At 36.9% G+C, this 63,295-nt stretch overlaps 2 protein-coding genes across 5 annotated transcripts; both read right to left on the minus strand.

The window, feature by feature from the left end:
- Nucleotides 1-4,595: 4,595 nt before the first annotated feature.
- LOC102424412 (cysteine-rich secretory protein 3) lies at nt 4,596-46,535 on the minus strand. Of its 4 annotated transcripts, none has more exons than XM_023757709.1 (8): nt 46,517-46,535; nt 15,563-15,633; nt 12,311-12,427; nt 10,468-10,555; nt 8,634-8,782; nt 8,106-8,203; nt 6,645-6,733; nt 4,596-4,899 (listed from the first exon to the last, which is right to left on the minus strand). In XM_023757709.1, exons 2-8 carry the CDS (start codon nt 15,629-15,631, stop codon nt 4,772-4,774), a joined length of 738 nt encoding a protein of 245 aa, XP_023613477.1. In that variant the 5' UTR covers nt 15,632-15,633; nt 46,517-46,535; the 3' UTR covers nt 4,596-4,771. The 4 variants fall into 4 exon arrangements, with proteins under 4 accessions (XP_023613477.1, XP_014315109.1, XP_014315110.1 ...); XM_014459623.2 differs by lacking the exon at nt 46,517-46,535 and adding an exon at nt 24,240-24,302; XM_014459624.2 differs by lacking the exon at nt 46,517-46,535 and adding an exon at nt 24,214-24,276.
- An 8,265-nt stretch (nt 46,536-54,800) lies between these two features.
- PGK2 (phosphoglycerate kinase 2) lies at nt 54,801-56,053 on the minus strand. The gene is given in 2 exon segments (XM_006109710.2): nt 54,801-55,030; nt 55,033-56,053. Coding segments are annotated over 2 exon segments (1,251 nt in total).
- Between the last annotated feature and the right edge of the window lie 7,242 nt (nt 56,054-63,295).

Here is a 63,295-nt window from a genome sequence, read left to right on the forward strand (position 1 = left end):
TATCTGTGTTGATGAGTTTGATATGGAGGGGAAATCTAAAATAAAGTAACCTTGTAGGTTGAGAGTCTACATGTGTTGGGGAGCACCTGGAAAGTACATCATTATTGACGGGAGCAGTGCAGGTACCTCTAAATCAGTGGTTATCAACCTTCTGGTCTTTTAACCGTTTGAGTCCCAAGCAGCGCGATCGCGCTGCTGAGATTTTTATGTCGAGAAAACATACGATTCATTTGAGTCCCAGGGGGTATTTAAAAAACACTGTCGAAGAATCCTAAACAGCGCAACCGCGCTTTCTCTAAATGAGTACGAAAAGACCCAAACAGCGTGATAGCGCTTGTTTTATTTTATGTCGAGAAATACCAAGCAGCGCGATCGAGCTGCTTGGGACTCAAACGGTTAAATACAGTTCCTCATGTTGTGACCCCAACCATAACATTATTTTCGTTGCTACTTCATAACTGTAATGTTGCTACTGTTATGAATCGTAATGTAAATATCTGATATGCAGGATGATCTTAGGCGACCCTTGTGAAAGGGTCGTTCGACTGCCAAAGGGGTCTCGACCCACAGGTTGAGAACCGCTGCTCTAAATACTCATGCAAAATCCGATGCTGGCAGTGTGCTGAGCCGAAAGGAGCAGTGTCCTGGGTGCCTGAGAGTTGGAAGAAGTGGGTTCTTGCATGGATTCTGATGAGAAGCCGACTGTATTTCTTACCCTGGTGCTTTATTTGTAAGGCGCTCCCTGTTCCACCTTGTAATCTCATGACTTTGCTAAACTTGCCTATTCTATTAGCTTATGAGTTCTATTAGAGGTAGAAACATCAGGAAAGGTCATTTCAATCTGCAAGTAAAGACTGTTTCTACCTTTCTAATCTATATGCCTTAATTTATTTTCCCTTTTTTTTATTGTGTTGGCTGTAAGTTTAAAATGTGAGCAAAGTGGTGCAAACTGACATCCTCACCTTATTCCTGATGGTGGATTCCAGATTGAAAAGTACGGAGGGGCCTTGACTTATGAGTGTCCCGACTAATGAGTTTTTTGAGATACCAGCTTTCTCTCGGCCGATTTTTTGCATTGAATTGATAGAGTAATTTGAGTTAACGAGCTCCTTAAGGAACTCCTTAACGAGCTCGGTCTCAGAACGAATTAAACTCGTAAGTCAAGGCCCCACTGTACTACAATGGTGTACTCACCCACAAAGTAATATAGCCAGAAAGCACTCAGTCAAGCACTGAGTGTAACGTCAGCTGGAGGATTCTGTTAGCTGTTCCTTTTTAAGATGAGAAAGTTACCTTCTATTTCTAGTTTTCTGAAAATTGTTTTTTATGAAAGGCACTGCATTTTTTACATCATCTGTGATGTCTTTATTTTATTAATATGGTATATCACATTAGTTGATTGTGAATGTTGAAACAACCTTTTATACTTGGACAACCTTACTTTGCCATGGTGTGCGATCCTTTCTGTAGGTTGCATCTATGCCCATGAGGGGTAATAGACTGTAGTTTTCTTGTGATGTTTGGCTTTGGCAAACGGTGATATTAGCTTGAGTTGGGAAATACTTACCTTGTTTTCCAGATTTTTGCTTCATTTTGTCCTCTTACAATTTATATCTCATGTTTACTTATAATAATATCGCAGTTCTTTACCTGCCCTGAATGGCAGGTAAGTTTGTGACTAAGTTGTGCCTAACTCATTGACCCCTTATTTATTTAATTAATTAATTAATTAATTTATTTAAAATATATTTTTATTGATTTCAGAGAGGAAGTAGGAGAGATAGAAAAGTAGAAACATCAATGATGAGAGAATCATTGATTGGCTGCCTCCTGCATGCCCCCTACTGGGGATCGAGCCCACAACCCAGAAGTGTGCCCTTGATCGGAATTGAACCTGGGACCCTTCAGCTCAGGCCAATCTATCCACTGAGCCAAACCAGCTAGGGCTCTTTGACCCCTTTTTAAAACTATCTTTACCTTGCTCACTGTGCTCCAGCCATTCTGGCCTTCTTGTCTTTCCTTAAATATACCAAGTTTATCACTACCTCAACAACTTTGTACTCACTATTCTCTTTGCCTGAAAGTTTCTTGGTTATTCATTGTTACTGGTTGTCTTCTCTCTTCTATTGTGGCTGTAATCCATTGTCATCACCTCAGAGAGTATTTACCTATCTTATTTAAATTAACATTTTCTCCTCCCAGCCTGTCCTCATTATTCTTCATTCTCTTGCCCATTTTAGTTTATAACACTTATCACTTCCTATATTATATTAGGATTTATTTACAAATACATTGTTTTCTTTCTGCCCTATTATAGTGTGAACTTTATGAAGTTCTGAACTTGGTCTGTTCTGTTAAACACTATTTTCAAAGGACCTAAATAAATACTTGAGTCATAATTGTTTCCAATAAATATTTGTTGAATGCAGGAATGAATTATTACGCATTGTAATGATTGTTATGAAAGGGAATATAGGGAGCTATGAGGGGATGTTCTTCAGATTATTTATTCAAAGGAATGTCTTGGATGCAATGACATTCAATGTGAAGGAACTAATCTAGCAAATAATAGAGGGATGAATCTTCCAGATAGCGCTAATAGCAAACACAAATGCCCTGAGCTAAGAAAATCTTGGGAAGCTTGAAATAATTTGATAAGATCATTCAATTTGGAGCATAAAAATTAAAGGAGAATGAGATAAAGTGAAATTAGATAGCAAAGTAGAGAAAAATGATTTATCTTCTTGCTAATCAATTTGAGCATAAATATTATCTTCAGTACTTGAGAGCTCTATGGGGAGGTTTTGAAAGTAGACAAATTAGGAAGTCTATCACTGTTGAGATTAGGAAATGTGTTGCAAAAACACCATCTGGGAGCTACATTGGTGGTCTTGGACCTATCCCTGTTTTGCCTTTGCCTCGTGGCTGATATCCTTGAAATGATTAGTGATTCTAGACCAGGGGTGGGCAAACTTTTTGACTCGAGGGCCACAATGGGTTCTTAAACTGGACCGGAGGGCCGGAACAAAAGCATGGATGGAGTGTTTGTGTGAACTAATATAAATTCAAAGTAAACATCATTACATAAAAGGGTATGGTCTTTTTTTTTTAGTTTTATTCATTTCAAACGGGCTGGATCTGGCCCATGGGCCGTAGTTTGCCCACGGCTGTTCTAGACCCTGGATAAGCAGCTGAGTTTGATTTGACAATCCAATCATTGGTATTATCTGAAAGTTCTTGAAAAAGACAAAAATCAAACATTTAGCAGTGCAAGTGAGGACTTCAAATTTGGTGGTAGTGGAGGGGAAGGGGAGTCTGAGAAAGAATAACCAGATAATCTAGAGAACAAGTATGAAGTGTCATGGAGCCGAGAAAAAGAGATTTTCATTTTTCTTTTACAATGCATTTTTTATTTTGGAGTCATTTTATTTTATTATTTTTTGTTAATCATCACCCAAGGATATATTTTACCACTGATTTTTAGAGTGAGTGGAAGGGAGGGAGGGCAGGAAGGGGGGGAGAGAGAGAGAGAGAGAGAGAGAGAGAGAGAGAGAGAGAGATTGGTTGCCTCCCACACAGGCTAGGGATCGAATATGCAACCCATATACATGCCTTTAATCAGAATAAAACCTGAAACCCTTTGGTGTGCAGGACAACACTCTATCCACTAAGCAACACAAGGGCTATTTTGGAGTCTTTTTAGATTTACAGAAATGTTGCTAAAATATTACAGAGAATTTCCATATACTCTAAATCCAGTTTCAATTCCCTGTAATGTTATCATTTTACATTATCTTGGTACATTTGGAAAGACTAAGAAATCATCATTACTATTAAAAACACTACAAAGTCTATTCAGATTTCACCAATTTTCTCCTTAATGATCTTTTTCTCTTCCAGGATCCAATCCAAAATACCATGTTGTATTTAGTTCTCATGTTTGTTTAGTCAGCCTGGTCTGTAAAGGTTTCTCTGAACTTCCTTATTGCTCATGATTTTAACAGTTTGGAGGAGTCATGATCAGGGGTATTTTGTAGAATGATCCCTCCATTTAAATTTGCCTAATGTTTTATCTTATGATGAGATTTGGGTTACAAGATTTTAGAAAGAATACCACAGAAGTGAAATGCCTTTCTAATCACATCAGATGAAGGGTACATGAGTCCACTTATTATAGATGATGCTAACTTTGATTACTTAGTTAAAGTGGCATTTACCAGATTTCTCTAATGTGAAATTATTATAGCTCCCTTCCCATACTTGACTCTTTGGAAATGAGTCACTAAGTTCAGCCCAGGCTCGAAAGAGAGGAAACTAACTTCTACCTCCTGGAGGAAAGAGTATTTATGTATATTATATTAAGTTCTTTAAGGAAGATATGTCTAAGAGAAGAGAGGTTTAAAAACAGAGGGTGTGGTCATACTCTACTGTACAATTTACACAGATGAAGAATAAGAAGACTTCATTGCTTTTGGCAAAATGAAGATTGGGTTCTCCTTGGGAAGAAAAACAATTTAATTGAATTATGGGGATGGAAGCTAGATGAGTGAGAAGGGTGAATGGCAGAGGAGGAATTAAAGACCACACATGTGAACTCTTCTTTGGATGAAAGACATTTATGTAAAGTAAAAAGCAGACCCAGGAGAAAAAGATATAACTATTTGGAATCAAATTTATAGTTAACATGTATATGATTTCTTTGCTAATAAATGTCAAGTGTAAGTAGATGTGGCTCCCTTCCCCTTAACCATGATCAGTCTATACTGGGCATTTAATAAATTTTTTTTGAACAATTGCAGGCAGCTTTGCAATTCGTCTTGACAAAATCATTTCCACAGCTCAATTGGTTCTTCAAATCTTTACAGTTAGAATACATATCGTCATACTCGCAAGCATTGGCTGGAACAAAAACAAACAAAAAAATTAGTCACTTCATTATCATTTTCCTCCATAGCAGTAAGTAACACGAACAATAAATTCCATGTGAGTGAGGAGGAGGAAATAGAATGAACAAGTTGGCATCATTCATTATGCTCTGATGGCCATTTCCTATCTTGAGGGACATAAGGCCCCTTAGTTAAATTCACTGATTAAGGCATCATTTTTTTAATTTGAGTTTTTCCAAATATTTCTAAAATAAATGACTGGCTTTCCTCCCTCAGAAAACAGGATGAAGTGAATTTAAATAAATCTTTATGAAACTACACTATCCAAAAGTATAGCCACTAGCCATGTGGTTGTTTAAATTTAAATTAAATAACTTTGAAATTTCAGGTTCTCAGTGATACTAGTTACAGTTTGAGTGCGCAATAGCCAATGTGTCTAGGGACCACTTTACAGGACAGTGCAAATATTGAACATTTCCATCATCGCAGAAAATTATATTAGACACTGTTGCCACTAAACTTAATGCCACCAGCCTTTCTTTCGGGAGTAAGAAGTTGTTATGAGATGTGAAAGTAAAAAATGTAAAAATAGAATTTTACTATTATTATTGGACATTTCCACTTGGATGTCCCTCAGTGGCCACAAATCTCAAACGAAATTCATCATCCTACCTACAAGTTTGGCATTTCTTTGGTATATTTCCCCAACTCCCAAATCAATTCACCCAATCTCAGAGGCACGGCAGTCCCCACTACTAAATAATTCAAACCAAGAACTAGGAATCTACCTGAACTCATCCCCTTCTACTTTTTATCAGTGCTTAACAAGCGCAGGTAATAAGCACTGGCTATTCTACTTTTCCCTGTCTCTCATAAACTGCCCATATCTCTTCATTCATTTTGCCCGAATACAGTAAAGATATTTATTTGTTTTTGAACCAATTATGGTTATATCATTCACTCAGAAAGAATGCTGCAATTTCGTCAGGTGAATGCATTTGAGAGGTAAAAATGAGTCAACTGTATTGTTCATAATAATTCTAATAATACATCCAACTAAAAAAAAACCTCTTTGTACCTCCATTCATAACAACACTGGAAATGAGATATAATATGACATTAATTTTTATTCTTTTTTGCTAAAATAGTTTTGAGGCTTCTGCAAATTTGATAGACATATTTAAAGTACATAAAAGTTACTAGCAAAACAAAAGTGCAAATGATTATTAAATTAAACTTGATGATTCCAACTATGCTATGAGGAAAATGAGAAATTTAATATGATTAATACTTTGGTATATAAGGGACTATACTAGTATTTGGTGTGCCTGTCTAGACTGAGCTATATTCTGTGGTCTCACACCTTTATATTTGTATATACTTTCTTTTTAAAATGCCACCTTTTCTATAATAGCATTAACTTGATGAAAAGAAAATTCATATTTAATTACAATAAATTATTTTCACAGAAACATTTTCAGATATGCCAAAATGTAATTGGTTCAACATAGTCACAAATATACATCATTGGTAGATGTTTCTTTAGGTTACATATGATAACAGGCTTTCATTGAGAAAAGTACGTATATACTGAAGGGTTTTAGATGTTTTCTTAAACACACTCTGTTGATTAATTTTATCATTGTCTTCTGCATGAAGGCATTGCTTAAGTTGACTCCATTCAGAAGATTTCTGAATTTTTAAAAATAAATATCAGGTTATTTAATTATACTAGTAAATTAATGACTTCAGACTTACTGCATAATCCATTGTCACAGTGACCAGGGCAGCTGGCACAAGGTGTTCCTTTTAGGTAGGGAGTAAGGCTTCTGCCAACAATATTACCACTGAAATTTGAAATACAACATTTTTCAGTTTAGTTTATGCTCCAAGGGTAGCATCTATCACCTTATATAGCTGAGTATTCACTCAATGTTTTTCATTGTGTCATCTGAAAAAGTAATATTGCCAATCTACTGTATACTCAGATAACAATGCAAAGTAAGATAATAATTCACACATACACGCAATTCCTTGACCATAATCTCACAGTCCAAGCAAGTGAAGTGGAATAAATAGGTCTAAAGTTTTGAGAGTATATTTTAATGTGGCAACACCTTTCATCTCTCAGTAGACATCGTCAAATTGCTAAGCAGTGCGCCCTGAGGTGCTGGCTAAGGGTAAAGCCTCTCCCCTTGAGATATTGTAGAAGCTCCTATGAACAGAAGGTTGCACAATGGAAAATGCTTAATATTAAATGTAATTTTATATTTTAAAAGGTAACTATAATTATTGACCATTTCTATAATATGGACTGGAGAAAGTAAAGCTCCAAGATAATGTTTGGCCTCTAGCTGAAGGATGGAGATTTTTTCAAGCATTTTGGGGGGGAGGTGAGTGTGTTAGGATGGATTTTGAATGTCTAGAGGTTTTGTGTGTGAGATTTTATGTTTACCAAACATGGGAATGTTAGTTAGAATAAAAGGTTTCATTAACACAAATCTCCAGGGTATAGTGGTGTTACCATGACTAGCCTGCACTTGATTGATGATGATTATTCTATCGGCTGTTATCTAAAAATACAACAGAGTCTAAATGTCAGTTGGACCAAGCGGTCCAAGGTCCCAAGGCAATGCATCTGAATCTAAGTGGATACTTAAGACATGACCATTTCTTGACAATTTGAAATATATCAGGAATTTCCTGAAAATCCTTTGAGGCCCAAGATTTAATCAGTTCTTAATGGTATACTACAGGTATTTTTAGATGAGCAGGAGTAGGAATATTTCAGTACAAGGGGCTGAAATCACTAGAAAGTCATTACCATCTTCTATTTCACCTTCACCCCTGACCTTACCATCCAGCTTTCACTTTCCAGATGTGAATTTAATATAAAACTGACAGTACCAAGTCTAGAGAACTACACACAACATACACCCATGGAGTAACCCTGAGCCTCTGGAAAAGCAGTTGAGAAGGAAGACAAATCATTTTAATCATGATGGAAGACAGCTTCTGAATAGTAGACTCAAATGTGAGAAATTGGTCTTCTTTCTGAGAAGTTGGTTGTGTCTCAAATTCAGAACATATTTCTAAAGATTTATCTCTCCCCTTCACTGAAATGTGCTTTTGTAGTCTGCGTTGTCTATTACATGGTAATTTTAAAATATTAAATTGCCAATGGCATCATTGACACCAAATTTGAAAGCATTTCCTTACCTGGGACAATATTGGCAAACATAGAAGTATTTCAGACTTCGTTCGTTGGGACAATAGGCAACTCCACATCCAACACGGTAAGACGAGTACCAAACAACCTACATGCCCATAAGTGCAAATATGAGAGTACGTTAGAGAAGGAAATATAAAAAAAATAAATAATAGAAAATAAAAAAAACTGAAAAGAATGTTACTAACGCACATTTTCATATACCTTATGGAAATACTTCGATTATTGAATTAAAGTAAAAATCTTTAAAACTATTACATTTTCATGCATGTTCACTGTTTTATCCATTCAGACTACCCAAAAAATACAGAGTAAGTTTTCCTATTAAAAGCCTGCATGCTTTTGAAAATGATGGCTCACAGCTGAAATACCCACAAAATGTGAAGACTATTCTTTACCTACCGGAGATCTTCCCCCAGATTCAACATTGGAATCAGTCAAAATTTGAAGAAGCTTTCTCTTTAGGGCATTTATGGCAAAGTTTTGTGTGTGGTTTTTTTTTTCTTTTTTTTCCTTACCTGGGTATAATGTCCAACCACTATATTCTTTTGTTTTGGTCCCATAGCATAGATAAAATCATTTCCCTCATCGAACCACTTTTGGATTGCATATGACCATGAATTAGGCTGACTTGACATAAAGAGATTCTCACCACAGCTTCTTTTACCTAAGGAAAAAAACACAGACCATTCATGGGGAAAGCATGCAATGGTTGATATTGAAAGAGAGAGAGAGAGAGAGAGAGAGAGAGAGAGAGAGAGAAAGAAAGAGAGATTATCTATCTATCTATCTATCTATCTATCTATCTATCTATCTATCTATCATCTGTATCTATCAATGGAGTACCTGATCTTCAAACAAGTGCCCATAGTTGCTAACTGTTCATTAATAAATAGAAAGTTCCTTATCAGCTGTAAGCCGAATTGAAACCAAATATGCCAAACACATTGAGGCTGGTTCAACATGCAAAATTTTGAGTAGATGAAGTCCTCTTTCTTTCATATCTACTCCCACTAAAGCCATTCATTTACATATTAAATTCTTCATGAGTGTATGCCTCATGTGCTCTCAACTGTGTACTGTTAGCTTTCTGAAAGCAGAAAACAACTCATGGTATTTCTCTTATTCTCACCCACACTTACCAGAAATTTTTCATATATAGCAACTTTAATAAATGTTTAGGGTACTTATTTTGTGTAAACTTTGAAAACAATTTTACTTTCAGTCTTTAAGGGTTCCAAGCATGAAGCAGATGACATTAGGAGGGACACTGTTTTCAAAGTTTATGGGTCTCCCTTTCATCAGCAAATCATAATGTCACAGGCCAACTTCTCCTCAAAGAATCAGGACAAAAGTGCTTTGCAGCCCTCAAACATTTCAATGTACTTTTCAAACCTTGAAATTAAGATTGACATTTGGAAGGCTTGAAAGTAATGTCTACATGCTACTCAAAGGCTGTGTAAACTACTCTTGCATAGCTCCTTATGAAGAGAAGAAAAATGCTGAAATTTTAACAGTAGATTGGGATCTTCAAAACCAGTTATTCCAATTTTTTCTGAATATAAGTCATCCCTCTCAATAATTTCATTAAATTATAGAATCAAAAATAACAGTGACAGTCCTACTTTCAAAACAGGTGAATTACTATTTTCAAATTGGGCTTGCCTATATCTGTCACTTGCTACTTCAAGTAAATATTTTGTTTAATTGTTGATACATATGACATCTAATTGTTTTTAGGTTCCTCAATGTAGAGGTCATGTCTTTGAGGCTATTTTCGAGTCTAATATAGTATTGCATGCTTTGTAAGAGCATCCAGAACACACAAAAGATTTGACTTACTGTCATCAAAAGTTAAAAAGATGCTAATGCTAAATATTTTTTGAGTAAAATTCAGAACGGTTTGACAAAATTCAAAGTATTTTATAAATTCAAAAATAAATAGTTTTCAAAACACAAACAGGCTCCATACTATGAAAAGGGCAATGGGTTAGAAGTCCGAAATTCTAATTTTGAATTTCCCATATGTAACACTTGTTAGCAATTATTTTCCTGCTGAGAGTGAGTCCCTTACTCTTTAAAACAGAGAAAGAAATGACATATGACCTGCTTTACTCATGAGATGGTCAAGAGGCACCAATATGACATTGTGTGAGACAGCTTTTATAAAAGACAGAACAGTAAGCACAAGGTGGTGCTTCCACAAACTTTCTCTCACACAGGGAGACTTGAACTTGAAAAAGACAGCATTAGAAGCAACATTTATCCACAAGGTTTCTTAATGCAACATCCAAAAACGGCCCCTTATTATCTTACTTGTTCATCTACTCAACAAATATTTGATTTACATACCAACTTTTCGATCCTGTGAGGAACTGTGCTTGAGAACACACTTGTTTGCCCACCGTTGGGCGTTTGCTGCTGCCTTGCTGTCCCATTGCTAAAACAAAGGGGGAGAGAAGATAGGCACCTAATGACTTAAAACACAAAGGTGCATAAGGTTTATAATGAGATTGGTAGCTTCATTCACTTCATTATAACTTTTTCTGTACATGCCTGTTCTGATTCTTATAATCAAAGACCATTTTTAATGTGCCCCTTTCTGCTCCAAAAGAAATAGAGATAGTATGGCTACCCCAAGCAACTGTGAAGTCTAAGATAGTTAAGTCTATGGATGATAGCACAGCAGGAGTACCTGAAGACTTTTAGCAGTGGTCTTATCCTAAATATTGATAAACATGTACAAGTATTAACATGATTTTTCCTATAATACTGAGCTGGCATACTTAATTTCTAGTTCCTTTTGTTTGTTTGTTTGTTTCAGCACTTAATATGTTTCTGAGACATTTGGCTTCTGGCACTAGGCCCAGACTGGTCTGTTATTTACCCTAAACGTCATTGATCCTAAAGGGAAAATGTCTTCCTGATTATAGATTGGGAGGGGATAGTGATCAGAAAAACATAATGGTCCCTTAGTGGATGTCCAAAGATTTGGTTTTAATTCTGCCTCCATAACTTAAATAAACCTGTAAAATAGACAAGTTGTTTAACCATTATAAAGTACAATTAAGAATCTGTGCTGCCCAGCCCTGGTGGTTCAGTGATTGAGCATCGAGCTATGACCCAGGATGTCACGGGTTCGATTCTTGGTCAGGGTACACGCCCAGGTTGCGGGCTTAATCCCCAGTGTGGCATGCAGGAGGCAGCCAATCAATGATTCTCTCTCATCATTCATGTTTCTCTCTCTCTCCCTCTCCCTTCCTCTCTGAAATCAATAAAAAAATATTTTTTAAAATAATTTGTGCCAACTTAAATAGCCCCATAAAACGAACAAGTTATTAAACCATTACAAAGTACAATTAAGAATTTCTGCCTTATACCATGGAGTTAGTGAAGGTCAAGTTTTGGACCCCTCACTTGCATAGGCCCTACCACGGTTGTACTACGGCACCTCAGAATATGCATAGTCATAAAAAAATTTTTTTTCAGTGCTAAGATAGTTGTGTACTCTTTTCCTGAAAGAGGGTTCCTTTAAGCTTCAAGTCAGCAACACTTGAATTTCCTGGTCTAACAACATGTCTCTGAGGAAAGGTCAAGGGTTCAAGGTGAAACCTACTGGGTGGAGTGGACATTAATAATAAGGATGATGTCGATGATGATTGTAGGTTGTCTGACTGTAGGGAGAGGAGCTGCACAGAAGAGCTGCCTATAGCCAGAGAACTTATTGGGTCAAAACAAACAGAAAAGGCCCAGTAAAAGTGTCTAAACGTTAATTTATCAAGGTCAGATGGCACACACTAATCTCAGGGCCAGGGTTCCTGAATGGGTTTCAGGGGTTCCCTGGGTCCCCTGAAATTGTATGCAATTTATATATGCATACAATATATAATTTCTCTGGGAAGACATTTCACTCACAAAGACGGAGAACTCTGAAATGCACATGATAGTGAATCAATTCTGACAGATCACATTATTCTAGTGAATTGAACATACAAGGATAGGATGATACACAATTTTTAAGAAAAATGGTATGTGGAATGAGGAAAAGTATTTCTGCCATGTCAATAACAAAGCTCTCATGAACTATCAGAGACAGAACTCCCTAAGTCACAAAGTTCTTCGAGATCTTTTTTTACGGGGAGACTGTGATGATCACAACCGGCTCAAGCCACTTTCCTATGTGGCCACCTCTTACCATCTTCAGCATGTTTCTGGCCGGTGGAGAGACTGATCTTCTTACTTCATTGTGTTTATTTACAATCTCTTTTTGCACTTCTCTTCGGCCGGTTGCCATCGCAGCAAAACCTGGCTTCTAAAGGAAAGCCAAATCAGAATGAGTTTTTAAAAGTTTGAAAAATTGCATATGAGCAAATTAATTCAAGAGCACAGAGATTATTTCAAACGTATTCAGTTCAAGCCGATATTAATTGTTAAGCAATGCCAATGAATCTGAACCCAAGCTATGATTTTTAAATAGAAAAGAAATAGTGTTAAATTTTGAGAGTGTGGATGTTATTCATGCCATGACAATTCAAAACACCTCTGAGGCCACAAATACCACTTTCGAGTATGAAGAGACGTCTCAATATGATTGGTCTAGACATCTGAGTGACAGCATAATGACAAAGTTGTAAGATGGGAACCATTAAGACATTTTCATTCACAGTCAGGCTGCAGCAAGGGAGTGATAAGAGGAGGGTCAGGTGACTCTACACTTGAAGGGGGAACTTTGACCCGACATGGTACCTGTATTCAAAGAAAGAACGTTTAGGCCTAGTCCAGTGATGGCGAACCTATGACACGCGTGTCAGAGGTGACACGCGAACTCATTTTTTTGGTTGATTTTTCTGTTAAATGGCATTTAAATATATAAAATAAATATCAAAAATATAAGTCTTTGTTTTACTATGGTTGCAAATATCAAAAATTTTCTATATGTGACACGGCACCAGAGTTAAGTTAGGGTTTTTGAAAATGCTGACACGCCGAGCTCAAAAGGTTCGCCATCGCTGGCCCTAGTCCAAGTGCATTCAATAATCTATGATTTACCTGTTATGTAGCAGCTCTTATGGAATTAATCAAAAAAAGTTTTCTAATATTAAACAAATCTCCAAGGCAATTTGGAGGGAGCAAGCAATTAATGGGCTATTGCTGGTTTTGTTCATTTTAGTTACAAAAATATAATTAAGGTATTAATCAGATGCTCATATTTTTGGTATATCTTTGTGTGTGTGTGGGGGGGGTGTCTAAGCATAGAGGCAAGTAGAGTGTGTAATTGTTCCATAAAGTTTACACAATTTGATGGCCTAAATTTGCACAAAAGTGTGATATTATACGAGCATGTGCAACATTGTGAAGTATAATTCTCAACAGACAAAACCCTGTATTGATTTTCCCTGACACTCTGGAATAACTTATTCTCTCTTTCCACAACACTGAGTTTTTGCAAAGTCCTCCAAATACTGTAAGCATAGGTCTGACCATACTCATGTTGCCACTATCTACTTATGCATCCATTTCTCCCACCTGCATGTATATTCCTAAGGGCAGGGACCAAGACTGAATGTCAGCATACCCACAGATCCACCACATTCCCAGCCACTGATTCCTAAGTTGAAAAGGATGCACATGAATATTAGCAGAGACCAATCAAAGCATAAAATAATGTCCCTGGATACATCCTATTAACCCTCAAAAACTTATTTAAAATCATTTTATTTCAAAGCATATCAAAATGTGGTGCCTCAGAAAGAAGTAATTATTTCCTACTTCTTACCCCATCTTGTTTCCTAGATAACAATTCTACCAAAAAATGCATACCTTTGTTTCTTTTTTAACAAATATTAATAAAAGTTTTATTAGGTGATGAGAAATATGAAAGTGTTGAAAATAAAATGGATAAATATGGTTTCTATCTATCATTAAAAACTGATATTGAATAGGCAATATGACATAAATAATTATAATGCCACATGATAAATAAAATGATAGGCGGGATCGACTAGATATAGAGGAAGGAAGGCGGGATCAATTTTTCCTGATTGGGGTTAGGCAAGGCTTCACAAAAGATGGCCTGGATTGGGGTTTTGAGAGGTGAATAATGTTTTCTAGGCATTTTGAGAGGCACAGAAACCCCTGGGTGGAGGGAATTTAGAGCATCAGATCAGCAAACATTTAGTGATGCAAAGGATCTAATGATAGTGCCCTTTTTAACGATTCTATAAATGAAAACCAGGATATGGATGAGAGAGGTAATAGGGTATCAGAAAAGGCTATGAAAGAATATCTCGGGGTAAGAGATCAACCGAAGGACTTGTATGCATGCATATAAGCATAACCAACGGACATAAGACACTGGGGGGTAGGGGAGGCCAGGGGATTGTCAAGGGCGGGGGAAAAAAAAGGAGACATATGTAATACTCTTTGTAATAATTTAAGCAATAAAAAAAGTAAATAAATAAAATAATATCTCTAGGAAAGAAATTGGAGAGACAGTAAATGACTTGAATGAAGCCTTGAGTAATGTATATATTGTCTTCAGATTGAAAAGTTGATTAGGGGTCCTACCTAACCTTGTATGCCCAGTGCTAAAGAAGGGTGTGTGAACAGCCAGCCAGAACCAAAGGTCCTCACATTCAGAGGTTCTCTGATCAGAAAATAGATTTCTTATATGGGCATGACACACCAATTAAAGAGGGTAATTGATACTTCTCTTGGGATTATTAAAGTGAAACAACATATTAGAAATAATTAGAGCATCTTATCTTACACAAATTAATTGTAAAAGTTATTAAAAAATCCAAATGCTTAATATTTCCAGTAAATTTTCTTTTTCTTAAATTAAAAAAAAAGGTATACTTATTCTCACACAGTAACTATGAAAATTAAATGTGGTGATGTATGTGAAGAAGTTTTGCTAGTTTGAGATTATGCAAATATATTGTTAATGTTCAGTGGGGATCACATTGAAATAGATTAAATAAAAGTAAATCAGAAAATGATCTTGAGATTAGAGGAGTTTCATTAGCTTTTAAACACACATAGACCAGTTCTGTCAACAGAAAAATAATTAAAGCATCAAAGGTCATTTTAACTTTTTGGTGGCTACTTTACAAAAGAAAAAAATAGGTTAAGTCGATATTTATAATATATTTTTGAAACATATTCAAAATATATGCTTCCGTCATGCAATCCATATTAAAATTGTTAATGAGATGTTTTACCACCCTTTTTTAACTAAGTCGTTGAAGTCTGCTATGCATTCTATTCATGCAGATCTCAATTCTGACTACCCATATGTCGTGTTCAATACCTTCATGTGTTTAGGGGCTACTGTACCTTGTGATGTCGCAGACACACACCCCCTTTTTACTTTGGAAAATTAATCTAATCGCTTGCTGTCCTTCAGGGTTGTCTGATCTGAAAACATTTTCAACTTCGACCATACCTGTCCATTTGCAGGAAAGAATGGAAGCAACACAGCAGCCAGAAACAGCAACGCCGGGAACAACGCCATTGCTGGTAAAACAAAACAAAGGCAACAAGGACCTGAGTTGGAATTTTAGTGCATGAACTTTTGAGGAACACAGTGATGGAGGGTGGGGGAGGGATGAGGGGGTGATGAAACAAGGTAAGGATATAATTTATCCTAAATTCATTAGTAGTGTAACACGAGAGGTTCTGTCACAGGAAACCAGTAGAATGATAATGGATTCAGCCCCCAAAGCAAGCTTGTAACGGAGACAACAAAGAACAGAGAGATGCACTTCACTGAAATAGTCCACCTGTAAATATTAAAGTTCCACCACCCAATTCCACCCTAGTCCCATGGTTTTGTTTATGTAGCAATTCTTTTCAAAGTCTAGGAGTGGCTTCACATTGCCCATGTAGGAGTAATAATAGCTCCCAACTGTTACTATTATGGGGATACTACTGCACTAGTCCTTGCTAGTTTCCTTGACCCCCCCTTATCTTTATAAATACCCTTATTAACGTCTCTTCAATTTACCCCTCAGCTTGTGCCATTTCTTCCTTCTGATTCATATACTTGCCATTTGTAAAACCCTAGATAAATCCACTAAGAAATAGTGATTTAAAAAAAATACTTTCTACCACTCTCCTCAGTCCTTCCCATGTGTTGTCATCCATTCCCACTCAAACCTTTCTTTTTATTACAATGCCTCAAATTCCAAAAAAAGGTAATACTCTCCTTTGGAACTAAAAACAGAAAAATCACTTTTAAGAGATTATTGACCCTGTATTAATATTCTTCATATGTTCACACCTTTTGCCTCACTAATTCAACTTCCTGAAGAAATAATATATACTGGAAAAACTTTAGGTGTACATTTTTATCACATTAATATTCATAAGGGTAAAACAATTAATTACATGCTCACCAATGAGAGATAAAATGTCTAAATAAATTAGAATACATACTTTTATTAGAGAATATGAGACATAAAATTGTGTTTATGAGGGTTTTATAACAAGGAAAATGCATAAGCTTCAAAATTAAGTTAAAAAATAACACCAAGGTACATTGGGTTATCCTTAGCCTTCTATAATGGATAAAAGTCTGTGCCCTCCCAAAATTCACATGTTCAAGCACTAACCTTCTGTGAGGCTGTATTTGTGTTTGGGTCTTTAAAAAAGTAGTTAAGGAAAAATGAGGACATAAAGATGGGACCCGATCCAATAGGATTAGTGTATATATATGGAGACACCAGAGAGTACATTTGCACTGTGCATGTTCTCTCTCTCTCTCTCTCTCTCTCTCTCTCTCTCTCTCCTTTCTGCACACACAGAGAAGAGGTCATGTGAGAATGCAGTGAGAAGGGGGCTGTCTGCAAGCCAGGAAGAGAAAAATCACCAGAAATTGACCATACTGGTACCTTGGTCTCAGATTCTAACCTCTAGACCTGTGAGAAAATAAATATCTGTGATGTTTAAGTCACCCACTCTGTGGTCATTTGTTACGGCAGCCCAGGCAGACTCATGTACATTCTCTTATTTACTAGTAATACTAGAGGCCTGAAATGTGTGCACTCAAGGAGGGGGCGGGGGAGGGCCCCTCAGCCCAGCCTGCACCCTCTTGCAGTCCAGGAGCCCTTGGGGGATGTCCGACTGATGGCTTAGGCCCACTGCCCTTGTTCGCTAGCCATGAGCCCGCTTTCTGGCTGAGCAGCATTCCCCCTGTGGGAGCTCACTGACCACCAGGGGGCAGCTCCTGCATTGCACATCTTCCCCCAGTGGTCAGTGCACGTTATAGCAACTGGTCGTTTCGCCATTTGGCCAATTTGCATATTAGTCTTTTATTATATAGGATTTGAGGACTACCTTATTTTCAAGAATGTTCCAAGGTCCATAACATACTAATTTGAAATCTTCTGCAGCTACAGATGTGTGAGCAAGGCACTGAGGTAGCAGGGTATCTGCAACCACCACCAAGCATCCATATCTCAAGGCAGCTTTGCTCCTCTCATGGGCATATGAAAAAAACTCTGTGACATAGGTATTTGGGGCCAATTTTAAGATAAGGTAACAGAAAAGAAATTATTGCATAGAGCAATTGATGATCTCGGTGTGTAGAGACATCTGGAAATGAGTGCATTATGACTCTCCTGGAGGACAGTAACAGCAACAGACCTCATCCCCTTCTCCCAAAAAATTCATGCTCACATATAAAGCCAGGCAAAGAAAAGATCAGATTAAATAGAAATACAAGAGAATGAGTTTATCCTCACATGATAAGACATTCTTTTCTTCATTTCCTATAATGAGTCTACATTCCTATAATTATAGTAATTAGAAAAAGAAAACATCTTTGTGCCAAAGATACTATTACCTCTTGGAAAATTCCTCTGTCTCTGTCTTGGTTACTTTTTTTGCAACTTGGTGTAGCTAATAGGTCAGGAATTATGATGTCCAAGTAAGAGAAGTACAGAGGCATAGAGGTATTAAGTGACCTCCTGACAGTCTCATTGCTAATGTGTCGCTGAGGCAGAACCCAAGATTTCTTTTAGCCTCAAAATCTATATCCCACTGAACTATACTATACATTTTGGGGGCTGAGGTTTCAAAATAAATAAATATTTTTCCTTGGAAAAAATAGTCATGCATTACTATAAGTCTTTTGGCAGCTGATAAATGCTGATTACTCAACATGTTTGAGAAAAAATTTTTTGAAATTAACAATATTAACAAGTACAATCTTGACGTTCAAATATAAAATAAAACTCCTAAGACTTTGAGAGCTCAAATAATATTTTCTTAGGATGTCATTATAAGTTAAAAACATAACCCGTTATGATAACTTTTATTTATGTTACTTTGTTGAACTAATGAAGGACTTTGTTGACATTTTAATAAAGTGATTTTGCCCTTTAAATAACTAGAATGGAAAGGGGGTGTGTGTTGAAATGGAAATCACAAAATTGATAACATATTCCTGTAAGCGTTCTGTAACAAATAAAAATTATATAGGTGTTTCTATAATGCTTTTTCAATTTAAGCTCTTCTATACAATTAAAATTTTATTCATAACAATAAGAAAAGGTTTATTTTGTTTGTATTGTAGTTTTGAGGTAGAACAGAGGAGGGAGTGAAGAACAGAATGAAAATTTGAAGACAAAAAAAGAAAAACCTGGAAAGAAAAATGAACTTATGTCTGTAGAAAGCAAACACACAAACTGAATGTCAAAAATAGCCATTTTTATTTCTCAGAGATACCTGGTCCCCTATTGAGCAATCCTGAACTCTGGCACCTGTATTGTGATAAAGAAATGAGAGCAAAGTGAGGGTTAGGAAGCCCGGGTTTTTGTTATTGTTTTCATTTGGCGTTCTTTTACCGGGCTCCTCTTAAACTAGATGAAATTTACAATCTTCATTTGTCAAATAAAAACATGGTGACATAGGGTCACCTCATATTCTGAGGTTTAAAGTTATAAATAACATTAAAGAATTTGAAAGCATTAAAAAATCACTATATACATACAAGTCCTAGCATTAACATTGCTACTTGTATTATCATTTGTGATGCTTGCTCCCTTACATGGGAGTGTTGCCAGCAAAAATCTCAGGGATGGCGTTTGCTGGAGAGAGCCACCTGGTCCAAGATCATGCTTCCTTCCCAGGGTACCCTCATCCTATGTCTATCAGGTATGGGGTGTAGAGGCCTGACTTCCCAGTCCAACTAGTGACAACTCTGAAATATGATCCTGGCTTCAGAACCACTCCAAAGTACTTGATTGGCTGAATCCTCCAATGAGAAGACATCCCAGCTTGATTTCTTACCTTTGTCCAATCCTCCTTCCTTCCCTTCCCTTCCCTTCCTGGGGAATTAATCCCAAGTACATCTCTTCATAAACTTGTGTCTCAGATTTTCTTCACATTGCCTAGGAACCCAACCTGGGGCATCATTCATTAGATTATCTTTATTCCATTACATTAGTCAGTGTAGTCTCCCTATTTACACTTTCATTACCTCTTCCTTTGATCCTATGCCCTTTATGCCTTTGATCATGTTAATCCTCAAACCTGGATTCTAACCACATTTTCGAGAATATTTCAAAGTCTCTCTTTTTCCAAAGAAACTCACAGGCTAACAACAAAAACACTGATCTTGCCCCTGAATAGGAGCATTTAAAGTTCAATCAGTAAAATTTTGCTTATATTCCCTTTTTTCTGATTATGTGCATGATCTACTTTATCTCCATTTCTTCATGTACATTTGCCTTTTTTCCCATAATTAGATTGTATGTTTGGAAAAGGCAGAATACAATCATCACATTATTTTCAATTCCTTGTGGCTAAACTGTCCTCACTCAGGGGTGGAGCTGCAGAAGCTTTTCGACTCCCCGAGGACTCTCTCTTAGGCCTGTGTCCTTGGGCAGGCCCCTCCCTCTGGCTCTGTCCTCCAGTGAACCTCTTGCAAAATTTGAGCAACAGAGAGGAACTGATTCTCCTTTTTTTTTTTTTTACAAGTTAATGACAATCAGATATTGTTCTTTCTTTTAACACACAATCATCAAGTTTTACTCCCTTTGTCTAGGGTAGCATGCTAGATATTGCTGACCATGATCAAGTGAACAAAATGTGCTTCCTGCCAGCCCTCAGGGTCCTAGCTCACCATTAGGGGAGTCCATCATCCACATACCCAGAGTGTGGGCTACTTGGGCTGTCCCAGGTGTGCAAAAGTGGAGGCTAAAGTTTTATTTTCTTTGGCCCTGACAAATTGTGATGCTTGTGCAAAAGGATGGGGAGAACCTAACGCAGGGCTCTGGAAGGAAGTATTAAGGATGAGGTAAATGTGATTAAGATTTAGCATCAGCTGGAAGACCAAAGCATTTAGCTCCATGCCCTTCCTCTTCCCCTGGTGCTGATAGAATGTGGTGTAATTTGTTTTCATGGAGGAGAGTCCCACAGAAAAATGTTAGAAAGAATAAGGTAAATAACTGCCTCTTCCTGCCGTGGACTTGCATGTAGACAATTTCCAAATGTGTGTAGTTGCACATTTCCTCTGCTAATCACTGAGGGGCACACATTTTAATTCTTTTAAAATCATTTCCCTAAAAACAGTTATTTTGCTAAGTGTAAGTTCCCCAGTCTCTCTCCACTCTGCCGTCTGTAATTCTCCTTTTTTAAAGAGATTAGTAATTTCTCTTAAGTGTGATTAGAGAAAAGCCAAATTGAGACATTTCAAAGATATGTAGTTCCATATGTTGAGGGCTTACTACTATGTAATTACAGACTGCAGACAGCAAGCCGTGTCTTTCTGAAGCATAAATGTAAATGATACAATTAAACTGTAATATACTGCTCCTTCCTCACATTGATGTTAGGGCCACCCCTATGTTTCCAAGGCTCACTTGAAAATAAATCCTTTTCTCAAATGACATATCACTGTTTATTAACTTAATAAAAACATATATTTATAAAAATTAAACCAAAATTAGAAAATTCACAGACTAAAAAAATTATGTAGCAAAAAAAAAAAAGAACAGAGACAGAGGAGATCATTAATTCATAATGACATTATACTAAACAAGAGGCCCGATACACGAAATTCGTCAAGAGTAGGTCTTTCTTCCCCGGCTGCTGGTACTGACTTCCCTCTGGCACCCGGGACCTGGGCTTCCCTCGCAGCCTCGGCTTCATCTGGAAGGTCTAATTACCATATCATGCTTTTATTATTATAGATATCTACAGCAAATATTCTAGTTATGGGAGAAATGAGGAGCATTCCATTTAACATTGGGAACAAGAAAAAAAATGACTTATGTCACTGTTATTGTTCAAAATTGAAGTGGAGAGTTTCTGATCAAAATCATAACAAAAGGAAAATATATATATTCATTAGTCTTGTAAGGGAAGAGATAAATATTATTATGCTCAAATGATATGGTCACCTATCTAGAAATTACACCATAATCAACAAGTTTGCTAGATGCCATATCAACTTACAAAAATACTATTGCCATATACCAGCAACATTAAACTAGAAAATAAAATTTAAAGAAAGATGCTACCTATAACTGTAACAAAAACTATAAAGTATATATATATATATAAAATAACCAAGAAAAAATTCTTTTTGGGGAAAACTTTAAAACCCTAGTAAACGCCCTAGCCAGTTTGGCTGAGTGGATAGAGCATTGGCCTGCAGACTGAAGGATTCTGTGTTCGATTCCGGTCAAGGGCACATGCCTGGTTGCAGGCTCAATCCCCAGTGGCGGGCGTGCAGGAAGCAGCCGATCAATGATTCTGTCTCATCATTGATGTTTCTATCTCTTCTCCCTCTCTCTTCCTATCTGAAATAACATAAATAAATAAAAACCCTAGTAAAAGACATAAAATATCTGCATAAATTGAAGTTTTCCATGCTTCTAACTTGTATGTGTTGATATAATAAAGATAGCAATTTGAATTAAACTAATATGTTCTTTATAAGTTCTTTAAAATTCCAATAAGAATTCTGATCAGCATATGAATAATGAAGCAAACCTTTTATAAGAAGAAGTAACATGGGCATCTTTTCATATTTAATTATTAAGATAGACTTCAAACTTATGTTGACAAAAATGTGATATTGTTGTCAGAGCAGACACATGGACCTAGAGAGGTGAATAGAAATTTGAAGAGACAACCCAAACAAGGTAGCATAGAAATCTATTTAGGAGGAAGAGTAGGTTACCTAGCATATAGTGTTAGAAAAATTAGCTGACTATATGGAGAAAAATAAAACCAGATCCTTTTTAAGCATCACCTATAAAGGTGAATGTAGAGGGATTAAACTTATAAATAGGTAAAAAAAAAAAAAGTAAGTTTAATGCAACTTTTCAGGGCTATCCCTTTGCCTAGCCTAGGTGAGTCTCACATAACAATGCTGTTATATGGTGCTGGTGTATATGTGTGAAGCACTGTACCCCTCTTTTGGGCTCATTTAAAGCTCCTAAGAACCTAGGTATTAGATGGTGTTACTCAGTGCCCCAGTTTACAGCTAGCAGTCCCAGGATCTGAGATTTCATAATGAAATGCCATGAACTTGCATCCAGAACTGGGAGATAAACCCACACACTTTAACCTCAAAGCCCTCACCCCTGAAAGGAGGGAAGAGAAATGTTTTAAACAATACAGACCATAAAAGAGGCAATTAAAGGCATTAATGCACATGCGTGTAATGTGTGCAAAATAGGTATAGACACACACACATACATATATACTAATCACAGCACAGAAAAGTATCTGATACAACATTTTCAAACTCTCAATGTGATATGTGATCTTCATTCTGATCACTTTCTTTCACCACTTACTTCTCTGTAAGAGAGAAAGCCGCTTAGACACTATACAACGTTTGCAAACATTCTAGACTTTGTCATGAGGGAAATCTGTAAAAATTTCTGAATGATAATAACTGCTTTGACAGTTCTGAAAAACATTTTTTTTTCTTTTTTCAAGGATGATTCACCCCCGCCCCCCCTTGCTTGAATTTACTAAACATCTCTTTAATTCTGAGCAGTATCTGATTTACACATTATTTGAGAGTTCTGCCGCTCTTCCTCCCAATTTACTTCTTCCTCAAACCCGAGCCCAATTCAGTGGCCCCAACTGACTTCCCACACATCAGAGAGTAGCTCCGGGCTGAAAACATGTCATCAGTTTAATTTCCTTTGATTCTCCTCCAGAGAGTTAGTCATCCAGGCAGACATTGGTATTGGCTTTATCCAGGGGAAGAGGCGACTTCAGATCTTCTCTGGCAATAGAACAAGTCCTCCCTAAGCTCCCTGCCTCACATTCAGCCACCGAGGAGAAAGGCATTAATAAAATATTTTGAAAGTAGACTCTTTCCTCTCCGAGGTAAATAACTTCTTACATGTTGTCCGTAGGTAGCTGTGTGGTTTTTTAGTTTCTGTTTCTCCAGAGTCACTTATTATTAGAAACATAAAGTTCTATGTGGAAATTGCTTCCTTATATAAAACATACAAAAGAGTTATTCTACTTAATTATTTATGCAAATTAGCTGCCTAAGTAGATTTACTTTTGATTGGGAATTTTCAGAAAGTCCTAAAAAATTTTGTATAAGTTGAGTGCATTTTATGGGGGAAATTGTATCTTATACTGATAATCTTTAATAGAATATTTTTTTATCTCAAATAAGTACTATAATTTGGTTTTGATGGATTTAAAACTATGAACAACACCTTCCCATTCTTAGTTTAATAATGTCTGTATTAACACAGATCCATATATGTGAATATTAGTAAATTATTAATATATGGACATATGCATACACATATGGCCATACTTTTTTATTTTTCTATTAAAGGGAGTTTTAGTATAATTGTTTCCAAAAGTCATAGACATGGAAATGTGTTATATTGCTTATTTTATAATAAAAAGCAAAAAATTCATACAGATGTTAAATTTGATAAAAGTGCTTTTGCTAGATTAGAGCTATTAAGAAGAGTATAATAACTTAAGGTTATTATTCTCTATAAAAGTTATCAATAGAGTTTCTGAAAATCATAGATTCATTTACTAGCTATCATTTACCACAGCCAAGGCATAAACATATTGGCATCATAAAATGTTCACCTCAAAATAGAGCAGTTGTCACTTACGGTTGGTGCTCAGAGCAAGGTAAAGAGTCTGCTTTATCTGTAGGAAGAAGGAAAGTGGGAGGCGAGAAGGCTAGAGGGGTATATATGCATTACACCTATTTCCTGTCTTTGGCAAGCACTGTTTGTGCAAGTAAATCTAAACCAACAAAGTCTGAAACAGGATTTGTCATACCAATAGTCTCAAATTTCATTGCTGATTATCTAACTGAAGTTTTGGGATTCTCCTCATGGTGTTTTTAAGTAAATGGCTATTTCAAATTTAACTATTGTACACTTACTCTTTGGAGCTCATATACTATTATAATTTATCCTCATTTTTGCCAATTAATATTTTGACAATTCTGAACTAAATTATTCTCATTACAACATAAGTTTTCAAGTTTACTTCTGTATGAGTAAAGCTAAGCTTATCATTTTCATGAACTATGGAGAATTCAATATTTTCTTACAATGATCTAAAATATTCATTAGTATTCTGTTGGACCTTACTGTTTTGGAGAATAATTAATATTTTATGTTTATATAAGATCACAGTGCCTTTCAAATGGCAAAAGACCCAATCACTGTTGGTATTTCTAAGTTTTAAATTCTCTTGTTATTAAAATTGTTTTTTTTTCTGGTTATATGGAGTCCAAGATACCCTTGATCTAAATTACATAGTAAGTTATCAGCATTTGATTCTGTTCATCCATAAAAAGGCTTTAATTATTGCAGGTTTGTTTCCATATCTCACAAATGAAAGAGGGTGGACTAATAATTTCAGGTTCTCTCTACCTCTAAAGTGTAATAATTTTAAATATTGCTTTTTTATAAATGAAGGAGTATAAATAAATCACAGGTAGTGCATACATAGCACTGTCGCTATGTCACTGGGTGCTCATGTTAGCATACAGTTTGCACAATGTGGTGTGAAATTCAATCATCTCTGTTCATTTAAAGTTTATACTAGCTTGATTGAGTTACATGGCAAAAGGTACTAACACAGACAAGTGCCTGGATATGATAGCACACAATTTAATTATAGCTAATTATAAGTTAAATAATTGAATATTGCTCTAAATGTTATCTATAAGAGAGTTTAGAACTCCAGATAGATTTTGCCATAAAATAAAAATAAAGCTTCAACCATTCAGCTGCCAAGTCTCCAGTGAATCTCTAAAATATATATTACCCCATTTTATGTGATGTGGGAGCTCTCAATAAGCTGAATCACCATTAGAATCAAGTCACCTTGGAGTCACTGTCTACGCAATGATTTTTCTATGGGAGGGTGTGTTCTGTGGGCAAGACCAGATCCAGAAGCACCCTGAGCCCAATCCTACTCTCTACTTAACAGTGTGGAATATTGTTAACAGAGATGGTATGCATGACTAAGTAGTTCTATGAGAAAAGTGGATGAAAAAGTGTACAAAAATGAGATATATATATATATATATATATATATATATATATATATATATCTTATTAGCACTTACTAGATATTCTCTAATTTTATATCCATAGTTATGATGAAGTGATCACTACATTCACCATGCTATTTAGGTATTTTGCTTGTCAAATATTAGCGCTCTTATTATTAAGTTAAACAAATATTAAAAAATGTGGCCCTTTAGGATTATAAAATGCCACACACATACTGGACTGACAGATTGACCTTAAGCTTTCAAAATTGTTTGAAAACACCTTTGTTCCTTCACCTCCCAGGATTAATATGTCCTTTTCTGTATGTACATCAAGCATGGCCATTGTTGGTCCTTCATGACCCAGCCCTCCCAATTTTATCAATGAGTATATGCCAGCTTATTTGTATTTGTATACCCAGAGTTTATGTTAAAAGGGCCAATCATTTGCTCCTGTGTATATAGTTAATTCCAACTGTTCTAACTGAATTCGTAATTGAGTATTGATCGCAGTGACCATTGCTAGTAATCAATGCATTCTGTTTAGGACAGTGGTTCTCAACCTTCCTAATGCAGCGACCCTTTAATACAGTTCCTCATGTTGTGGTGACCCTCAACCATAAAATTATTTTCGTTGCTACTTCATAACCGTAATTTTGCTACTGTTATGAATCCTAATGTAAATATCTGATATGCAGGATGTATTTTCATGGTTACAAATTGAACATAATTAAAGCATAGTGACTAATCACAAAAACAATATGTAATTATATATGTGTTTTCCGATGGTCTTAGGTGACCCCTGTGAAAGGGTCGTTCGACCCCCAAAGGGGTCGCGACCCACAGGTTGAGAACCGCTGGTTTAGGGAATGTTGTTTTTCTTACTTCTTAAAATTAATTCTCTATTCTTGGGTTTTGACCAGTACACTCTGACCAGATTGGCTAAATAAAACACCGGTTCTCTCCTTCCCTAGCTGGCTACTGCCTTTTGGGCACTTCTGTGCTGACCACCCAAACTAACTAGTTACTGCAAAGGTAAATAGCATCCTGCCTTATAGCTGACCCTCCATGGCCCAGATTTCTATGACTTTTCCTTCCCAGGTAACAACTATCTACTAGTTAAGAGCACAGTCTTTGGAAATTGTCAGGTCTGGGAAATCTCCAAGTTCCGGTTTTCTCTTCTGTAAAATGTTGATTTTCATATCATAGGTTTGCTTTGATGATTGAAAGCATATTATATTTAAAATTCTTAAAACAATGCCTAGCATCTTATGCTCAATAAGTGGCACTAACGTTTTTATTGTGATTTTCAGCAAAACCTTGTATTTGTTGAGCATCTAAAATGTTTCCGTAAATGCCTTTTGTTTGACACAGTTGCTAAACAGACGTTTTTATAAGATCTTTTCTGTTATTAGACATCATGGGAAAGAATCAGTATAATTTAAGCAGTCAGTGTTCAAGGCCCAGTTCTATTAGAGACAATCAGGGTGACCTTGGTAAAAGGATTGATCAACTCTAGTATTCTGTATCCTTGCTAAGAATTGAGGAGGCTAGACCTAGACTCATTTTAGAATTAAGATTAATTTCACCATGCCCTCATAAATAAAGTTATTTATAAGTGAGGTGTCTTGCTGAATTGTTTTTTAATGTGTTAATTTAATTTAGTGACATTAATTTTCATAGAAAGGATCATTTATGTACCAATTTGTATTGTTCTCTCCGTTGTATTGTTTCCTCAGTCCTTGTGATTAATTCCACAATTACTTCCTTTTTTAATTAACTATATTTAACATATAACTGGACAAATTTAAGGTATGCAATATATTAAGTTGATACATTTACATACTGCAATATGATTGCCATTATAGTGACAGCCCATGTTACACAATTATCCTTTGTTTTTAGTGGTTGAAATAACTAAGTTACAGTTTCTTACCAAGTTTGATATTGTCTCTAAGCACTCTACTGAGCATTAGATGGCTAGGGCTTATTATTTACTACTCATTATTAATGTGTACACCCTCAAACAATATCTGTCCTGTCCCACTTCCCTATTCCCTGGAAATCATTTTACTGTCCATGTTTAAGAATTTGGATCTTTTAGATTCCACATGTAAGTGATATCATATATACTGTCCTTGTTTGTCTGACTTATCTCACTTTGCATCATGTGCTCAACATCTGTGTTGTGGCAAATGGCCGGCTGTCCTTTTTTCTCATGGCTGAATACTATTCATTGTACAAATATACCACATCTTCCTCAATTCATTCTTATCATTCATACACCTAATTATGTGAGCACAATAGTAAATTATGTGTTATTTTCTTCAGTGTATGAGCAATTTACATCTATATGTACATATAAACATATATATCTCTTAGGTCAGGTTCCTTAAAAATAGAGAGGCACCATTTAGGTTGCTTATGGTCCATTGAAGAAGTGCCCTTCAGAAGGGAGTGGAGTGGGCCTGGGAAGGGCAAAGAGCTAAGGAAAAGCGTGGTCTCAAGTAAAGTCTAGCCTTTACCTGATCAACAGGGGTAGAGGGCCAGACAGCCTTTTCTAAGATACAAGTCCATCAGTCATTAGCAGTGGTGGGATGACGAGACCCTGAGCAAGGTGTCTCCCATTGACCACAAGCATTTCTCCTGAGAAGGGGAGCTCATGTGGGCACCTGGTGACCAGTGCCCATGGCAGCTGGGGTCAGAGGCATTGCCCTGGGACAGAATCTCTGTGAGCTATGGAAATAATATCCACCACTCAGTGGGTAATATTTGCATTATTGTAATTGGGGCATATTATAAAGGTGATATAAGGAATAGTGAAGGCATTTATCTTCTGCATGAATCAGCTATCTCATCTGAAAAATGACAGGGCAGATTAATTTAAAAACCTTTCCACTCCTAAATTCCCGTATCTGTTTTAGGAAAAGAGAAACAGAGTTCTATTTTTTTCTCTCTCACTACTTAGATGCATTTAGTTGCATTGACTTTTATTAGTCTTGGTTTTATTACATATACAATAAGGATAAAAATAATATCTAGTGTTGTGAGGCCTTAATAAATTTAATGTATGGAAAACATTTTATAGCAGTATCTTGCACATAGTAAATGTCCCATAAATACTAGCAATCATGAGTGTATATAAAGTAAAATTACAATACAACCTGTTTAAAGATCTCTCTCAGAGGGAAGGCAAGGTGGGGGGGGGGAGTGGGGGAGATTAACTAGATATTTCATATGCATATATGCATAATCCAAGGACACAGATTATAGAGTGGTGAAGGCCTGGAGAAAGAGGAGGGTGCAGGATAGGGGTGGTGGTAGGGACAAGGGCAGGGTGGGAGGGGTTAATGGTGGGGGGGGAGGGGGACATCTGTAATACTTTCAACAGTAAAGATAAAAAAGAAAAAGAGAAAAATAAAAAACAATATTACTTAAAAAAAGAAAGAAAGAGGAATAGGAAAGGAAAGAGACAGAACAACAGAGACAGAGCTACATCAACTTTTGCATAGTTTTAAGGAAGCAGAAAAATCCTGATCACTCTACTGCTGAAAGCCCAAATAAGTTAAAAGGAAATGCTGGGAGGGAAAATATCTCTTCAGAGCGAGTTTTTTTTTTAATTTTTATTTTTTTGAAATTTACTTTAAGTATAGTGAAATTGTTACTTATTAAAATAAAGTTCATAAAAGTAGTAAATGACTTGTTAAGGATTACACAGTTAAGTGTCTTCCATGGATATCCTGGTACCTAGCTCAACTCCAAATTCTACAGAAGTGAAGTTATTAAGGAAGTATTTGTTTTGTCAAGCCAATCTTACCGCTGCTGTTCTCAAATTCAGTATCAACAAACAAACTATATATACAGGACATTTTTTTCACAAAGAAAAACAATTTTTTTTTCCCGGCAGGAGCTGAGTCTTGTATGTCAATTCTTAAAAGTGTAGGTACATAATAGGGATTTAATAAATATTTGCTGAAAATTGGCTAAGCATAAAGTAGGACCATAGAAGAGATATAAACATATCCTCCCAAGGCAAGTACTTTTTAAAATTGCTCAGGCTCCCCAGTTAAAAAGCCAGAAGTTAGCTTTCTGGTTATAATTATAATCACAGTGCACACTCTGAAAGAACACTAGTGTATTTGAAAGAACACTATTTTTTATAAAATCATGGAAGGTCTTACCAATGGTAAATAAAAATAGTAACACATTTTAGGGTAGCTTATTATAGTCTCATTTATATATTTGATTCTTTATTGCAAAATAGTCAGACTTTTTTCTCCAAAGTTAATAGTCAATATATATGACCTACTTGGAAGATGATAAAAAATACTGGCATTTTGAAAACCATCTGCCAGTAGGTAGTTGTGTTTTTTTTATTTTATTTTATTGTTTAAAGTCTTACAAATAGTAGTACATATGTCTCCTTTTTTCCCCCATTGACCTTCCCCAGGCCTCCCCTACCCCCAGCACATGTCCTCTTCTTTTAAAAAAGAAATAGCTACTCCAGTTGTTCAGAACAAATTGTGAAGATACAGAAACTCGTGACTCATATTTTCTACTAATAATAATGGTCACCATGTGTTCTTTGCGGGACTGCTTTTGAGACACAGGCGGGGGAACAAAAGAGAAACTTTAATTATTAATTTCCCTGCAGTGTCCAAAATAGGAAACTGGCTTAGTATTTTTAGAGATTTAGAGAATAGATATCTGGTTCAAGAGACTCATATCCTGGTAAAGAGTAGAAGCAGAAGAAGAATAGCTAAGATAAGAATATGCAAAATTCAGATGCCATAATTGAATTCATAAATTTGGTATCCACAATGGCAAGGAGAACCTCACAATTAGGAATATACTATTATTTCTGCATAATAAATTTCTTAATTGTATTGTTTTTTGGATAGCTTGGATACAGTACCAAAGAAGTTTTTAAAGGATGAATATGAGTGGCATATGCATACCTAAAGCTGTTTCTGTGTGACTTCTGAACATTAAAATACCACAGCATGAAATAAGATTCTTAGGGCACAATACTTTTTCCCTAAAACTTCTGTATGCACCGGAATGTTTTAGGTGACTTTAAAAATATAGTTAACCTAAATTTTCAGCTTGAAAAAATATTGATGCCTGGGTCCTACCCATGGAGATTAGGATTTAATTGAGCAGGGGTGTGTCTTGGATATAGTGATATTTAAAATCTCCCAGATTGTTATAATTGAAGTCAAGGTTGAAGACCACTGTTCTAAAAAATACAATCACTGGAAAAACAAATTAGTTCCTCAACAAGTATTTCTTGAGAAGTACAACACACCCAGTATATAGTACCAAATGCTATAAGGAATGTGCAAGATTCTTCTCTGAGTTGCTGAAAAGACTGGTAGGTGAAATAAATATACAATGATCCATTAGTGCACATGATTGGGTGACAATATGTGCAGTGCCCACTGCAATGGTTGTAAGAATTTAATAAAAGTAACACACTGTGATGGCAGTTGAACATATATACATACAGAAAATTGAAGGTGAGTTGACATTTAAGGATGGATAAACTGTTGGGCCCTCATGAAGTTACCAAATCTAACTTGAATTTTTTAAATGCCTTTATTGACATATAAATAATATATGAAGAACTTCATAGAGTTAATGTGTACAATTTGATTAGGTTGGACATATGTAAACACCTGTGATAACATCAGCACAAACAAGGTAATAGACGTATTTAAACAATAACAACAACAATAGCAGCAACTTAGGTTTTATATCTTAATTTCCCCTGTGTCTTCATTGTTCTAGAAAATTCGCTTTGTTTCCAGCTTCTCTACAGGTATGCTTGGGAGAGACCCTCTCTGGAGCATGATGGCATGGAGGCTCATACTGGATACTTGTTAAGTGTTAGGTCAGTTGAAATGAAAAATATGACATTGTCAACATTTACTTAATTTAATTAAGGTGCGTTAATTTCAATGTACCTATAGCTAAGTGAAACACCATATATTTTATCTTATTTTTGAAATTAATTCAGTTTATATGTTTATTTGGTATAATTAATCGGTCTGTGAGTATTTCCATCTTAAATAAAATCTTCATATTAGTTAAAAATTGCCTTGATATAACCTACTTTGTTTAGGGCTAAACATGACATCATCAGTTTATACATTTTAAAAATTAAAGTTTGTGCTTATGCTCAATGCTCTAGATAAGGGATGAGGAACCTTTTCTCTGCCAAGGGTCATTTGGATATTCATAACATCATCCGTTTAATATAATTCACTTACTATAAATTTATGTTGCTATGAAAAAGGCTCCTAGATTTATTGAATTTCGAGTCCCACCCTGTGTTGCCTTGGCAGGGCCAGACCAAATGATTTCGCCAGCATTATACCACCTTTGGGCCTGAAGTTTCCTACCCTTGCTCTAGATCAAGGTTTTAAAATCCGAGCATTGAATCGTTGGTAAAAATAATGGACTCTTAGGAATTAATTCATCGGAAGGTCAATACTCAACTGAAGTCTTAATTTTTGACAAATGAAAATTAAGTTGATCATCTCTCTATAAATTTTGACATGTGTGCTGGGACTGTGCCCAAAATCTGGGTAGGGAAAAAGGATAACTATATTTTGAACTATATAAACAAATTATGTGTAGAGATTAAAATTTTTCATAATTGCTGAAAACTATGAGGAAGAAAGCTGTATCTTTTGTTACCCAAGGAGAAAGTTTATAAGTTAAAAATCGTGTGAGCAGTTAAAATGAGTTTAATGATAATATATTTTACCTTTGGTCAATAAACAGAGCAGTGTTTACTTATAAGACAAGAAAAAAATTAAGGGCAAATAACTTGCAAATTTACTTATTGGTGATGTTTTCCTGTTAATATTGGCAATATTTTCCAGTAAAGATAATTGTATCGGCACAGCCAACTTGTACAAGTGTTTGCGTTCATGATCTGTAAGGCCATGATTAAATTTACTATGCCGGCTTTGATTAATGTTACCAAACAAAAAAATGCTAAGTAAACTTGAGCATGAAAACGCATTGTATCCTAGAACTGATGAGAATGTTTTATAACTAAATATGGATACTGTATGTTCTCATTCCTCCTTTCTTCCTCATTCAACATTTCAAGATACATTGATCATGAAAAAAAAGTTAATTTTCATTTTTAACTTTTGTACTTGTACCATTTTAACTTCTACCTAATTGATTTCTATAAATTGAAATTTTTGTAGTTAACTATAGTATCTTTTGTGTATTTCCATGAACTCAGTCATTTATTTATGTTCAAAGTATTTGGTCTATCCATCCTAATAGTGATAATTTTTTTCTTTGGATTATCTACTATATGAATGTCAAAAGATGGTATGGTAAATCCTCTTCTCTTTTATTTTCACTACAAGTCACCATATTATTTGCTACCGTATCTTTTAAAAAGAAGGAAAACTAAAATTTGAATTGATGCATATTATTAATTTATTTCTTTGGGCAATTTTCTGTCAGAAGACTGAATTAACTATAAACAGTAAATTTTAGAATATACTTCTATTCAACTTCTGAGTCAACTTTTTCCTGTAGGGAGATGAAACTGTTGGGTTGTTTAATGAGATAGGGCAATTTTCTGTCAGAAGACTACAATGACAATTTTATGCCATTGAGTTTTCTTATACAAGACCATGTTATATTTTTCCATCTTCTAAAATTTTGTTGAAGTATTTATATCCTTCAGTAGTATTTAAAATTGTTTCTCAAGTAGGCTTTGAATGTCTCTGGCTTAATTTATTCTCATATTTTATCCTTTAGGTGTCCTTGTAAACGGTACCCTTTCTTTCCATCTCTGTTCTAAAAACCTGTGAGGGCACATCTAGTCCGTCTTTGTAACCTAGAAAATGAACTATGTTGCAACCCAAAAAGATAGTAAAGAAGTGTCTCCACCCAAATTACAGAATATGGATGAATATTCCCCCTAATAACCATCTATGATTTGTCCGGCTTATCTGCTGTGACTCCTAACTATTAAATAATGATGCAGTTATATTAGTTTCCTGTGGCTACTGTAGTAAATTACTATAGACTTTTTGGCTAAAGACAACAAAAATTTATTCCCTTATAATTCTGGATACCAGAAATCCAAACTCAGTATCACAGGGTTGACATCAAGGTGTCGGCAGGGCTGCACGTTTTCCAGAGACTCTAGAGGAGAACCTGTTCCTTGACTCTCAGCTTTTGGTGGCTGCCAACACTCATTGATTTGTGGCTCTCTCTCTCTCTCTCTCTCTCTCTCTCTCTCTCTCTCTCTCTCTATCTCACACACACACACATTTGTGATAACAATGGGGGCCCACCCAGATGATTTCCTCATTGCAAGATACTTAACTTAATCACATGTGCAAAGACCTCCCCCCAAAAATTATCATGATAACATTTACAGGTTGCAGGGATTAGAACATGGATATAATTTGTGGGGGAGGTGGGAGTGTCATTTTTAGCCTATATAATAGTCAATCACAGAAATCACATTTTCTTCAAGTCCCGGTAATATCTGATTTTATCCTTTCTTCCATTGAGCAGTTGAAGGAAGGATTGATTATAGGTTTGTTGTGACAGTTTAATACAATGCCAAGGGAAACTTTAGAGCCTTATCTCCAGTTGTTCAGGTATTATATGTTTGACCTGAACAAAGCCATTTGGCTCTGGACTATGGATCAGTATACCTTCTCACTATCTCAGGAATCATGAGGCACTAATATAAAACGACACAATTTAAACTAAATTTGAACCGACTTATGCTTTGTATATTCAAGCAATGTAAATATATTGGAAAACATTTGTGCAAAGAGAGTAGCAAGGTTTAATAAAATTGTATTTTTTTAAATCCTCACCCTAGGATAAGCTTTTATTCATTTTTAGAGAAAAAGGGAAAGAGAAAGGGAGGGAGAGTAGCATCAATGTGATATAGAAACATTGATTGGTTACCTCCTATACTCGCCCAAACTGGGGGTGGAACCTGAAACCTCAGTAGGTGCCCTGACCAGAAATCAAACCTGCAACCTTTTGGTGTATGAGACAATGCTCCAACCAACTGAGCCACCTGGCCAGGGCAAGATTTAATAAATTTTAATAAACTCCATAGAGGTAGTCAGAGTAGTTAAAAGTTTAAAACTAGTATAGAAAATTAATAAATTACAAGGTATAGCAATGAAAGAAATGAATGAAATTTAATAGCAATGGCCATCGTAGTTAGGTATACAAATATCAGGAAAATAAAATCAAAATATTATAAAGTTCTTCATGATCATCATTAATATGTAAAACATATTTTTATCTTCTAAAAAAGAGAAAAATTATATACAAAGACTAACATCTCAGTGCTACACTGGAATACAGATGGCTTGCTGAAGTCCTGGCATAAATTATACTAGAAAACGAATCATTACAATCTTCAAAAAAATAAGGACATTTTAAATGTATTATTTATGTATTTATTTATTTATTTATTGGAGAAGAGAGAGAGAAAGAGAGAGAGAGAGAGAGAGAGAGAGAGAGAGAGAGAGACTCATGGGCTGTTTCTTGTATATGCCCTGACCCAGATCAAACCCATAACCTTGGTGTATTGGGACAATGCTCTGAGCCAACTGAGCTACCCAGGCAGGGCAAGAACATTCTTAATCCTATAGACCAATTCCAATGAAAACAAATCATACTGGCTCTGTTTATATCAATTCAGCCAAGACTGGGTAGAATTTTAGAGCAAAGGAGTGACAAACACTGTAGGCTATTTTTTTTTTATTAAGAACAATTATGAAAGGCTAAATTGTTTCATTGGGTGAGGAGTAGATACATCTCAGCCAAGACTATATTTTTTAAAGCTCATTTAATTCCTTTCCATCTTTAGTTCCATGATTTCTTTTTGCTCCTCGTGCCATGCATCACACTTCACCTCTTACTAGTAGTTGCTTTTACTTCACCTCCCTAATGCTTTCATTTTGAAGTTCAGTTGGAAGCAATATGAGATTATTAAGTCAGAAAAAAAAAACATTATCTATCTATATTTGAATACACACATGTAAATGTTACCAGCACACCTGCTTTTAAAAAATATGTATTTTTATTGATTTCAGAGAGGGAGAGGGAGAGGGAGAGATAGAAACATCAATTATGAGAGAAAATTATCGATCAGCTGACTCCTGCACATCCCCTACTGGGAATCAAGCCTGAAACCCAAGCATGTGTCCTGACCAGGAATTGAAACTGTGACCTCCTGGTTCATAGGTCAGTCAATGCTCAACCACTGAGCCACAACCAGCTGGGCCCAGAACACTTCCTTTAAAAAAGGACATAATTTTGTTCTGTTAATAGACATTGTCATAATAATGTCATCAAGGTAGACTTTGGTAGAAGTCCAGTGATATAATTGTTGGTATTAATTTTCTGCGCTCCAAGCTACTAGAATTTGTCTAGATCTAGCAAGGAACGTGTGCTTAATATTTCACAAATACAGACATGTTGCAAATAGGAACCATGCAATCATCTATTTCTAACATAGATGATTTCTAACCATCTTTCCTTTATCTTAAAAGATATTGAGCAAGACAGAGATAAACAAAATGAATACCAAGGAAGGGTTTATTTGTGTAAAGAAAGAGAGTTAAGGATAGAAGAAAATAGCTAGTTCATCCTCTATCCTCTTCATTATTGCTGACTACCTCATAGGTCATAATAATCAAATATTTTATAAAGACTTTCATGATTAGATGTTTCTAACTTCATAGTAAATTTCTTTTATAATGAGATTTCAGTAGTACTCAGAATAACTAAGTGGGTATCTGATACATTAACTTATTGATGCTTGACATTCCTTATGTTTGAAATTCCATTGAGGGAGAGCAAAGCTGTTCCTCATCCTATTGGGAGTAGACTAGTGTAAGCATGGCTGGCAGAGATTCAGTGAGGGATGAGTGGGTCAAATTTTTGGATTTAAAGCTATGCTTGTCCCTTGATTTTGACTAATTAAGTCACTTACCCATGAATAGTATTACTAATTTTACAGGTTGTTAGCAAACTAAGAAAAAGTATGTTTGAAAGCAGGTGTTTCATAAAAATATAATTTCAAATAAAAAATGTAGACAACTCTGAGAATTCTGTCAGTGAGCAGTACAGATAATTTTTCTCAAAAGGAGAAGGGAAACATCAGAGTAAACCCTACAGAGAGTAATATTTTGTCTAGAGGTAATTTCTTTATTTATATAAAAATAATATGAAATCCAGACACGAGAGCCTTTGCTCTTCCTGTTAATTCTGCCTGAAAGGTTCCCCATCTCTCCCCATCTTATCCTTCTTAGATGCTACTAAATCCTAGTCATTCTAATTGAAGTCCTGGGTTTAGATTGAAGTAAGTAAGAGTTCCCAGGGCATCTCTGATGTTATTTTGTTATTTAAAACTCTGAGACTGCCTCCCTAGCATTGGAGCCTCCTCCTTGATTTCAATCAAGGACACACTACATTCCTCTTTGTAAAAAATATATAAGCATTGAGAGACATTTGAATGATGACTATTTTTTGATTTTAGAGAGAAAGGAGAGAGAGAGAGAGAGAGAGAGAGAGAGAGAGAGAGAGAGAGAGAGATTTCTTATATGTGCCCTGACCAGGATCCCCAACTGAGCTACCCAGCCAAGGCTCTACATTCCTCCTTTCCCAGTTCTTCCCAATGATTCCAGTTCATGTAGTCATTGCACATACTGCTTATTCATCCAGAACAATGAACAATGATAGCCATGGGGATTTCTGTCACAATTACATAAAAAATAATTTTCAATAATTCCTCCAGGGGAACTTCCTTTTCTAGCCAATTTCTTCAAGTCATCTAAAAAGAATGTGTGTGTGGAATTGCCTGCAATTCACACATTGTCCATTAAATCTCTTTATCTTCTAGAATTTCCCTCATTCCATCATGTCACTATTTCTATTGCCCATTATTTATCTTCCCAGGCTATAAGAAGAGAATGACTGTAATGTCTTTGAGGTTTTCCATGGAGCGTTATATGGCTGTCAGGTCATAGCAGTTTCCCTAGTGACACTCTAGGGTAGTTTCTCAACTCCAAGTCATTTTTCTACACACACACACACACACACACACACACACACAAGCAATAAGAGCAATATATGATTTAGTGAGCACCTATTTTATGTATAATTTATTCTCTCTTTTGTGAAGAAAAGAATAGATGGTATAGAATTCATTTGGATATGTTAATATAGGGCTTCTAATGATATAATCAAAATCAGCAAGGGTGCTTAATTAAAAAAAAAACCACGTGGGTTTTTGTGTTGTTTTATGTTGTTTTGTGTTTTTCTTCTTCCTAAAAATACTGAATAGGAGTCTCTAGAAGTGCAGCTCAGATTTCAGCATTTTCAATAAGCTTTCCAAGTGAATCTTATATTTTGAGAACTCTTTGAGAAGCCATACATGGGTGGAGTCACTTGAACAGTCTCTAAAGCTGGTTAGAATGACCATTAATTTGTGATACTTTACAAGTAAAAGAGGACACTATCAAAAATTATTGCTAAGAATAATTTACATATATCAGGGACCTCCAAGACAAACCAAGAAATACTGTTATTTTAATAAGAGCTGAAAACTAGGACACATTTATTCAATATAAAATCCAGGACAAACTAAAAGTCTTGGATGTATCCTAGACTGTTGTCTCCACATTTACATTACCCCTACTTGTTTCCAATTAGAACTGCAGATTATCCCTCCAAGTTATTGCTAAAGCAGCTCATCTTTTCCCTTCCCAGCACGACTGTCCCAGATCGAGCCTCATCATTTATCTTCTGAATTATAGTGCTGGCCTTCTATCTACTCCTGCTCTCTCCATTTTTGTCTTTCTCTCATTCCTTCTTCCTTGATGCCAGAGTAACGATGCATACATTTCTGTTCTCTTATCATGCTTGAAATTTGCAAAAGTTTCTGCATGATTTAAACTACAACAAAAAGCAGAATAAACAATGGGATACATGCATGCCATCATACCATTGATGTGAATAATAAATTATATAATGGGAAAAGGACAGCGCTCTTATATAGCCAATAAGCACTGGTAGTTAAAAATACCAGCTGGCAAATTGAATCTGCTCTTCCCCTTTCCAGTGCTTTTTGCCCCCTGCAGAACCACCCTGGCACCTGCCTTCAGAACACGCATGAACATTCCCACGATCTGGCAACAAACAAGGCTAAGCCATGCATGGCTGTGTCCTCCTGGCAACGTTCGAAAAGGTCAGTGCCTGTGTTGTGCTAGTTATGAAATATTTTTCATATCCACCCTTGAAATAAATAATTCTTTTCATGGGATATGAGATTCCTCGTGATTTGGCTTTTTTCATACCTCCTCTGTTCCATGGTCCAACTCCTGCCACTGCATGCTTCGCTGCTCTGAAAAATGACATCTCCCGTCTTCATGCCTTTGCACCTGCTCTGAAAAATGACATCTCCCGTCTTCATGCCTTTGCACCTGCTTCCTGAAGCACTCTCTTTCCCTACCTTCCTTCTATATATATATATATATATATATATATATATATATATATAGTCTTCCTTTGCCCCTGTAGGCAGATTTGATTACTTTTCCTATGCCCTCATTTCATTTTGGACCTATCTCTAGCTCAGTACATTTTAAATGTAGCTTTCTTTTATAGATGACCATTTCCCTTCCAAACAGTTATAATTTGGAACCCTGGATTTTTGTGTAGATTTATCCCCGGTCCTTAGCACTTTTCCTGCATGAAGTATATGTCAATATAAGACAAATAAAGAATAAAGAATGCTTATTGGAAAGAGTACATGAATGGAAAAAAGATGGCTGAAATAGAGAGGGGTTTCATGAATGTGACACATTTTGAACTGAACTTTGAAGGAATAAATAGACACAGCAGAATGGAGATGCAGATTTACATTCCCAATGAGGACAAGGACAAAACCCAAGCACAGGAAGAGAAATGAGGACATAGGTGAGCAGAGAATGGCAATACGGGGTCAGTAAGTGAATGACATAGAACAGTGATGGCGAACCTTTTGAGCTCAGCGTGTCAGCATTTTGAAAAACTCTAACTTAACTCTGGTGCCGTGTCACATATAGAAATTTTTTGATCTTTGCAACCATAGTAAAACAAAGATTTATATTTTTGATATTTATTTTATATATTTAAATGCCATTTAACAAAGAAAAATCAACCAAAAAAATGAGTTCGCGTGTCACCTCTGACACACGTGTCATAGGTTCGCCATCACTAACATAGAAGGAAGATGATTATTCCATCACATTCTCTGCTAGTTTGAGAAGTGTAGAGCTACACTGCCAAACCTGTAAATCCAAAGCTTTAGCTCCTCAAAATAGCCTTGGGTTAGTAACACTTGGCGGTTTATTCCTCCCTGGGGCTTGGTTACAGCTCTACACAATGTTACCATCTGTGTTCCAGAGAGATGCAAATCTATGTTAAGCATTAACCAATGTCCCTGTGCTTGTACTTCCCTAGCTCATCCTGTTCTTCTCTCAAAGGTCAGCTGATGGCTGTTTGGGTCTGCTGGCTCATTGTCTCTTAAGAATATGGCTCTTTGTCAAATGTTAATCCCCCTTAAATAAAGGCCCAAGGAATAAAGAAATCCATTATTTGGTGGTTTGTATGGAAGTTGCTACACCTGGCTCTTGCTCTTTGGCATGTGACCTTTTTATGTTTGTTTTAAGAATTCACTGGTGTTCAAAGGTCATCTATGACTCAATAGAAGCCAATCAGTGTGAATGTAAAACCATATTTCTTACTCCTCATTCAGGAAAACACCTCATCTGCTTTTAATATGAAGCTTATGGATTAACTGCAGTTGTCTGTTATTATTTTTCCCTTTCTAAGGTTAATAACTATCCCTAGAACACATAGCAACAGTGAAAGTAGTCTGGCCTGCATCTGGTTGAATACATTCTACCCTGAGATTTTGTTATTTCTTTCCAGTTACACAAAAGTGAAAGTGACCTATGTTCACTTCATTGGAAATTTAAGCAAAAGCAAAGTTTTTTTTGTTTTTTTATTACAACATTGGGTCCCTGCTTGGGAACAGAAAACAAATTATAATTAAAGATTTGTGCATATGAGTAACTAGCGCTGATCCCTTTGTGTGGTGTCCGATCATGTTATTTACTCAAGGGATATTGTCCTTGGCAAATTTCTTTCTTATGTAGGGTTAAGAAACTTGTCTTCTGCCTGCTGGGAAAATGTTTCAGATAGAATTACTACATGCTGTCGTCCAGTTTTCAAATGTTTCCTTTGTCCTCAGTTGGGTCTTCAGGAAATGAGAGGATGCTGAAAAGTACTGGAAATGTATGGATGAGACGAGAGGGCCAGAAGTAGCGATTGACCATCCACATTTGTTTAGCATTTTACAGTTTACAGAGCAACCTCATATGTATTATTTGGAATTTTGAATTCTGTTACGGAAAAATGTTACTATCTCCATTTTATAAGAATGGAGGCTTAGAAAAGTTAAATAATATTTCAAGGTTATAGAGCTAATAAATAGGAGAGGTTGGAAGTTAAACTACAGTCCCATCTACAAATTTCAGGTTTTCTCTCCCATAACAGTGGAGTCTTCTGATTTAAGATGTGTGAGAATAGAGAGCCTAGGTCAAATATCAGCTAAGGACATTGAAAGACTGCAGGTGAACAAAGGACTTGATGCAATGTATGGCACTTACCTGAGTTTGTTTAATATATATGGTTTCCTGTAAATATTTATTTTTTCCAAAGGAATTCCAACCTTGTGAAATGTTCTTAACCCTAACACTGTCCTACTATTAATAATGTACATGCTGCCCTAACTGGTTTGGCTCAGTGGATAGAGCATCGGCCTGCGGACTGAAGGGTCTCAGGTTCGATTCTGGTCAAGGGCATGTACCTTGGTTGCGGGCACATCCCCAGTAGGGGGTGTGCAGGATGCAGCTGATTGATGTTCCTCTCTCATCAATGTTTCTAACTCTCTATCCATCTCCCTTCCTCTCTGTAAAAAATCAATAAAATATATTTTTTACATATATTTCTTTATTGATTTCAGAGAGGAAGGGAGGAGAGAGAGAGATAGAAACATCAATGATGAGAGAGAACCATTGATCAGCTGCCTCTTTCACAACCCCTACTGGGGATCGAGCCCGCAACCCAGGCATGTGCCCTTGGCCGGGATCGAACCTGGGACCTTTCAGTCCGCAGGCTGACGCTCTATCCACTGAGCCAAGCTGGCTAGGGCAATAAAATATATTTTTAAAAAATAAAATAATAATGTATGTGCTTTCATATTCAGAACTTTCTGTCAAACACTGTGGTTGTGTCCTAAGGTTTTCACATACACACACACACACACACACACACACACACACACACACAACGAATATATATATATTTATATATATATATATATATATATACATATATATATATATTAGCAGCATTTCCATTTTATACACACAAAAATAAGAATGTATTTGTCTTCTGTCTGGTAAAATATGCAGAATATTTATTATTAATGTCTTGTGTCTTTCTCCTCTGTTATAGAGGAAATTCCTCTTTCTGTTTTTCTCTAATAATTGATTACCCTGCATCCTGGCTGGCTGGTGTCTTATCTATGTTAAATGGAATATTCTGTTGCTTTGGCCAAGAAAAGAAACTTAACTGATTGTGAGAATGAAGTTCCTGTTTTGTAGCCTCATGGACATTATTATATTTCCGATCTCAGTGCGCAGCTAACGGGAAAGAAACTTCCTGATTGTGAGAACACAGTTCCTGTTAAGTAGTCCTGGGGCATTGTTGCACTTCTGCTCTCAGTGTGCAGCTTCTATTTCACCATTTATCTCTGAATATCATGTGCCTTATACTTTCAATTTATAAAACCCAGCATCGTCAATGAAAACCTCCTATGTGTTAAATAATGCGTTAGGCTCTCGAGTAGAGCTTTGAAAAGAAGTAGTCTTTGTCCTTCAAGAGCTGGGAGAGATGGACATGTAAACAAATAAAATTTCCAATAACGTTAAAGAGTAAAACAAGAGGCTTACATAAAGAGCAAAATGCCCCAAAGGTATTATCTGGATGTGTGGGTTGGGCAAGGGGAAGTTGAGGAAAGGCTTTTTGCAGGGATAATGTCTAGGCCTATCCAGTTAAGTCCATTTTCTTCTTAATTGTAGATATTTTTCCCTAATTGAAAAGACAATCAAAGCACCAATTTAACCCGTACAAAAGAGAATACAATGAAAAGTAAACTTCTCTCTCCAAGTTTTTGCTCTCTGCACAAGCAAACAAATCACAGCTTTAAAGAAACAACCAAAATAAAAAAAGCAAACAAACCAAACCAAACACTTAAATGTACAGGTATTTTTCTGAACTACCAATTCTTTCCTTTAGACATGAACTTTGGACTCACCTTTCTTTATAAAGTAACGAGTAATAGAATCTGTTTCATTATATTTTATTCCATTTATTTTTTTAAGTTCTCAGATATTATAGTTTAGGGAAATTTGCTTTCACATATAGGAATTAAGTCAAATTATAAAAAGAATTTATAGTTGGAGAGCCAAAGTTCTGGGGTGTGTTTTTCTGTTGTTGTTTTGTTTGTTTGTTTTTAGTTTCTCTAAAATTGAGACCTCTTTGTCATATGTCTAGGAGCTCCTGGGCCATTTTTTCCCTATTTTTCAAGTGTAGATGAAAAGGATAGCCAATAGTCTCAAGTATACCAAGCAGGGTTTCAGAGCCATATAAATCAGGAACAGAGAAGAACCTCAGAGAGCATATAGAGTATATATCACTTTCCAGATAACTGAGGCCAGAGTCTGAAATGATTTGCCTCAGCCAAAACAACTAGATATTGACATGACTGCTGTTAGAACTAATTCCTATTTTCTTTTTAAAGTGGTCTTTATTCTATTTCAAATTTAGCTGAAATAAAAACCTTGAAGAGTTAGTTAAAACACAGATTCCTGGATGCACCCCCAGAGTTTGTGATTCAGTAGGTCTTGTGCATGCCCAGTAATCTGCATTTCTAACAGGTTTCTGGGTGCTGCTGGCCTGGCAAGAGCACATTGAGAACCTTATTCTTCAGCATCACCTTGAGGCCTCTAGTCTGTTAGATGTTAAGTATTCTTAACCCCAAGCTTCTGAGAATTTACTACCAGACATTTCTCATTGGGCAAGTCTTTATTGCCTTTTTCCTCCTGGTAAGACATATCATCTCCCTTCAGTGCACCTAAAGGCTTTATTTGCTGATGGCTTGGTCTAAGACAGTGATGGTGAACCTGACATGTGTGTCAGAGGTGACACGCAAACTCATTTTTTTGGTTGATTTTTCTTTGTTAAATGGCATTTAAATATATAAAATAAATATCAAAAATATAAATCTTTGTTTTACTATGGTTGCAAAGATCAAAAAATTTCTATATGTGACACGGCACCAGAGTTAAGTTAGGGTTTTTCAAAATGCTGACATGCCGAGCTTAAAAGGTTCCCCATCACTGGTCTAAGATCTAAAGTTTTTTCTGAGCAATTAGTTATTTATCTAATTTAAATCTCTAGTTAATGTATGCATGCTTCTTAAAATAGTGAATAGTAAAATAGTTTTATCCTACCACCCTTACTTTTTTTAAAGAGTTTTTTTGTTGATTTCTAGAGCGAGAGGAAGGGAGAGGGAGAGAGAGAGACATTAATGTGAGAGGGAAACATCGATTGGCTGTCTCCTGCACATCCCACACCAGGGATCGAGCCCACAAAACCAGGAATCTAATGGGTAACCCTTCAGTGCACAGGGTGACACCCAACCAACTGAACCACATCACCCTTACTTTATCAATCAAAAGTACTCCCCATCACCTTTCATGCTTGCTTACCATCTCTGTGCAACTGGACACCAAGGTCTGTCACAATTTCTTATCTCCTCCTAAACCAGTGGTTCTCAACCTTCTGGCCCTTTAAATACAATTCCTCATGTTGTGACCCAACCATAAAATTATTTTCGTTGCTACTTCATAACTGTAATGTTGCTACTGTTATGAATCGTAATGTAAATATCTGATATGCAGAATGGTCTTAGACGACCCCTGTGAAAGGGTCGTTCGACCGCCAAAGGGGTCGCGACCCACAGGTTGAGAACCACTGTACCCTTCCCTTTGCTTCCATCTTCCTTTCCTTCCCTCTTTCACTACCTGAGTTCAGGTGGCCACACCAGAAGTATTTCATTAACCTGCAATGATCATACTTTTTCTTTTCACCGGTTTCACAGATACAAACTGACAAAAACCATCCATCTTCTAAAGAAATAATAGTGTTTAAATAATTCTAAGGTTTTATGAAAATAATAAGTAAACAAAAATTAAATGCTTCGAGAAAATGTAAGTGCCTTATTTCAAAAATATTTTTAACATCATTAGGTTATTTTGTTTTTCTAAAACTGTGACTTTCTGATCAATCACTATAAATAACACATTAACTTATGCCAATTGCTTTCTATTGAAATAATTATGTATACTTTCAGATTTTAAAAAAATACCTATCTGTTCTGCTCACCTTTAGAAAAACATGAGGTTACTCATAGAATTATGAGAATTATGAGTACTTTATCTTGGTACTGGTATTTGGCATTGAAAGGCATCATGTTCTTTTTAAGCTCTCCTTTCTTCCTTTTCTAGTAACCATAGAAAGGCATTTTAGAACAAGAGTGGAACCAATAGGAAAGCTAAAATTATTTTTTTTTTCTTAAGCATTTAATCACACACATTCAGAGGTCATATTTGGGTAGAGATTTGTTTCTAAAAAGACACTTGAAAATGGCTTTAGAAAAATTAGTGAAAATATATCGCAAGCCCTGGCCTGTTAACTCAGATGGTTAGAACATCATCCTTATGCGCCAAGGATGTGGGTTGGATCTCTGGTCAGGGCCCATACAAGAAGGAACCAATGAATGCATAAATAAGTGAAACAATAAATCTATGTATCTCTCTCTCACTCTAAAAGTCAATCAATTAAAAAATTTTAAGAAAATGCATTGCTATTATTTACTAATACTCTGTAAATCCTGGTATTAACCACCTTTTCCTTTTCTTCTCCTTCAATGTAATTTTAAATATATATTTTATTCTAAAGCAAAATAATGAATTAGTATATCAAAACTAAAAACAAGAACAACCACCAAAAACAAAACATAACAAACAACAAAGTCAATACAAAAACAAGACAATGGTTTTAATTTTACTGGAAAAAAAAGGTCTATAGCTTTATCAAGATAAAATCAATATGACTATTTGGACATAGAGTGATTTATTTCCATATGAGATATCTCATATAGCCCATGCAATCACTGAAAAATACATGAGACAATCATGGGGATTCCAACTGAAATTTAAGGTGCAGCCTGGCATTACAGAAATAAAAAAATAACAAAAATAACTTTGAAACTGAGTTCTATGCTGTACCGAGGGGCCGTTATCATCTGAGGGAAATAATCCTATGTGCAAATTGACAGTGGACTGGCTTTGTATGAAGAAGAGATACATTTAGTAGACTTAAAATATAACATTTTATTTCCCTAATAGGAATGGATTCCATAATATAATATCTGAAAAAGTATGTTAAGAAATCAAAAATATGTTTGAATTTTAAAATAAATTTAAAAACAAAACCAGATTTTCAGATTTCTGTCCACCATGTAAGGAGCTTAGAAACTGCCACTCTGTCATACAAATGAAAAGTTGAACAAATATAAACAACTCTTCTTAGGTCTGTTAGAGAAGTTAAGTCACAGGGCAATCTGTTGCCCCCAACACTGCAGAGACAGACAGGCAGATACCATGAATCACAACTTACCAGAGCAGAAGCTCACCAACAAAAATCTCCACAGAAACCAGTGCCTAGGTGGCCACACTGTTGCTGCAATTGAGGAATTGCTGGAGGCTCAGTGTGGACAAGCCTGAGAGATGAAGCATCCAGGGAACCCAGTCACAGGGTGGTTCCCATGATCACTCTTGTGAGTTTTATCTCCAGGTACTCCATCAGGTTCTCACAGTAAAGAATAAAGAAAAATCGCCTCGGGCTTCTGGTTGGAGGCTGGGGACAGTGACCATTTTGAAATATGACAGAACATTTTGATCTACTTAACAAAGCCTGACTTTAAGAGAAACCACTTCATCAGAGCCTAACCTGTTTGGTGATTTATCAAAGCCTAATTGACAGGGAGAAGGGAAATAACTCAACTAAGCCTGCTCTAGTCTTCCATAGGGGAAGAGATATACCAACTTCAGCCCCCTCTGTCCATCCTGTCCAGCCAAGGAGGTTGAAAACCAAACAACAAATAAACAAGCACTTGTGAAGATCACAGACCAGGGACATACATAGGCTCATTAAAAGTCTGACACTTAATCCTAGGACCACAGAATAATTATTTCCCACCAACCACTACATTTCCACAGCTCCTTTACCCAAATGCATCATACTTGTCTGTCAACAAAAAATCACAAACCATATAAAAGGCAAAAAGAAAAGAAACAAGAACAACACAGTTTGAAGAGACAGAACAAGCATCAGAGCCAGACAGGGATTTGGAGATCATCAAACTAAACATTTAAAACAACCATTATTAATAATTAGGAAAACTCAGTTCCTCCCTAAATGTCCCTGGCACTCTTCAAGCTGCTGTCCCTTGGCTGGAGTTTAGGGCAAGTGTGTGTGAGCAAGTGAGTGTGTGTTCAGGCCCTTTAAGTGGATGCCTTGGTCTACAGCAGCCCTCAGTCTCAGCTGAACTGAGTCCCTGCTGATTATCACAGCCAGCTGTTGTGGAGACTTCTCTTCCTGGCACTGGAGCTCCAGGCTGGGGAGCCTGGTGTGAGGCTGGGACCCCTCGTTCCTGGTGGGAATCTCTGCAGCAGAGATATCCCTGCTGATTCTTAACCACTAAACCTGGGTGTGGGACCAGACTGTTTCTCATCTCCTCCCCTCCTACCAGTGTCCACATGGCTTCTTCTTTATATCCTCAGTTATAGGAGTTCTGTTCAGCTAGCCTTCAGGGTGTTTCTCAGGGAGGGTTGTTCAATAGTTGAGTTGTAATTTTGATGTGGCTGGGGAGGGAGGTGAGCACAGCATTTACCTACTCTGCCATCTGACCTGAAGTCAGTAGGGAGGGAATTTAGATGCGCATTACTAAGTCAAAGAAGCCAATCTGAAACGACTATATATTGTGTGATTCTACCTATATAACATTCTGGAAAAGACAAAATTATGGAGACAGAAAAAAAGTTTAGTTGTTGCCAGGAGTTAAAGTGAAGGCTGGGTGAATAGAGCACAGAGAATTAGGAGGGAAGTGAAACTATTTTGTATGACACTAATAATGGATACATGTCATTATACCTTTGTCAAAACCTTTTGAATGTACAACACCAAGAGTGAACTCAATGTAAACTATGGATTTTCCCAGTGCCAATTCATTGATCATAACAAATGTTAACTTTGGCTATGAACCTAGAAAACTGCTCTAAAAATTATATTTAAAAAATACACCAAATCTAAAATGAAAAGCAAGTGACTCTGTAAGAGAAAACAAATATTATCTTGAGCAATATTAGAAAAGAAAAGGGAAAATTAAAAAGCAAGTTAATAAAACAAGTAATATATCCAAAGCTCAGCTGGTCCAAAAAAGAATATCAGTGTAAAGATATGAAAATAAATTATTTGAATCTTCACATCTGATTAAGATGGAATAGCAGGGACTAGAATAGACCCTATCATTGGAAACAACTGGGGAAAAAAAATCTATACAACTACACCTGAGGGAGGGGGGAAACAAGATAGGTCCCAGTTGCCCTGTTTACTTCCTAGAGAAAGTTTCAGGCCACAGCGCAGGGAGAAGAACATCCTGTTTTTCATAAAATCTCATATGCTTTTCTAATTGGTTATATTCCAGTTATTTCACCCTTACTTTTTATCTTGCTTTATTCTTAACACACATTGATTTAGAAAAGACAAATTTTGCTGCAATCCAGAGAAGACTTCTAATGACTGTGATATGAAATTACTTAAGCAAGTTAATGGTAGTATAAGCCATAGAATATAGCACCTACTTTAAAACATTATTTCTTGACTAATGTTGCTTGAAAGAAGTTATTTCAATACAGATTTTTTATATAAAAAATGCACAGAAAATAAATGAATAATTATGTCCAAGCATGTGAGTTAAGCAACTGAAATTCTAACCCTGGGCAAACAAATAGGCTTCTCACTTGTTGTTTTTGTCAAAACCCAAGGTAATCCCACCATCTTATAGTAACACCTAAATTTAAGCTTGTTTTTTTCTTAATTGGTTTTAACAAGTAGAAAATGAAGTACAACTATACAACATATATATAGGCATATATATGTTATATATGTATGTGTGTGATATAGATATGTAATGATACTATATATAAATTATATGTGTGTGTGTGTGTGTGGGGATATATATATATATATATATATATATATATATATATTACTTTCTAAGTCTGTCTTAAATTCTGTTTTCCCCAATCTTCTAATTCAAATCACAGAATCTTCTCTCTGCATTTTCAGTTTTTACTTACTTGCTGCAACCCCATTTAATATTTTGTACTAGCAATACTTGAATTTGTCATGTATTTTTGTACCTGTTGCCATCCTATTTTTAACCTCACATTATTGTCTTCTTAACTCATTTTAACTGCTTTTATAATTTTCCCCATGAATTGTATTTGTTCATCTTTATCTTAGGGGTAATCATGTACAAAAGCATGATCTTTATGGATTTTCCAGTGTATAATTTTTTAAAATATATATTTTATTGATTTTTCCACAGAGAGGAGGGGAGAGGGATAGAGTCAGTAACATCGATGAGAGAGAAACATCGATCAGCTGCCTCCTGCATGCCCCCTACTGGGGATGTGCCCACAACCAAGGTACATGCCCTTGACTGGAATCGAACCTGGGACCCTTGAGTCCACAGGCCGACACTCTATCCACTGAGCCAAACCGGTCAGGGCAGTAATATATAATTTTTAATAGGTTCCTCTTTTTGATGTTTTCTTAAGTTCAGTTTTTTTATTCTTCCTTTTAGTAATAGTTTTAATGGGGCCCAAGATCACCCAGCCAGAAAATAAATTTCCCTGTTTACCATTAGCTACAAATGATCATATTACTAAGTTCAGGATAAAGGGATATAATAAAAATTAATATGCACTACTCCCCATTTTCTTCCTTAAAAATAGGATGCTAGCTCTGGGTCTCTCTTTCCCTTTCGAGTTGGCCAGAAAATGTCACCAATTGAATTGATATTCCTGCTCCTAGGGAGGGAAGCCATGTGCAGGTTTTGCTTGCCTGGGTCCTTGGATGAGCTCAATGAAAAGTATCTACTTACTCTTAACCACCCCTGAATGTCACATGAGAATGAAGTAAATCTCTAGGATGGCACTTGGGGCTGGGTAGTTCTTTGTTGTGAGGGTTATCCTGTGTATTGTAGGATCTTTAGTAACATCTTTGGTGGCAAATGCTAGATCCCTACAGCCCCTCTCCTCCATCCCAGTTGTGACAAACAAAAGTGTGTCCATTTGGCAAATGATCCTTACAAGAAAAAATTGTCCCTGGTTGAGAATCACTAGTCTATAGACTAAGGTAAAAATTGCTACTGGTAAGTGCGATGCTGCCTTAATAAAACCAATAAAATCTGGCATTTCCTTAGGGGTCAGGTGGGAGGAAATGAGTAAAGAGACACAGAAGGCTGGAAAGTGGTGATTATTTTCCTGCTGTGGCATTTGTTGCCTATGGTATTGTAGTAGGGAGGACATGGTCCTATATGCCTTAAAGTTACAAGGAAAATATTTAGGCACAAGTAGAATATCAGTGTTTGGTTATTACATGCGTTTTAAGTAAAATACAACAAAAGTGAGCTAATGTATTTTACAGCTGGAAGTTTATACCTGTTAATCTTCTTCACCTGTGTGTGTGTGTGTCCCCATGTACACATAAGAAGGCAGGAAGATATATGGGTTCATAATTCCTTATTCAAAACCCTAGCAGCCAGACATGTTTTGTAATCCCTAACTCTTTTATATTTCAGAATAACATTTTGTTGTGTATGTCATATTTTACTCATCCCAGGAGGGACTGGGATCTCAAAATTGAATATATTACTATTTCATCAGTAAAAAATATTAATACTAATAGTGAAATAAGTAAGGATTAGAAATAGACTTAAAAATGAGCACAGCCAGGAAACATTGGGCAATCTGCTTATTGCTTGCAACTTAAATTGGCTAATAGACCAGGAAAGTGAGTTATCTCCAAGTTTAAAAGTTGTCTCAATACCACAAACAGCAAAAACAGATTGTCACCATTTTCTTAAATTTTTTAACTTTTCAGCCAAAAAATAAGGAGGCTGCAGCAAAGATCAGATTATAGATACGGCCTTCCCACCCCACTTACTATTTCAGGGGACACAAGTTACCCATTCTTATGATGAAGAGGAGGAAAGTGGGCCCAGCAACTAGACCAATTATTTAAAGGTAAGAATCAAAGGACCAATAACTAGAAGGTAAAAATGCTACTGGTAAGTGCGATGCTGCCTTAATAAAACTAATAAAATCTGGCATCTACTTAGGGGTCAGGTGGGAGGAAATGAGTAAAGAGACACCAAAGGCTGGAAAGTGGTGATTATTGGGGTGCAGTTCTTTCACATGCGATTTTATAGAAAGTTGAAAAATCACAGGTCTGACCTTAAATGACTATTAGTTGTTTGCAATAATAGGAACTCATTGCTTTCTTAAGACTGCACCAGCAAGGAGGAAGCTAGAGAAGCTGTGTGGTGGTTTAATGTGGCCCAACTCTCCAACATCAGCTTCTTCAGAAAGATTAGGAAATGAGAAAAACTTTCCAGGTGACCACATTTGGGGCCAAAAGGACAATGAAAAGAAACTTCCTCCCAGAGAACAAAGCCACAGTCTAACCAAAGAAAATATTCCACTGCCAGATCAGGGAGTTCTTGAAACTTCCATCCAGCATGATTTGTTTATAATTGTAATGAACCAATGACTGTTTTAGGTATTTTTATTGTAGTTTCCTATTTTTCCTATTTCCTTTCCACCAAAAAACAAGCATAATTAATAATAAACTATTTAACCCTACAACTTAAAGAATTATAAAAAGAACAAGCCCAGAATAAGTAGAAGGAAGGAAATAATAAAGATTAAAGCAGAAATAAATGACATAGATTCTAAAAATATATACCAAAAAAAATCAATGAAACGAAGAGCTGGTTCTTTGAAAAGATAAACAAGACTGATGAACTGTTAGCCAAACTCACCAAGAAACAAAGAGAGAGGACCCTAATAAATAAAATCAGATATGAAAGCAGTGAAGTAACAACTGACACCACAGAAATACAAAGGATTTTAAGAAAATACTATGAACAACTGTATGCCAATAAGCTGGACAATGTGGATGAAATGGACAAATTTCTAAAAAAAAAAAATACAATCTTCCAAAACTGAATCTGGAAGAATCAAAAAACCTGAATAAGTCAATAACAACTGATGAAATACAAGCAGTAATAAAAAAAAAACTTCCAGCAAACCAAAGCCAGTGTCCTGATGGCTTTACAGGGGAGTTTTACCAAACCTTCAAAGGACAATTAACACCTAACCTCCTCAAATTATTCAAAAAAAATCAAGAGGATTAGGAGGCCAGCCTTATCCTAATTCAAAGCTCTTTTTATGAGGCCAGCATTTTTATGAGGCCAGCATTATCCTAAGTCCAAAACTAGATAAAGATACTACAAAGAAAGAGAACCACAGGCCAATATCCCTGATGAATATAGATGCTGAAATCCTCAACAAAATATTAGCAAATCAGATCCAGCAATATATTAAAAAGATCATATGCCATGACCATGTGGGATTTATTCCAGGGATTCAAAGCTGGTACAATATTCACAAATCAATAAAGGTGATACACACATGATCTCACTCATATGTGGAATCAAATGAACAAAATAAACTGACGAACAAAATAGATCCAAAGACAGAGAAGCATGGAACAGACTATGGAACCTTAGAGGGAAGGCAGAGGAGGGTGTGTGTGTGGGAAGAGATCAACCAAAGTGCTTATATGCATATATGCATAACCCAGGGACACAGACAATAGGGTGATGAAGGCCTGGGGCCAGGGATAGGGGATGGGGTAGGCTAGAAGGGGTCAATTGAGGGAAAAGAAGGACATATTTAATACTTTCAACAATAAAGATTTAATTTAAAAAATGCATTGCTTTTTTTTAACTCCACCTTTGGGCTGGCTATCCTATATAATAAAACCCTAATATGCAAATTGACCAAATGGTGGGACAACTGTCAGAACAACTGGTCGCTATGAAACGCACTGACCACCAGGGGGCAGATGCTCAATGCAGGAGCTGCCCCCTGGTGGTCAGTGCACTCCCACAAGGGGAGCGCCACTCAGCCAGAAGCCGGGTTCATGGCTGCTGAGTGCAGTGGCCCCTGTGGGAGCACCGCTCAGCCAGAAGCCAGGCTCACTGCTTCTTAGCACTGCTGCAGAGGCAGAAACCTCTCCCACCTCCGCTGCAGGCAGGCAATAAGGAGCGAGGGGTCCTGGACTGCGAGAGCCCCAGACTCTGAGAGGAATGTCTGCCTGTGGCTTAGGCGGATATCCCCTGAGGGGTCCCGGACTGTGAGAGGGTGCAGGCCGGGCTGAGGGATGACCGCCTCCCTCCCCTGCCCCGAATGCACAAATTTCATGCATCGGGCCTCTAGTCAAGTAGTAAAAGCTCAGACCCAGAGATAGCGCTCACTTATTAAGAGCAATGGATTTGTTTCACTAGTTTGACCATGAGGTACTCTAAATGACCTCATGATAAAGAGCCTATCTAGGTGGACTGGACTTATACTCAACCAAGTAATATGCTGTAATCTTGTTTCAACTCCTATAATTTTGGTTTTCTTTTTTAATTGTTTTAAGTCTATACCTTAACTCCTACATCTTCCATGGGGTTACGATGACATTATTAATATTGTCCTTAGAAATAAGGTATGTTTTAGGTATGCTAAGATTATATTTAAGTTCAATTATTCAGGATACTTAATATATAGATAGAATTGATTTGGGACAATGGGACATAGGCCATGATAGGTGGGATCATTTACTCTGCATTTTTACTCTTAATTTGATAGCAACATTGTCCCCAAACAGCTCTGTCTACATAATTAGGCAAAACATTCTCCAGCAGGTATTTTCATTTCATCTACATTTCTTTAGTATTTTCTTACTATATTTTCTAATATGGAAGAGGTTTTATACCTCTATTTTCCCCATGGCTAAACTATCTTTATACATATTTCTTATGCATTTCAAAAATCCCAGTGTTTAGATTTAGCAGTTATATTATCTATGTATTAAACAACATCTGCTTTAAAAAGAAAACAATTACTTCTCTATTTGAAACTGGGATATGATTTATAAGTCTCATTCTAATAAATATGTGTGTACATGCCTGTGCATCCATACGCACAGACATACCTTCTTTAGGCTTAATGTCTTCTTTTTAACTTCATGGGTTTAATATGAATGCTTTATTTATTATTTTCCTTATTTAGTAAGAAATTTCCTCTTAGGAGATCCTAATAATGCACTCGTGAGTTCTTAAATGTAATTTTCTTTTTCAGTTTATTTGGGCACTTTTATTGTTTAATAGTCTGTCAGCTTCTGCCCCCACCCTTCCTCAGCAATTAAGATTTTATCTTGTTCCCATGTTTCTAATAGTGAAAAATGACAGAGCTAGGCTAAAATAAAAGTGAGGAGAGATTCAGCTTATTTAACTTGCTTTAATAGGTAACCCACTTCCTATGAATCACAATGGTCAAGTTCAAATGAGATCTTTAAGAGCGTAGGTAGATGCATGACAGAACTAAAATTGGACTGCATTTCTGTGCTGATGTTAAGAGTTCCTGATAGCTCATCCCTTGGTCATTTGCCTGGATCTTGATACAGGGGTAGATTTTAACAAAAGTCAAGTTGAGATGTAAGAGCACTACTTTGTCAGAGGCTGTGGGGCAGGAAACAGTAGGAAGGAATACTTTGTCAGCTACAGGTTGCTGAGGGCATCCACTCCAGGAAGGACTTTACCTTCCAGAAGCTCTAGACTGGCTCCTCCTCCAGTGCTCAGGTGGCTGACTTTATCTTCGGTGTTCCATTTGGCGCAGCAAGTGGCGGTGTCTCCACCTCCTATAATGGTGATACAGCCCCTGGAAGTGGCTTTCACAACTTCATCCATGAGGGCTTTGGTTCCCTGAGCAAAGGCATCCCATTCAAATACCCTACGGGCCCATTCCACACAATTAGCTTGGCTTCACCCACAATTTGAGCAAACTTTTTATTGGTCTCAGGGCCACAGTCCAAACCCATCCAGCCAGCAGGGATGCCTGATGCTACAGTGGCTTGACCAACCTTAGCATTCTCTTCAAACTTGTCAGCAGTAACAAAGTCAACTGGAAAGGTGATGGTCACACCATTCTTCTCGGCTTTGTCCATGATATCTTTGACAATCTTGGCTCCCTCTTCATCAAACAAGGAAGCACCAATCTCCATGTTGTTGAGTACCTTAAGGAAAGTATAAGCCATTCCACCACCAATAATCATGTGACAGACCTTGTCGAGCATATTTTTGATAAGCTGGATCTTGTCTGCTACTTTAGCTCCACCAAGTATAGCCAGAAAGGGTCTCTCTGGGTTTTCCAAGGCTTTGGCAAAGTATTCCAGTTCCTTCTTCATCAGGAATCCAGACGCCTTCTGGGGCAGATTCACTCCCACCATGGAACTGTGGGCCCGGTGAGCCGTGCCAAAGGCATCATTGACATAAACATCCCCTAGCTTTGAGAGTGATTGACGGAAGGCTTCTATCTTCTGTGGCTCAGCTTTAAGCTTATTTCCTGCAGGATCTTGGCCCTTCCCTTCTTCCTCCACATGGAAGCGTAAATTCTCCAGCAAGATGACTGACCCATTGGCTGGGTTTGCACAGGCTTTCTCCACTTCTGGGCCCACACAGTCCTTCAGGAACAGGACATCCTTACCCAGCAAGGATTTCAGCTCAGCAGCAACAGGCTCCAGGGAGTATTTATCAGGCATGGGCACACCATCGGGTCGACCTAGGTGACTCATAAGAACGACTGACTTGGCGCCATTATCCAGGCAGAACTTGATGCTTGGGATTGAAGCCTTGATTCTCTGGTTGTTGGTAATCTGGTTGTTCTTCATGGGAACATTGAAGTCTACTCTCATAACGACTCGTTTGCCTTTCACATCCAGTTTGTCCAAAGTTAACTTCTTAGAAAGAGACATCTTGACAATACAACTACAATGCTGAAGAACCCCTTTATGCTGCCGGAGGCTGGGTCGGTGGTGTTTCTAACGCTCCTCTGCTTGACCCGCCTCCATCGGCTCAGTACTGTGTCTCCCAAGCAACGGCCATTATTAGACCAGGGAAAGGAAACCTCGTTCTGTGATTGGTCAATGGTCCTGTCAATCTGGATTTAGAGCACGTTGCTTAGCGCCAATTCAAACAGCCAAATAGTCCTCGCTGAAGGCTAGACACGGCCTGGCTTGGGTGACAGTTGAGAAGGCGGAGAAATCTTGGGATAAAAAAGGTTTTGAAGTCCAAGCTTCCCGCTGGTTTTCTTTTTTTCCCTATTCCTTTTGATAGTTGCACTTTTTAAAAAAAAAGAAAAAGAAAAGCATAATCCTGACCAATGTTAAGTCCTAATTATATTGAGTGTAAAAACATATACAGGACCCAATTGAAAGGAAAATTTTGAAATAATGGGTGTGTGAAACCTTGTTTACTCAAGGCAATATAGTATGCTTCTGTTTTTTCTCTGTCTTGAGAAATATTTCTGTTGACAGCATAGCTTGTGTTAGCCCTTAGCTTTATGTATGGTGTAGGAGGGTGGAAAAATAATATATTTCCACTTCCGTTTTTTCTACATTCTCAGACTTTTGTGAGAGGCTCTTGGTCGCTTCTTCAGGAAAATCCCATAAAATCATAACAGAGAACCAGTGAAACACCCAAGATGATGGGACACGTTTTCAGGCTGCAAAGTTAGGAGGAGGGCCCTTACTTTCTTCTCCCCCCTTGGTTTTACTCCCTGTGTAACTCACAAGTTGAGCTGGAGAGTGGAACGGTTTTCATGAGGATGAAAATGTCGCTTTGAATTGAAAATGAGTGAGAGATTTTATTGTTGGAGAAAGTATACATGGCTGATTGATTTAGGAATGAAAACTGGCTTTGGAATTTGCTAATATGTCAGTTTCCTTAAGTTGAATGAACTCAATGTGTAGCATAAAGGCCTTAACGAACATTATTTGAGACGTCACCCACTAGGATGGCTATAATAATAAAAAAGACAATAACGAGTGTTGACAAGGATGTGGAAAAATTGGGACCCTCACATATGGCTGGTAGGAATGTAGAATGGTGAAGCCCCTTTGGAAAACATGCCATGTGGTTTCATCAATTACAACATGTTGAGGATAACACTCCCGTAGAGAAAGGGAACAGGCATGGAAGCGGAGAGAATTGTAGTCGACGTTAGGTCTAGGGAAAGGAAAAGCCAGGAGTGAGAATGCATGCCTTTGTGCTTCCAGCATTAACGAGGGAAATTGAGAAGAGTTATTTCATAAATTAATTATGGAAGACAAGGATATTTAATTCTGATAAGCTAGCTTAATACAAATATCCTTTAAGAGTATTTATATTCTAAAAAAGTTGGGAAGACATCACTCGTTTTTTAATAAGGTGGAGACCCAAGCAATAGATGCTAATTCTCAGTTCCTCATCTCGCCCTACAGATGGCGACAGTGAGACAGGGAAGCAGAGTCCCTTTTAGTAGCTACAAAAGCCTGCAGGATGTTGATATGACCCTAATATGATTTAGTTCTTCCATTTTCTGGGCAGAAGAAAGAAGGGGCCTTTAGTGGAAGTCCAAAATCTTGGGAGAGAGGTTGGGTTGCTGTACAGGATTTTTGCTGATCTTTTTCTCCCATGTGTCTTACAGAGATCAGGCTATTGAATGTGATCAGGATGGGTTAATAAGGTAGCAATTGAAAGCAGTTCACAATATCTTATGAATTTTGATGGGTTGTGTGCTTATCAAACTTGAAATAGATGATTCCATATTTTCCCTACACTTTTTAGAGTACTTTTTGCAATTTTCTGACCTAACAAATGAGGTTTGTTATGTTGCTAATGCTATGTCTTGCCATGCCTACAAGGGAAAGTTTAAAACCCTGGGCTTATAGAAACACCTCCAAATCTTCTTTCTTCAGCATCCAAAGATGCATTCTTTTATAGTCACTTTTTCCTGCTATTTATTTTTAAGGCATGAAATGGAGGAATGGGAAGGTCATATATATGCTTATACCCAACTAATAAATTTGAGAAATTAAAAAAAAAAAAACTCGACACATGACATATGCTAAATCATGCAATATAGAGAAATTCTTTTGTGAAGATAACTGAAAAATACCTAAAACAATTTAATTTTATTCCATTTGGTTGCTGAAAAGTAATTTTCAATAACAATAAGCTAAGGTACCCCAAAATCTGTAGATATGGAAGTTACATTAGTACTTTTTATATTATCCTATATAATAAAAGCCAAATATGCTAAGTGTCCAGTCATCTGGTCGTTCATTCAACCAATCAAAGCATAATATGCTAATGATGTGCTAAGGCCACTCAACTGCTCCTTGTGATGTGCACTGACCACCAGGGTGCAGATGCTCTGACTTGTAGGTTATCTTGCTGCTGGGATCTGGCTGATCAGGACTAAGTGAGACGGGCCGGACACACCCTGGAGTCCTCCCGCGGTCCCTCCTGGACTGGCCAACCTCCCGTGTCCCTCCCCTGCCCCAATCGTGCACTGGTGGGGTCTCTTAGCCTGGCCTGCAACCTCTCACAATCCAAGATCCCTCGGGGGATGTTGGAGAGCTGGTTTTGGCCCCATCCCGCAGGCCAGGCCGAGGGACCCCACTGGTGCAAGAATTCGTGCATCAGGCCTCTAGTATTATAATAAAAATAGTCTTGTAAATGTTTTTAATGTTTACTTGTGTAGGAAGTACTAATGGCTTTTCTGGAAGCTAGGAGTGAACACCTAATTTATATGGTCAACATATTGCCATGATGTGGGCTCTATTTTGGCACCTAAAATTTCTCTTATGAGCAAAGGTAAAGTTGCATATACCACATGTCTCAAGTGTTCCAACCTGTGCTATTGTGATTTAGTGGAGAAAGTGACTAGAGTGAGAAACTTTGAGCTATCTAGTTGTCCATGTAGTCATCCTTGAATTACTCTACACATTTATAATTTTGAGAACTTTGATTCTTTTCCCCTATCTAATAATCAGAACCTGGAATCTGGCAATTTGAATAAAACTTTTAAAAAAAGATGTAACCATGTGTTAGGTCACATTCATTGTCAGTATGGTTACCAGTGCAAATACAGACTAGATGACTTAACTTACCTTTCCTTGCCTTAATTCCTGAGGATCTTTGAGCACAAAGTCAAATCATACAGACATATGCCTACACTGCTTTGACAACATTCTTTATTTTGTACATCTTCACTCTAATTCCTCATTAAAAGAGTAACATAAACACCAAACACATGATACAATTAAAATTCCCATGATAAAATCCTAGTTTATTTTTCTATAATGCCAAAGCTAGCAATATGCTCAATTATTTGAGCTAAGAATTAAAATGACAAGATGATCCTTAAATATTCCAGTTAGAAGAGGAAGAAAAGCATATTAAAAAATCAAAATTTGGTAAAAAAAAAAAAAAATAGTCAGATGTAGCTGCGCTTTCAGATGTAGTAAGGACTTGCAGAAAGTGTGTCCAGCAATAAGACCAGGGTTAGAAACCCATCCCAGGCATTTACTAGAAGTTTTATCCCAGACTCGTTATTTAATCTCTTTGTAGTTCAGCTTCTGCATGTATACGTGTGACTTATTTATGCCCGAATTTGTACAAAAGATTTAAACAGCTTTTATTAGAAGGAAGTACAGTTTCTGGCCTCTCAGTTGAAAATGGCGAATAGTAAAAATTAATATCTAACACAACATATACCAGGATCTGTTACAAATTGTGTATATGTTTTCACTCATTTATTCTCCTGGCAACTCTATAAGGGAGGTCCTATAAATATCTCCATTTGCAAATGAGAAAACTGAGGCACAGATAGGTTACCAGGTAGAGGTCAGCAACAGCTATTCTACAAGATGAAAGGCAGAACCTCTTTAGCAAGTAAGTGTGCAACAAATAGCACCCCCAAACACTCTCACCCTCTCATCGTGTACATACACTGGAAAAACTGCCACTATATCTGTGTGCAACACATTGTCAACAAAAAAAGTGGAAAAAAATTAAGATAGGCTTTTATGAAGAATCATTTAGCTGCTCTTTAGAATAATCTTTGGAATATAAACTAGCCTTGATGTTCAGTGTTTTCCCTGCATCCAAAGAAATGTAACATCATATGTGTAGGCTGCCATCTTTTGGTCAGTTTCTAAAATTACCCTTTATGTTCATAAATTGACTAAAGCATGGGATGATTTAAGTGGCCCATTAGCCTGACATGGAGTATGAATATGATTTGAGGGGTCAGTTTATTCATATAAGACAAGACATGATTTTTTCATGACTTCATCTCACTGGATGAATATATTTTACAGACCATGTTGCTTCAGGGTATAAGACCTCTCAGCTGTGGGGATATGATTGCACTCCTTCGTAAAGAAACCTTGCCTCTTGTGACCAGGTTGCCAAATGAGTAGGACTGAAACCTACCTGCCTAACTCCCGGACAGCTGCCTGCCCCGGATGCTGTGATGCACCACCCTGGGCCCTGTCTGCACTGACAGACTTATTCCTCAGCAAGGGGATTCCTCACACAGGCAGCTCTAACCTACTGCCCTCTCTACTAGTAGAAAGTGTCCTCATCACGAGCATATTCCTTCTCTGGGGCAACCCACAAGCTGGAACTTCCAGGTGTAGGCAGGAGCTGTAAATGCGAGGCTGCCTCTCTCCACCAGGGACAACTTAAAAGAGCCACCTCAATTTGATAGCTTCATGGGATTAGAGGAGGCCCCTGTTGTGACCACTTATAACCCAACTTCTGCAGGTGTCCACTCTTGCTTCTGTCCTATCTCCACAGGTAGGGGAAAACCCGGAAGTTTACCCCAGTAATTGTCCTCCATAGGGATGTATATCTCCTCATGGGCTTATCGACCTGCAACACGCATTATACACAGTCTGCAGTTCAGACCTCTTTGAGGAGGATCTCTGGGGCATTCTCTCTGATTCATGTTGATGAGATACTATTTTTGTGGTACATCCCTGATAAAAATCACAAATAAGTGCTCACGGGTTTTGCATCGAACCTATGAATTCTGGCTTGAACAAATCATTCCATTGAATCAGGTCCTACACACTGACATTACGCTTTTCTTCTTTTGGGGGGAATTATTTGCCTGGCAATTGTGATGATCTCTTCAGTCCTATTCTTGTCCCTTAAATGTGTTGCTGTTCGTTCTATCAGTTGCTTGTCACACATGTCAACTTCCATAGTCCCCTGAAATGTTATTTAGTCTTACTGGTATATTTATTCTATCATCTTGTTTCTCATACCTTTACAAGTTAGCGTTTTCTTTTACAGTACCTAGTCTGCTCACGCTCCAGGTTTATAGTGGAAAGACAATTTCTCCTTTTATGAGATGCAAGGGAACTGGAAAATAGATTTGTCGTTATTTGTTTACCTGCTTAGAATCTGTATAGCCTGATTCTCTGGTGAATGCCTTAGGCTCTGGGCTGCTGCCCAATGACGACAGCTATGAAAGGTCTGAATAACTTGTAAGCAAAGTTTGCTACAGCAACAACACTGACTGGCAGCGTCAGCATCAGCTGGGAACTTGGCCTGGTCTCCACCCCAGTCCTCCTAAATCAAGGTCTCAGAGAGAGAGGTTCAGAGACCTGTGCTGTACTGAGTTCTTCAGGCAATCCTTAGGCACACTCGAGTTTGAGAAGCACTGTCCTAGGGCACAATATGAATGAAGTCAGGCTTTCTGAGTTGGAATTGTTGCTCTGTCATTTACTAACTGTAAGATTTGGGGAAACTTGCCTACCTCCTCTGGGCCTCTCTTTCTTCTTCTGCTAGGCCATAGGTTTGCTTGTGAATGAAATAAGAATTTTTAGGGGTGAAACAGGCAGATTTAGGGAATTTTTTAAATTAAGGGGGTCCATGAAAAAAGCACAGGCTGCAAAGCTGCAAAAGGTTACATTTCCATAAGACAGGGAAGTTGGGAGAGGCAGCAGTTACATTTCCATAAGACAAGGGAACTGGGAGTAGCAAAAGGCACACATTTACAGAATAAAGGGAAGGAGGAAGAAAGCCCAGAGGGAATAGGAGAACAATGAGGGAGGAGAGCCTCACATGTCCCATGTGAGGTTTTGACCTTTGAGTTCAGGGGTTACTACAGTGACCAAATCAAAGGGAAATCGTGATGAATCAGAGGGGATTTCAAGGCTCAAAAAACCCCCAAAACTTCAGCCTTTATAAACCCTGGAAAAAGGAACTCAGTTGGACTCTTTCCCTCTCCCAACATGGGAGTCTGTGCTGTGAGATTCTTTCCCCCTCCCCACATGGGAGTCTGTACTTGTTCTTCAATAAATTCCCACCTTTACTATACCACCTTTCATTTGTGATTTCATTCTTCAACTCTACTAGACAAGAGCCCAGGAGACCATCCTGCCCAAGGGAACACTGTGCACTTTTCCAGTCCAAAATTCCTGTATCATGAAGACCCAACATTTAGTATGCTGAAAGTGAATGGAACTTAATAAACACTCAGTAAACACCATCGCTATTATTGTCATCATTGTCGTTGCTGTTTAATTAATCTTACTACCTTCAGCATGTTGCTGGCTGATGGAGTTATTTCTTTCATGACAATATTATGTAAGGTAGCAGTTTCTTTTTGGAAAGCTAGTGATTTGGTGATGAATGTATTTTGTGGGACTCTGGCTAATTTTGCCTGTGGCCAGAAAAATTGCTAATCTTACTTTCTTTAAATAGTAATTAAATACAGCATTTGTAGATCTGTAGGTGATAATAATTTAGTTTAGAGTGAAAATGGTTATATACAGCATTTTTGAATTTATAATTTCTCAGGATGTCAATTTCCACATCTCCTGTACTAGTTTTGAGGATTCCTGAACCTCAGTCTGACATTATACAAGTCCACAGAGGTGTGCAGTGGGTATTCTGTGATTCATATTTTCAAATGTATACTTTGTATGTGTAAAAATGTATACTTTGAAGCATTTTTATCAGGCAATGTGAACTTTAGTGAGAGATGGTTTAATATTGCACTTTTGACTGACCAACTTCCCTTCCTTGGCTCATTTCCTGCCCCCTTCAAGTGTTTCCTTCATTTTGCAAATAAATTTGTACTTCATTTCTTCTCTAAAGGTGTGTGTGTGCCAACACCCATTGTAAGAGCTTAATTACGAATACAAGTCTCAAGT

This window comes from Myotis lucifugus, unplaced genomic scaffold, assembly GCF_000147115.1.
Source record: "Myotis lucifugus unplaced genomic scaffold, Myoluc2.0 scaffold_111, whole genome shotgun sequence".
Taxonomy (NCBI): domain Eukaryota; kingdom Metazoa; phylum Chordata; class Mammalia; order Chiroptera; family Vespertilionidae; genus Myotis; species Myotis lucifugus.

Bases quoted from the DNA above. Each gene is read 5' to 3' on its own strand.
- LOC102424412 (XM_023757709.1), bottom strand. From the start codon at position 15,631: ATGGCGTTGTTCCCGGCGTTGCTGTTTCTGGCTGCTGTGTTGCTTCCA. The intron at 6,734-8,105 runs GTAAGGAAATGC...TTCAAATTTCAG, and splicing joins GTTTGCCAATATTGTCCCAG to TGGTAATATTGTTGGCAGAA. The intron at 4,900-6,644 runs GTAAGTCTGAAG...TTTTTGTTCCAG, and splicing joins CTGTGACAATGGATTATGCA to CCAATGCTTGCGAGTATGAC.